Source organism: Cryptomeria japonica, chromosome 1 (genome assembly GCF_030272615.1).
Source record: "Cryptomeria japonica chromosome 1, Sugi_1.0, whole genome shotgun sequence".
NCBI lineage: Eukaryota > Viridiplantae > Streptophyta > Pinopsida > Cupressales > Cupressaceae > Cryptomeria > Cryptomeria japonica.
The window spans coordinates 568,278,176-568,350,264 of record NC_081405.1 but is presented as its reverse complement, the minus strand read 5'-3'; positions in this window follow the sequence as shown (position 1 = coordinate 568,350,264).

Sequence of the window (72,089 nt, the reverse complement as noted above, 5' to 3'; positions counted from 1 at the left end):
ACAATAGGTTGAAATCAATGACAACATACTACTCTCTATGTGTAATAGAATTTAGAGCTTACTCGGGAGAAGAAAAACCAAAGGAGAAGACAAAGGAATCAATAATATGTACATGTTGAAAAATAGTTAGATGCATTAGAAGATGGAGAAGAAGAAAATAGTTTAGAGGGTGAAAAAAATGTGCAAAATGAAAACAAAATGGAAGAAGAAGAGGAAGAACAAGTAGAGCCTATTACTCCTATATTGAGGAAGTCCACAAGATAACATAATCTAGTTGACAGGTATAGCCCACCATATTTTTATTGTGAATTTTTTTGATTGAGTACTAACAATGAATGTGGATCTTTTAGAGAGGCTTTCTCTTGTAACAAAAGTGAGTCTTAGATGTCGTCCATGCAAGAGGAGATGATCACATTGGATAGTTGTGACACATAAGATCTTGTTAATTTTCCCAAAGGAAGAAAGTCCATTGGATGCAAGTGGGTATTTAAGAAGTTTGGTGCAGATGATCAATGAGAGTGGTACAAGGCCAGATTGGTTACCAAGGGCTACCCCTAGAGAGAGGGTGAACTCACAAAGCTGGTTCCCACTTTTGCCAACAAAGTAAATTGGTGAAAGTGGAGAATTTCGTTTAGGGGGGGTTCGAGCGAAGTGGGGGTGTTCGAATGGACTACCCTTTGGGGTTCGAGTGAAGCCCTCACTTCGCTCGAACCCACTCTTTTGAGCGAAGCACCTTTAATGCTTGATTATGTCATTTTTCAATTATATTGGGGGGGTTCGATCGAACCCCCCTTCATTCGAACTCCCCTAAAAATGGGGGTTCGCTCGAACCCCCTTTCGTTCGAACCCCTTTTTTAACACTTCTCTGGAGCTTTCTACATTTTTTTTGCAGATTTTTGGCCTTCAAACCTCTGGTTGAAGGCTCAAATGGAATGATCTTGACAACCCAAAATGTAGTATTGCAGTCCTCAAAGAAAGCTTTCCAATGAATATAATATTATTACATATTGAGTTTATTATGAACTCTTTTTTTTAATTTTACCAAACATAGGTTTTTCACCAAACATGAACTTCTTTGTTCAACGCATTGGGAAAAATAGGAAACTAATTCAAAAAAATCTGAAAAATATCTAAGCCCCAGGTATTGATGTCTTCTTTCTAACAAAAAAATATATATTGAATTTTGATAAATATAGAACAAGTTATGTGTTCAAACTTAAACCTATGTCAAAATTATGACTAGTCGAACTTCAAAACTTAATAAAATGAAAAATATTGAACATATCACTATCAAAACAACTGCAAGCCCTGGATATTGATGTTACAAACCAAAATTCGAAAGAATTGAATTTTTATCATTTATAGAAAAAATGTTATGCGTTTTGGGAGGCACATCACTCTTAAAAAATGTAGTTTGTTGTAAAAAACTAGTTTTCAAGGGAGATGGAAATTTTTTTTAAAAATCCTTCAAAAAAATTTGAAAAAAATATATATATAGAATCTAGAGACAAAATGCTACAAATCACTAATTTACATCATCTTCAAATTCTTTATAGTTTAAAAGTTATAGTTGTCGGAAGTTGAAGATTATTTTAAAAGTGTTCATCTTATTGTCAAAAGTGGCAAAAAAGTGGGAACCATTATTGTGAGCTCACCCGAGAGGGAGTTAATTTCAATAAAAATTTCTCTCTTGTTGCTAAGTTAACCTATATTAGATTATCATTATCTATTAATGTTTCTTATGATTTTGATATTGAGCAAATGGATGTTAAAATTGCTTTCTTCCATGGGGATCTTGACAAGGAGATTCATATGTGACAACCTAATGGTTTTGTTGTGAAAAGAAAAGAACACTTGTTTTGTAGCTTAAAAAGGTCATTTTATGGTCTAAAACAATCACCCAAGATATGGTACCAAAGTTTTGGTTCCTTTGAATTAAATTTGGGTTATGTTAGAAGTGAAGATGATCACTATATTTATATTAAGCTTATTGATGATTAGATAGTGATAATTATCTTGATGAGAATTTTTTTGGATTCATTGTGTTTTTAAGATTATTATCTTGTATATTGATGACATGGTTTTATTGGTAACAATAAGGGAATGATTAGGGATCTCAAAACTAATCTTTTTGGCACGTTTGATATGGACTTGGGAGTTGCTCGATATATTCATGGGATAGAGATCAATAGGGATAAAGTTTACAAAAATCTTTGGTTAAGTTATAGTAAGTATGCTGATATCATTTTGTTGAGTTTGAAAATGTAGGATTCTAAATCAGTAAATATTCCATTTATTATTGGTACTAAGTTGGATTTAAACATGTGTCCTAATTTTGATGATGATACTAAAGAGACATTTAATGTTCCTTATGCTACTGTCTTTGGAAGTCCAATGTATGCAATGATTTGCACTAGACCATATATAGCCCAAGCAATGGGAGTTTTAAGAAGGTTTATGTTTAACCGTTGTATAGAGCATTGGAATTTTTAAAAAAGGGTGTTTAGATATTTGTAAGGTACTTCTAACTATTGTTTGTTTTATCATGGTACTAATGGTGTGGACAAGTCGTTAGACATATACGGTTTTGTTGATGTAGATTGGGTAGGTGACTTAAGATAGTCGAAGGTCCACTAGTGGTAATGTGTCTACTTTGTTTAGAGGAACAATAAGTTGGAGAAGTAAGAGAACTTATAGTGCAATATCCACCACTGAAGTGGAGTATATGTTTTCTTCACATGCCTCTAAGGAGGTGGTATGGTTACAGAGACTTGGTAATGATATCGGTTTTGATTGTAGGATGGTGAGGATCAGTTGTGATAGTTAGAGTGCATATGTTTGGCCAAAAATACTATGTCTCATGCTTGTAAGTAAGAATGTTGATGTACAGTATCACTTTGTGTGAGAAATGGTTGAGAGTAGAAAGGTCTTGGTTGAAAAGATTGACACTTCAGATTATGTTGTAGATTCTCTTATAAATCCAATGACCTTGGATCAATTCTCTTGGTGTAAGAAGGTCATGGGCCTTGATCATTGTACTTAATTTTATGGATTTTTGTATTCCTATGGGTCTAATTTAAAAAGTATGATGTCAAGTGGGAGAATGTTAGGATTTAGATTCCATCAACCTTGTAAATCCTTGTATTATTTGTTCCCCTAACAGTATTTATAATTTTCCCATAAGGGATGAAACCATTTTACCAATGGTGGTAAAAAAGCCCATATAAAGATGAAGTTGCAGTTACTATTTGGACTTTGGGAAAAGGACAAAATAGCTAGTCGCCCCCTTTGAAATCTTGTATTTTTGGTTTGTTGGACACATGTATGATGTTGTAAGAATATCTATGATAGTTATAATAGATGTCATAAGATACTATGATAACATTTATGATATAATATCTATGATAAGAGCACCTACGATAGTTATAATAGAATGAGGTGATGAAGCAGAAGACAAAGAAAATGTAATGGTTGATGAAGATATGGGAGAAGAAGATTACTAAAAAGATCAGTATAGTAGCATGGGTGATGAGGATAATGTAGAGGTGGGATACAACCTAGAATTGGACAATACAAATGAGGAAATAGACAACAACTTGGAGAATTAGATTATAGAGATCCAACATCGCATTATGGATTTGGAGGCCCGAGAAGAGAAATCTAAAGAAGACTACAATGAAGTTGTGAATTCCATTAACTCCCTTATTCACATAACTAAAGGTATAATGCAAAATTCGGTTATGGGAGTGGTCTTAGGAAAATCCAAGTTGTCTAAGATACTCAAGAAAAAGAAACAGAAAGATAACAGGAATGAATAAGACTATGCATTGCAGGAGGACGACTGAAAAGATAACATACAAAAGTTGGTTGATGCCTAGGACAAGATCTTAGGAAAGAATGATTAATGCTGTTTCTTTTATTATACTTAAGTGTAGTGTTTATATAGAGTTAGTTGCTACTCTCTATAAGACTATTGGCCTTCATGACTTATGTTATGTTATTTTTATTTATTACTCTCGTTGCTTGGGTCGTACTATGCAATTTTTTTTTATGTGGACTATAGATAAGTTTTGATTATGTGTATGATGTAGGGGGTTATTTCTATTGTTTAGTTTGTTGTGTGTTGTCCCTCTTCTGGTTTTTGTTTTGTTTTCGTAAGGGATCAGAGTCCTTTCCCTACTTAATTAATCAAAGACATTAATGATAGAATATTTCTATCTTGGTCCATAGGTGCACAAAGGGAAAAGGAGAAAAAAAGAGCACTACCATCAAAGGTTCAAATTCCTTTTCTTTGTGCATACACCCTGAGAAAGAGAGAGTACTAGATGGCTTAACTCTCCAATGTATCATGAAAATTAGAGGAACCAATCACACATTAGATATACATGAATGATTGATAATAAATAAAAATTATAGGCACACGGTTATAAAATGTTCTTCTCAATCCATTAAATTAGAGAAAAAAACATTTTTCCCTTTCCTATGCAACCAAAAGTATTTGAAAACATGAAGAATGATTACAAATCAAACATACAAAAATATAGTAAATAAAGGAGAATAATAGATACAAAGTTTAGGAGAATTTTTCCAATTTCTTTGAAAAATGAAGCAAAAGGCCTTTTAATAATTTATGTACAATGGTTGTGTTGAGAGGAGAACTTGAAGAACTAAAAAGAACTCAAGCCTAGAGATAAATAAAACCATTTTCAATTATATGCTTTGCATAAAATAGGGGAGAAAGTAGTCGCCTTTCTCATAGCTAATTAGTTGCTTCTTTTTGGAATTTTAAAAATATTTCTAATAATAAATTTTCAAGCCTCTAGAATGAACACATAATATTTGATAGCCTTGTGAGGTTACACCACATCTTTCGTACACTACTCTTATAAAACTTGTGTTTTGGTATTGGTTCATTTTAATTCAAATATCATTGAAATATTGAATCAACTTTAAAGGAGATTTAGGGGCAAATTTATACAGGTCAATAATGGAGTTCTAGGAACTAGCCAAATCACTAAAGTGTTTAACTCATGTATGCCTCCACATCTTTCTTACACTTGTAACTTACATTTTCTTGAAATTTTCTAAACTCTTAGATAAAAATACCTTGATTGGGAACCAAAGAGGTTCCAACCAAGTACTTTAGAGCCCAAGAGAATTTTAGGAACTAGTAAAAAACTAAAACATGCAACTTAAGATATTTTAAAGTATTTTGGCATTAAAAGATGCTCAAGAACCACCAAAATGATAATGATTGCCCCTTACAATTATAGTTCAACAAATTCTCTCTCTTAAATAACTAATAAGGTTCTTAGAACTAACTCATTAGTTGAAATCAAGATGATGAGAATACTCAATTTATTGAAAGTATGTGAGTTTCTTTCGTTTGTCACTTCAACTAGCATGATGATTTGCGTGCAATTGGATACTTGCATGGTTCTTGGAACTACTCGATTTAGTGAAACCCTCTATAGGTGAAATTGCCTTTGTGAGGAACTAATGCTCCAAAAATTTGCTTCAACATTTGTAAGGTCCTTCAAAATAGTTTCAAGACTAAAGAGGTTTTTGGGAACTTGATTTTGATTAAATAGAAGACCTTGAACCTTAGAGGAAATATTATACTTTTTTTCTTCTTAGTTGTAGGAACCAATCATTTGATTAAAAATAAGGTGCTAGGAATATTTTTGGTGCTTGCAAAGATTTTGGGAATCAATATTTTGGTCAATATGGGGCAATCAAGAGCATTTCAAAATTTGAAAAATTTGGGAAAATTTTGATAAGTATTAAAATGATCTCTTGGAATGCTTGACTTAGTATACCGAAGGAGATGGAAAATCAATTAAAAAATATAGGAAACATTATGTTCTTCTACAACCAAGTAAGGAAAAGTATAACATCGTACCATTGGGAAAACAAGGACTTATGATACAATTTCATAAAAATGACCAAATATTTCTAAGTTAAAAAATAAGGATAACAAGGTGACAAACATAAAGCATGCAACTTTATGAGGGTAGAATGTGAAAAAATAAATCATTGTACCAAAGAGCGTAGAGTGTGTGGGACACTATAGTTACCCAACACACCAGCAACATAAGTGCACAAGATAATTATACATGCAAAAAAACTACCACAACAAGATGGGACACAAAAGATAAGTGTATGTGTCGTACAACAAACATATTTTTTGGGGTGATACAAAATTTCCTTCACCTAAGGATTATCCTACATCAAGGTAAAAAAGTAGTATTGATATTTTCCTATCCATTTAATTTCCCATTTAGTTTGGTTTCAATTTTGAGAGGATTTCTCAATACAAATATTTAATAAAAAATGAAGCAAGTTCATATGAAGCTAAGCTCATTCCTTTAGTTATCATGTGTCCCCATATTCATACATTCACGTGCATTTATCCACATATTATCCAAATTTACCCATTCCCTCATAGTGATTAAATTTATTACTCCATCCATGATTAAATATTTACTCCTTACACAAGATTTAACCACCAAATTTCTAAAATTTAATTTTTTTGGATTCTTGCCCATTCTACTAACCATTATGAGATGACTAAATACATCTTTTCACAAATTATTATGTATGTTGAAATTAGCCAAGATTTAAAAGCATAAAATGTTGGTGTTGGAAATAAGCCACACCCAAATCGATGATGGACTGGTCCAAGAGGGGTCAGTAGCTCAGTGGTAGAGCACTCCAACAACATATGGAAGGTCCTAGATTTGAGTCCTAGCTGGTCCATGTCTCATGTCCATCGTCAGTCCGGGTGTGGTTTATTTCCAACACCAACACCTCCCCTTAAGCCACACCTCCGTGTGCTTGGGGCTCCTAGCCTAGACCTGGCTTCAGCCCCAAGCACATGAGAGGTGTGGCTTAAGGGGGGGTGTTAGTGCTGGAAATAAGACACACCGAGACTGATGATGGACTGGTCCAAGAGGGGCCAGTAGGATGAGCCAGGTCCAGGCTAGGAGACTCAATCACATGAGAGGTGTGGCTTAAAGGGGGGTGTTGGTGTTGGAAATAAGCCACACCCAGACCGACGATGGACTGGTCCAAGAGGGGCTAGTAGCTCAGTGGTAGAGCACTCCAACAATGTATGGAAGGTCCTAGGTTCAAGTCCTAGTTGGTCCATGTCTCAACAAGTACACACATCAACAAGAGTTCAATTTCATATATGTAGCAGATGGATATATTGTTCAAGCAGATCGACTTGAGAAGAAGTTCGATATTCTTCATTAGCTATGTATTTGCATCATGTGTGGTGCCATTGTCATTACATCAATTCGGCCTTGTGGTTGGCCAGGTACTGTAAAGCTTATTATTTCTCAACTTAATATATAAGAGAGATATTTTCTTGCTAGGTTTTCTCCCTCGAGAAGGAGGGTTTTCCCAAGATAAACTCTGAGTTCTTTGTTCACTGTGACGTCCATTATTCTGTGTTTTCTTGCTTATTAAAAATCATAAAATAACCTTCCACAAGTGAACAAAATAGATGCACAATAGTATGTATATCATATAAATAAAGAGTGTACTACACAATCTCTCTTTTCTCTCCTATGGGGGAACATTTCTTATATATTTTTAGTGTATGATATTGTTCTTTTTGAAAGGAGTTTTGTTCCCATAGGTTTTTTCTCCTTTTCTCTACTTTATGAGAGATTGCATTATACATGGGTACCTAACATAGCTTGTAGCTAGGACCCATCATCATCATGATATACATAAATTCATAAGTTGCACTTAAAGGGGGTACTAGTGTAAATAAGATCATTACATAACTAGTTAGGACATCTCATTTCTAGGATTGACCTATTCACACTTAATTTAAGTTTACTTAGGCTATTTTATATTTTTGTATCACCTCATGTAGTTGAGACATATGTCCTCATCTATTAGTTCATATTGCATGCATACTTGGCACTTGCTTGTACACTTGTCAAGTGATCTCACAAGTGCTGCACCTTTGGGGGGATATCCAAAGTTTCATTCCTACCTTCTCACCTCCTCTACCTTGCCTATCTATGCAAGGTTGATTATTGTATTTACTTGCCCTTCATTTATGTGGTAGCCATACTATTGTGCATCTAATTTTTTTCTCTTGTAAAAGGTTGATTTGTGCTTTTGGATCTTAGTTAATTCCAACATTTGTATTTAAAGAAATTTATTTGTATTCATTTTACATCCTCTTATATTGAAACATTCTCTCTCATCTTAAGGAGTAATACTTGGAAAAATATTTCAAATTGGTACACTAAAAGGGATCATAATTTGTGTATTCATCCCAAGAGCATTTGCAAGGTTGAAATTTGTTGTTTATTGGCATGACCATAAAGTTGATCATTTTTTGAGGGTTTACATAGGAGAATGTGAATCCTAAAATTTCATAATCCTCTAAAGCTTTTTATAGATCCCATCAATATAGACAAAAGAGTAGGTAGAGACGAATTTAAATTTTAGCAAATTAGAAAGCCTATGCATAAAATCACACAGATAGATCTGCATGCCAAAAGAATAAATTTACAAGTACAAGAAAAACTCGAACATATAGACTCTACCTCATATAAACGACATACCTTGAACAAAATCTAAGACAACATATATAGAGATGTACAATTCATAAATAAAAAATAGTTCAAATCCATAATCTTCACCAAAAATATTCTTTCTTCAATCATCAAACTAAATTCCTTTACCCATTTAACATCTACTTTTTTAAAATAATATTTAATTGAAAATATCATACTCTTACAAAATCAACATTAATTAGCCTAAGTTAATTGGTCCAAGTTAAAGATAAAAAAAACATGAAATTGATTGATTGCTCATGAATGACTTTAATGAGAGTTGATCCAATGGAGAAAGAGTGGTTCATCAAGGCTATCTCTCACTTTGAGACAAACAATTCAATCAAGAAAGGTAGGGTAGAAGAAACGCTTTTGACCAATAAAAATAGAACAAATATATATACATTATAATATTCAAATAAAGTACCATTCAGTGAAAATAACCCATAGTTTTAGTTTACCCCTTCAATGTAACCTAAGATAGTTAACGTGCTTTGAAAAAGAGTTCGCTTGTCTCTATGAGAGTTTAGCGTGATTACGTTATCATGATCTTTGATGTTCTGGAAGAAGTAAAAGAAATCAAACTAAAGTTGCACGCGTAGACCATTCAAACTAATTATTAATATTATAATCTCATCTATAACCTTGGATGCCATATAAGAAAATGATGTGTAGAAAAATGGGCACTATATCCATCGTTGGGAGATTCTCATATGATTTATACCTTTACCTTTTTCTTTTTCTAAAGTAATGCGTTTGATTTAGTCAAGTATTTGTAAAATGCCTTCTTAAAAAAAATATATATTTTTTATTTTATTGCTCCTCCCGATTTTTATTTTATTGCTCCTGCCGACTAGGAGATTTATGTAATTAGGTATGGGTTATACATTTTATTTAGAGTAATCTAAGCTCATTCTTTAACGTGTTGTGATTTTTTATTAAGAAATATCAAATTGGAGTGGAATCTCTGAGCTATTTAATTTATTAACAAATTAAGGATCATTAAACAAATCAAATCAATTTTTATTTGATTAAAAATAAGTCTAAATCATAGTATACAAATTATTTTGAAATATATTTATATTGTGTATATAATTTGTTTTTTTAATGTTGGTGAATATTTTTAAGTTAATATTTAATTAGCATATTTTTTGTTTTGGTTTTGAAAGATGTGAATAGTCATTATGATATACAATGTTTATTTATTTTATAAAATTGATAATAATTAAAGTTTTTTTTCTTTTGAAATTTAATGACAGATTTAATGTCACAATGTTTACCGAAAAAGTATCTTTTTCTCAATTATTTAGGTGAGCCTTGTACAAAAGATGAGAGTATCTTTTTCTTAGTTGGTGAGGTCATTAATGAGAACATTTTTGTGATTTGGACATGGTATTTAGTGTTTAAATTTTTAGGAACTTTATCATTACGTCATATATTTGTATACAATTTGTAAAGTTTTTTAAATTTACCATAAGTATATTAGAATGAGCTTTTGTTAAATGTATTGACCTCACATTATAAGAGACATTATCACAAACAAAATAAATATAAAGAATTTAACAACTCATCTCAATTAAATATCCTAAATAAATTAATAATTGTACATTGAATAAACAATCTAATCTAGGATAAGAATCTAAGATTGATAAAGTTAATGAGATAACAACGAATTTTCTTATGTAAGGGAGAATAATATGCCTCGCATAAATATCTCAAGTATATTAATTGACCTATAATGAATAAACAATTTAACCTAGAATAAGGAGCTAGGGTTGATTAATCTAGTGAAATAAATGCATAGAATTTAAATAAATAAAATAATAATTCTTAGCTCTAGTGTAAATGGAGATCTTGTTGAGCCCAATGTTAATAACTAATTTTCCAATATGTTAAGAAATTGGGACATGTTAGATAAATGCCTCAAGAAAATTTACCATCCCTTTCCGCAATTCAATTCCATGGCTACACATTTTCTTCTACAACTATGTATATGAAGTTGAACCTTAGCATGGATTTGAAGTTAGTTTGTGAATTTGAATTTCATCAATTTTAATGTCACGATCTTGTTCACCTTGATCTATACAACCTACATTTGAGAGTGAGACCCGTTCATAGACACCATTTAGGGGTTTGCTAGTTTAAGATGATTTATGTTGGGCAAACCCTAGTTATTGAGTCAAATGTATAGAACACTAATTATAGACAATGTACAATCATGCAATACATAGAATGTTGACGTAATTTTAATGCCAAAATCTTATGTGATGTGATGTGTAATACAAATTCTCTATGTATTTCTCTATATGTACTTCGAAGATGATCATAAAGAATTAAGTTTTCTTATTTTTTGCAACACATTAGCATGTAATTTGGAATATGCTATTGTCTCATAACAACTTATTAGAAAGGGACATTTATGTGTTCATAGACCTAACCTAGTAAGTTTCATAGTAGTGAAAATAGTTTGGATAAAGTGAAGAATGAGAACTAATTCTCTAAAATGTATAATAGTAAAGTCAAGTTAAAATCAAGTCATTTATCAATTTTTATATTAAAATAATCATTTTATACTAATTATTACATAAAAATTAAACTATCAAAACAAATCTAAAAAATATTGTTTTTCCTTAATCAAAAACAAATCTAAAAAATAAAAACATTAAAACATATAATCCAATATTAAACCTTAATAGTTGATATTACAAATTCAATTAAATCAAAATCATGGCCAAAGAGACTCTTAATTTTTACAATAACTTACTAACTTCAAACCATATATATATATATATTCCAAAAGTTGTAAGGTTACAATCATTCAAGGGAGAAAACATTAAACAACATTAATACTTAATAATTATTGAATTATTTAAAAAAAAAAACCACTCCATGGTCACGCCTCAGTCCATCTAATATTCCTACTACGAGAGGATCCGCCTACCTACAACTGAAAAAGCAAGAATATTCGACAAGATATTCTCTTTATCCGGAGTAAATACTTAAGAGACAAGGCAAAGATTTGTGACAAATAAACCGGTGATGGAATCAAAACTGCGGTTGAATTCGTCATTATCTCCATTTTTACCGACAAATACAAAATATAAAAAATATGCCCCGGAAACTGCCGACTTTGAAGTACGATGGTGCGTTTCACGTTTTCTTAATTTGTTTGTTTATATAAGATGTGTGAAATGGTCATCTTGAAATAGAAGAATAAGTGCTTGAAAATCATGCGCACTGTAGAGCTTATTCCCTTCTCCATCCAGTTTGTCCTTTGAGAATCTGTTCTGGAAACATTCCATATATAAGCCTGTTCTGTTTCTGGTTCTGGTAGTCTCCAAATCACAGCTTGCAGTAAGTTGCTGTAAATTGCCGTTATTTGACGGAATTTTGCTGTATCTTGATGGCGAATGTAAAGGCGGTAGAAGCCAAGGCGCTTGAAGCCTCCTCCGACAAAGGTTTGAATCCCGGGGCTCTGCTTTTGCACAGTCAAGTTGTGAAGATTAAAGAGGAGGATGAAGATCTGCTGAGGTTGAGTCCTCGAGAAAGGCTCGCCATTTTCAATTTTAGTTCGCAAATGAAGGATTTTTTTCTGGCAGGTAATTCCGGCAGGCCGGTGTTTCGGTCGCCTTTAGGGCTCAACAGAGCAGAGCCGGCGGCCAGCCCCTGCGGAATTCAGGCGACCAGATGAATGTGAATAATTGGGGGATTCATGTCTATAAGCTTTTCTGTACATACTTTCGGTTCAATAAATGAGTTTTGGTCCTAGCGTTTGGGGTATTTTAAGGAGAGGTGGATTTTCTTATGATTTGTCTCTCCAGATCTCAATTTGAAGCCTGCAATATGTGCTGTTTCTTTCGAGGGTTTGCTGAGCAGAATAAGGGGCAGTGTTGAAGTAATACAAGGGCTTTTCTTATGTATATTTGCATTGGCTTTTTATGATCATAAATCTTTTTGAATTAGGAAATTATACTTTTTCTCTTGCAGTGTTTTAAGGTTTTTAGCCATTTAAAAATATATTAGGTTCACAATTGCACAATTAAAATAAATATATTAGGTTCAGAATTGCACAAGATTTTCATGTTGAGTACATTGAAGTCTAATTTGTCATGATTTGTTTTTTTTGTATTGATCAAAATTGAAAGAATTACAATGAAGTCTAATAAGAGGATTGCACAAATAGATGAAAATGATTAAGGACTGCTTAATAATTTGTTTTTTTCTGTATTATATTAGACTCAGAATTACACTATATATATATATATATATATATATATATAAGGTTCAGAATTACAGAAGATTTTTATGTTGTCTATATTGTAACGTTATATATATATATATATATATATATATATTAGGTTCAGAATTACAGAATTACAGAATTACAGAATTATATGTTTTTTATGTTGTCTATATTGTAACGTAATTTATCATGATTTGTTTTCTTGGTATTGATCAAAGCTCAAAGAATAACAATGAAGTCTAATGAGAGGACTACACAGGAAAATAGATAAACATGACTAAGGACAACCTAATAATTTGCAGCGATTCTTCCATAGTTTAATATGATAAAAAAATTATATGTGGAATGGTAGTGACTTTTTTATTTGTGATTTTATAAAAAAATGATATAAATTAAAATTTTATTTTTTTCTAAAATAAAAGTGTTATAGTGGAAAATTTAACCATTTGCTATCTTGTAAACCTAATTTTGAGAGTGTGTGTAAATAAGTTAACACTATTGTCAACTACCAAATTTAAGAGGTCTTGAAGTTTGGTCATAAGTCTTTTTCCTTCAACTTTCAAAAAGGAGGCATGAGGGTTGAATCACATGAATTCTTTTTATTTAGTAGGTATGATAATCATTTTTCTGTAAAAGGAGAGATTATAAGAAATTTTATGAAAGCTCAAACCACTAAAATATGTAGTAGGGAGAATGCAATGCCTTTAGAGTGGATTTGTCTTTGAGTATGTGAAAAATCTTCTTCATGGTGAATGCATGTTTAGAAGCTGAAAAGAAGTTCTTACATTTGATTAGTCTTTGAGATTTTGGGGATCAAATGCCTCTTTCTTGGGGAAGTATGATCTATAAATCAAGTTGAAGTATGTGAGACCATTGTGGTCATGATGCAGACAATTAATCAGGACTTGTTTTGAGAGAACAAATTGTTGCCAAAATGAATGATATATGATGCATGGTAGTTGGTAAAATATCTTAAAACATATAAGGGATGGTTTAGAACATCTGCAAATGATTTGATTCAATGTCCTAATGTTAGATATATTTGGAAGAGTGAGAATGGTAAATTTGCTACTTTCACATGTGACAAAGTGAATGTACTATGACAAATTCTACATTTGATTCAATGAACTTATCACAAAAAGTAGATTGTTTTCTAATTGTAGACATGCTATCTCTTTTTTAATATAATTTGATCCTTATTGTACTTGTGTTTACTGTTTTAAATTCATTCTAAACATATTTAATTCATTTAATATGTTCACATAAATTGAAATGACAATATCAAAAGTTTGTTTGTGTTGAGAAAAGCATAATGAAAGGACATACATGATAAAAAAATATTAAATAACATTAATACATAATTATTGAATTGTTTCAAATTCTAGATGAAGTCCTACCCAATTCCATCTAATATTCCTAATTCAATGCAGCACTTACCCACTCATGTAAGCACATGTGAATATTCAACATGATATTTTTATAGTTTTCACTTCTTCATCTTTACTTTATATAGAATAAGTAACAAACCAAATAAGTTACTTTAAGAGGTAAGGTGAAGATTTGTGTCAAATAACCAATGGCGGTAATATAAAGACTTTCAATGCATGTACCATTTCTTCTATCATTATCCTTATTACAACTTTTATCAAAATATATAAGCTTTTTTTTTTTGTACATATATGGTTTATTATATAGCATTTTCCATACAAAATTTTATTAATGCATTTGGTTTTTATGATTAAGTGTGAGGGACTCTCCCTTTTCTATGACATGAAAATCTCATGGGCTTAAGTATTCAAATTCAAAATTGAAGTCACATTAAATTTGTTAGCTACCATATTGTAGGGGAATATAGAGTTCACCTATCCTTCTCTCTATTGATTTTATTTTTTCTATATTGATAGGTGAGGACTTAATATGACTAACAAAGAGGTCCCGAATCTCATTATTGAATTATTTTTCAATATATTATTTAATGATAATTTAATATGTAAGATATATTGGTAGTTATTATAGTAGAATTAATGTTATTTTTTTTTAATGAATATATGTGTTTGTATCTATTGATTAAAAATTATAAAACATATATCCACAAAAAAAGTGTAGAGGGACACAAGATCTGATAACTCAATGATGAACCACTAGTACCAAACCGGTACTGAGAGGGGGGGGTGAATCAGTACAAACACAAATATAGTCCAAAACCGGTTTGACAACAAATACTCTAAATGACTGATAAAAAGGGATACCGGTAAAATAGAGTGCAACCGGTAACATCCAGTATAACTCAATCAGTCATGAACTGGTCATTCAATAAGCTTTCCTCTTAGCTCAATACTACAGTATCATTAGATTCTTATGCATAAACAGGTAAACTTATTTGTTAGATCTTCACAACAGTGAGTTCAATATGTTTTATAGACAGGCATAAAACATAGAACCTTCACGTGCTTAACAGATGAAACAAAGCATCACAAAGACAAAAAAAATTCACATGACACACATATTTTTCACGTGGAAACCCAACTGGGAAAAACCATGGTGGGGATGAATACCCACAAGTTGCTTTTTGAACTCTTTAGAAGTCCGCTCGGTTAGGAGCCTTGTCCGGTTAAGGACATTACAATAGGTTCTAGTAGGAACTGATCCTGTTAGGAATCACCTGGTTAAGGGATACCCGGTTAAGGGTTAAACCCGTTAGGGTCACCTTGTTAGAGGATTTCAAGAACTTAATAGCTGAAAGGATCTCCTAAGCTTCTCTAGCTTCTCCGAACTCATTAGCCTCGAGTTACCCGATTAAGGGATTTGAAACAAGTCGATTAAGACCACCTGATTTAAGGGATTTTGAATCAAGCCAATTAAGGCTACCCTATTAGGGGATTTTACAATTGTTGAAGTGGTTAGAGATCAACAGGTATTACAATGGTCTGTTAACAACACTTAATGCTAATGCAGATCCGTTTAGGCTCCTCTTTTCCCTGCACATTCACTTTGCAGGTATCTCTTCTCTCCTTTGGTCTGGCAAGAATCATGTATCACTTTCCTTGGATACACACTCACAACTTTTGCCAACAACCTCAGAAAGCAACCCAACATCGACCTTATAGGAAACATACAAGTCGGTAGCAAAAACCCTAAACCCTAAACCTGTTAGGTTAAGCAATTCAAACAATTCGATCCTGACCGTTGAATCATACTGCATTAAATGCAACAATCTTGAATCGATCTCAAGACATTCTCCATCATCCATTATCCACTGTTTTCATGGCGGCTGATAACCCATCACATGTTATCACCGTTTGACAGACTTTGCAAATTCCCGAGGTAGATAGGAATAGTCATCTTCATGCAAGATCCTTTACGCACATAGAGCTTATGTGGCAACACGATCTGTCCTCCATCATACTGCTAACTCATCACACAAAGATCATCGATTGAGTCACACAGACTTGAAGTATTCCAACCGGAAACCCCGAAGTGGAAGCTACCTACCAACTGGTAGTCATACAATGCTTCCATGTGCCGGTTCCCATAACTACATGCCGGTTCACCTCGAACAAATATGCCGCTTCACTTTGGCATATAAACTGGTTCATACATATGTTGGTTCCTCTCTTTCTTCACCTATCACATGTGCCGGTTCACACCATGTCTCATATTGACATCAATGACAACATACATATCACTATGTCTTCATGCCGGTTTACATAATGCCAACAATCTCCCCCTTTGGCATTGATGGCAATATACAAAAGATATCTTCTCTGCTTCACATCTTCTCCCCATTTGCTATAGATATCTTTTCGCTTCACTCCTTCTCCCCCTTTGACAACAATGCCAAAGTGGAGGTACAATCATCACTATTCCATCATGCTGCTCCCCTGAGGAGTAGCATCCTTCAACAAACCAATCAACCAAAACTTTGTCTTTCCAGTACTTGACTGATGTGGAACAATCACTTTTAGTTCACCTCCTGAAGGGGCAATACCCCTAATTCACCTCTCAAATGCACAAAAGTTGTCTTTGGGAGAGGCTTGGTGAACATGTCTGCTAACTGCTCCTTACTGGACACATGCTCCAGTGCAATTTCTTTATTCTGAACCTTTTCCCTCAAGAAATGATACTTAAGCTCAAAATGCTTGGTTCTAGAATGTAAAACCAGATTCTTTGATATATTGATAGCACTTGTGTTATCATAGAATATACTTACTGGTTTAGATACAGGGATCTTGAAGCCTTCCAGTACATGCTTCATCCAGATTGTCTGAGTGTAGTTCATGAAAGCTGCAACATACTCTGCTTCCGCTGTAGACTAAGAGATACAACTCTGCTTTTTACTCATCCATGAGAGTAGTCTACCACCGAGAAAGAATGCACCACCGGTTGTGCTCTTCCGGTCATCCACATTACCGGCCCAATCAGCATCTGTGAATACTTTCAGATTGAAATTATTGCTGTATGGGTACCACAATCCATAGTCAACTTTTCCCTTCAAATACCTAAGAATCCGCTTGACTGCAATCAAGTGAGATTCTCTTGGACTCTTCTGGAACCTTGCAGTGAAGCCAACTGCATGTGCAATATCCGGTCTGCTATGCACTACATAATGCAACTTACCAATCATTGACCGGTATTCCTTCTCATCAACCAGTGCGAAATCATCCTCCTTTGTCAGTTTGCAACCGGTCACCATCGGTGTACCAATCAGTTTGCTATCTTCCATGCCAAAAGTCTTCAACACCTCTTTGACATATTTGGACTGAGTGATGAAGATTCCATATTCCATCTGCTAGATCTGCAGTCCAATGAAGAACTTAATCTCCCCTATGAGTGACATCTCAAACTCTTTCTTCATCTCATCAGCAAACTCATGACTCATCTTGTCATCTCCACCAAAGATGATGTCATCAAAAAAAACTTCACAGATCAGGATCTGATCTCCTTCAGACTTCAAGTAGATATTGATATCTTCACTTGTTCTCTCAAATCCAATCTTCACAAGATGGGAATGTAGGTGCTCATACCATGCCCTAGGTGCTTGCTTTAGACCATATAATGCTTTATGTAGCCTACGTACCATGTCACTGTCTTCAGATAGGGCAAACCCATCTGGTTGCTCAATATACACCTCCTCTTCAAGTACACCATTTAGGAATGCAGATTTTACATCCATTTGATATACCTTGAATCTCTTAAAAGTTGCATATGCAAGAAGCATACGAACTCCTTCCAATCTGGCCACAGGAGCAAAGGTTTCCCCATAGTCTTCACCTTCTTCTTGAGCATATCCTTTGCATACTAGTCTGGCTTTATTCCTAATCACTGTGCCATCCTCATTCACCTTATTTTTGAACACCCATTTGGTGCCAATGACATTTTTATGCTCTGGTCTAGGTACCAAGGACCATGTACCATTTTTCTCTATCTAGTCAAGTTCTTCTTCCATTGCCTTGATCCAGTCTTCATCTTTATGAGCCTCTTTGAATGACTTAGGCTCAAATTCAGAGATCATACATGAGTTTTCTCTGATCTTTCTTCTAGTAAGGATTCCTGCATCCTTATCACCTATGATCTGCTTGGGATCATGATTCAACTTGAAATACCAAGAAATGGTCTTTATTGATTCTTCTTGCTTTTCTTCTTCATCCTCATTTTCATCAGTATCAGCATTCATCGGTTCAAGGACACTGTTACTGGTACTTGGTTGGCTAGCAAGCGGTTCCCAGAAGGTTGCAACCGGTTCATTTACAACTTGCTCACTGCCGGTTTCCTCAGTCTTCTCAGAGGATTCATCAACTCTTACATTAATGCTTTCCATAATTCTCTGAGTCCTATTGTTGTAGCACTTGAAGGCTTTACTCTTGGTGGAATATCCTAGAAATATTCCTTCATCACATTTATCTTCAAATTTGCCCTGATGTTCACTCCTCTTGATGTAACATTTGCTACCAAATACCTTAAAGTAGTTAACCACAGGTGTCTTACCGGTCCAATACTCATAAGGAGTTTTGTCCTTACCCTTTTTGATGAGTACCCGGTTCATAGTGTAGACTGCAGTGCTCACCGCTTCTCTCCAAAAGGTGTGAGCAACCTTTCCTTGGATCAACATGGTTCTAGCTGCGTCAACCACAGTCCAGTTATTCCTCTCTGCTAGGCCATTCTGCTGGGGAGTCCAAGGGGTAGACAATTGTCTCTTGATGCCAAATTCTTCACAATACTTGTTGAATTCACTGGAAGTGAATTCCCCTCCTTGATTAGTTTTGAGACATTTGATCCTCTTACTGCTTTCCTTCTCCACTAATGCTCTGAAAGCTTTGAATTTTCCTAAAGCTTCAGACTTGTCTTTCAAGAATGTGACCCACATCATTCTTGAGCAGTCATCAGTGAGAATCATGAAGTACCTATCACCCTACACACTTGTAGTTTTCATAGGACCACATAAATCAGTATGCACAAGATCAAGCAAGTTGTTAGCAGTGAAAGATTTACCTTTAAAGGTTGAGGAAGACATTTCCCCCAATTGACATTCTCTACACAAGGTATTATCCGATTTGCTCAGCACCAGCAACCCTCTAACTGCCTTGATCTTACTAGCCTTCACAATGTTATCAAAGTTCACATGGCAGAATCTCCTATGCCATATCCAGCTATCATCAAGCTTAGCCATAAGACATGTACTTATATTTGCATTCAGATGAAATAGGTTACCTTTAGTCTGCATTTCGATGGCTACCAATTTACCATCTTTGCCTTTGATTCTGTAAACTCCATTCTTGAATTGCAGAGTGAGACCACTATCATTTAGCTGGGCAACACTTAGAAGGTTGTGTCTAAGACCATCAACCCAGTACACATTGTCAGCACTACTCTTTCCATTCAAAGAGATGGACCCTCTTCCTCTGACCATGCATGGTGCATCATTGCCAAAGCGAACTACACCACCATCATACTCCTCTAGGGATAGAAACTTGCTCCGGTCACCAGTCATATCGTGAGAACAACCACTGTCAATGATCCATTCATTGGAATTATCAAACCGGGAGACAAGAGCCTTCTTGTCTACCACATCTTCCTTTATAGCAACAAACATAATGTCTTCATTCTCTTCATCTTCTGATTCCTCATCTGTGACACCTTCATCAACTGCCACAAAACAATTTCTCCGGTTTCCTCCTTTGAATTTCTTGAACCTTTCTGGTTTATCCTTGTTGTCACTATTATGACAGTTCATAGCAATATGTCCTATTTGGTTACAGGAGAAACATTTCAAAGGTAGCATACCTTTATATTTACCAGTTCCTTTTGATAATTTCCTAGCAAGAAGTGCTTCAAATTCCATTAGAAACTCTTCATCCTTCATTTCTTTGCTCTGATTAGGTTCCCCACTAGTGCTAGCCTCTTTTCCTTTTCTGGAAGGTATAGCAGAGGCTCTAAAAGCTGATTCTGACTTTTGAACACGACCATCAAAACTATTCAGCTCATAGGTTGTCAACTTGGCTATGATGGAGTCCAAGGATGCCTTAGACTTGTCTATTGATCTCAACTCCTAAATAGTAGCAACCCTTATTGCATAGACCGGCAACAAGGATCTCAGGACTTTGCTTACCACAGTGGAATCTTCTATTTTGCCACCTGCACTCTTTATTTCTCCAACAACTGTTTTGATTCTTATTCCATACTACTGAATGGTCTCTCCTTCAACCATCCGCATGTCTTCAAACTTCCCTCTCAGGCTTTCTTCCTTAGCCTGTTTTACATGCTCATCACCACCATAGATATTTTCAAGAGCATCTCATACCTCCTTGGGATTTGCCTTGTCTTGAACATCAATAAACTCAATGTCAGATAGGGTACTGATGAGGGCTTCCATGACTTACCCATTTTCTTGTATCTCTCTCTTTTGGTCATTGGTGAGAGTACCTGTAGGAACAACATATACATTTTCAACATAACTCCAGTGTTGAACACCCATGCTTTTGATGAATATCTTCATCTTGTCTTTCCATATACCAAAATTTTCCCTGTTAAACTTTGGACCTTCCCTCTTCATCATTTGACTAGGATCTTTTCCTCAAGTGGTTAAGCTTACAACACAGAGGACCTGGAGTGCTTTGATACCAATTGATAACTCAATGATGAACCACTAGTACCAAACCGGTACTAAGAGGGGGGGTGGATCTTTTCAATAGTTTTGGACTGACAGATCACCTATGGTAATCTGTTAGTCCAAAACCGGTTTGACAACAAATACTCTAAATGACTGATAAACAAGGATACCGGTAAAACAGAGTGCAACCGGTAACATCCAGTATAGCTCAATCAGTCATGAACCGGTCACTCAATATCAATGTTCCACGGGCGTTGGGGATGGGGGGACGGGGGGACGGGGGGGACGCGTTTCCGGGACGGGGGGACCAAGGGCCTAAATTTGGGGACGGCGGGGGGGACGGCGGGGGGACGACAGCGGGGGGGTGGCGGGGTGGTGGTGCTCATATACTTGTACATATACATATAGTACTTGAAAAACTAGTTTTGAAAAGATGTATGACAGTATTACAGTGTAAGAATTACATTTGAAATGAGACTATAGGAAATTTGAAATACTAAATCTAAATACCAAGATTTCTAAGTTGTGTTGTTATATGGAGCCTAATCAAACTCGAAGGTTAGATTTTCCCTACTTCTATCGGCGTGGTTTCCCCCTATATTTTTCAATGGGGGTTTGGGGGCAGCGCCCCCAAGTTGGGGTCAAGGGGCATCGCCCCTTGCGGGGTCAAGGGGCAGCGCCCCTTGCGCGTGCGATACAGGGCGGGGTCGAGGGGCAGCGCCCCGCGAGGCCAAAAATACTTTTATTATTTTCTAAAGGCGTCGGGTGTTATTTTTCTATTGGCCCACATCCAATTAGAGTTACCCCTTAACCCTCCAAAAACTTAAAAACTCACTTTTTTTAAAAATTTTAATTTTAAACATTGCATATAAGTGGGGGCGACAGGAGACGTCTGGGCGTCTCCCCGTCCTTGGAGAGACGTCTGCACGTCTCTTGAGGGACGGGGAGACGCCCAAACGTCTCCCAAGGAGACGTGGAGGCGTCTCCATGTCTCTTTGGGAGACGCCCAAACGTCTCCCAAGGAGACGTCTCCACGTCTCCACGTCTCCCTGGGAGACGCGGGGACGTCTCCGCGTCCCGGTGGCGTTTGGGTGGCGGTGGCGGGACGGCGGGGGACGTCGCGTCCCCGTCCCCCCGTCCCCGAGACGTTTCTGACGGGGGGACGTGCCCAAAAAGGGGGGGGACGCGTCCCTGTGGTTCACTGCTCAATATGCTTTCCTCTTAGCTCGATACTACAGTATCATTAGATTCTCATGCATAAATAGGTAAACTTATTTGTTAGATCTTCACAACAGTGAGTTCAATATGTTTTATAGATAGGCATAAAACATAGAACCTTCATGTGCTTAACAGATGAAACAAAGCATCACAAGACAAAAACATTTCACATGACACACATATTTTTCACGTGGAAACCCAACTAGGAAAAACCACGGTGGGGATGAATACCCACAAGTTGCTTGTTGAACTCTTTAGAAGTCCACTTTGTTAGGAGCCTTGTCCGGTTAGGACATTACAATAGGTTCTGGTAGGAACTGATCCTATTAGGAATCACCCAGTTAAGGGATACCCGATAAAGGGTTAAATCCATTAGGGTCACATTGTTAGAGGATTTCAAGAACTTAATAGCTGAAAGGATCTCCTAAGTTTCTCTAGCTTCTCAAAACTCATTAGCCTCGAGTTACCCGGTTAAGGGATTTGAAACAAGTCGGTTAAGACCACCCGATTTAAGGGATTTTGAATCAAGCTAGTTAAGGCTACCCTATTAGGGGATTTTATAACTGTTGAAGTGGTTAGAGATCAACAGGTATTACAATGATCTGTTAACAACACTTAATGCTAATGCAGATCCGTTTGGGCTCCTCTTTTCCTTTTGCACATTCACTACGCAGGTATCTCTTCTCTCCTTTGGTCTGGCAAGAATCATGTATCACTTTCCTTGGATACACACTCATAACTTTTGCCAAAAACCTCAGAAAGCAACCCAACATCGACCTTATAGGAAACATACAGGTCGGTAGCAAAAACCCTAAACCCTAAACCTGTTAGGTTAAGCAATTCAAACAATTCGATCCTGACCGTTGAATCATACTACATTAAATGCAACAGTCTTGAATCGATCTCAAGACATTCTCCATCGTCCATTATCCACTATTTTCATGGCGGCTGATAACCCATCATGTGTTATCACTGTTTGACAGACTTCGCACATTCTCGAGGTAGATAGGAATAGTGATCTTCATGCAAGATCCTTTACGCACATAGAGCTTACGTGGCAACATGATCTGTCCTCCATCATACTGCTAACTCATCACACAAAGATCACCGATTGAGTCACACAGACTTGAGGTATTCCAACCGGAAACCCCGAAGTGGAAGCTACCTACCAACCGGTAGTCATACAATGCTTCCATGTGCCGGTTCCCATAACTACATGTCGGTTCACCTCGAACAAATATGCCACTTCACTTTGGCATATAAACCGGTTCATACATATGCCGGTTCCTCTCTTTCTTCACCTATGACATGTGCTAGTTCATACCATGTCTCAAATTAACATCAATGACAACATAGATATCATTATGTCTTCATGCCGGTTTACATAATGCCAACAAGATCACCCCTTAGAGTTCAAATGAGTAGTGCCCAAAAAGCTAAATCAGAAGTCTAAGGGCATAGCCTAATAACTAAATAAAAAAATAACAACAAAGCATATAAAATTAGCTTCCTAAGCAGTGAGAGCAATCCCAAATGGTGTTGGAGGGTCATGATCATCCGGCTAGCCCTATACATCAACGAGGTTTGGAGAGACACCATGAAGTGACCACCCCTCATCAGCAATAGCTTCTCCTTCCTGTTTATCTCTGAAGTCTCAAACAAGTGAAATTTCCTGGGCCAAACAAGGAAAACCCTTGGAAGAATCAGGGAAGCCATCACCACCACCAAAAGCTATCCATTTTCTCCCACCGGTATTGTTTGACCTTTCCCCTCATGATCCCCACCCAAAGGCAAAGCCTCCACGTGTGGGAGAGAAAGACTAGCACCCAATGGAGCGACCCAAGTGGTGATGAGGAGCTTGAGACCAAACACTAATACATTTGGACTAGATTTCTGACTGAGGTTTCTGACGGAGAAGGTATATTGTGGCCAAATTTGATTTTTTTTTGAAAAAATGCCCGCATTCGTCGTAATTCCGAGGGCAATTACCCATTTGGTTTCGATGAAGAAGGCATTAGCAATGAGAATTTTCTTTTTTTCAAAAAAGTGCTCGAGTTCTTCGTAATTCCGACGACAGCGGCCATTACAAAATAAAAAAAGAGGTGGGGAATTCATTTATGAATTGCAATCCCACGTAGACATCCATGGCAACTTCAACCCCCAAGAACATCAAACCCACGTCGAAGGCAATCCCACGCAGGAGGTAGATTCAAATAGCCCTAGTTTTTAATTTCATGTTGCAAAAAATATACATGTGGTAGTTAATTGTCCTAGTTTAATCTCGTAAAACCATAGAACTGTGATTGAGGAGTGAGCATTCAATTTTGTATCAGCAATCCCTTCCTCTCGTATACATGCGTGTTGATTGTTCACATGAGATCACATCTCTTTGCGGCATCGTATCAAACAATTCATGAGCCTTGTCCATGTTTCCACATTTTGCATTCATGTCAAGTAGGGCATTTGCAAGTACAACACCTAACAAAATTCCTCTATCCGTTATGCTTTGATGGATGTCCATACCTTGTTCCAAAGCTCCCATTTTTTCACAGGCAGGGAGGATTCTGGCAAAGGTTGTGGAATTTGGCTTTATGCCTTCCAATTTCATTTGCTTGAAAGTGTCTAAAGCCTTTTCGACAAATCCATTTTGTGCATATCCAACAATCATTGCAGTCCACGAGACAACATTTCTTTCAGGCACTCTATCAAATAGTTCACGTGCCTTGTCTATGCTTCCACATTTTGCATACATGTCTACCAAGGCAGTAACAACTACAACATTTGACAAAATTTCTCTATCCTTTATGCTTCGATGAATGTCCATACCTTGTTCCAAATCTCCCATTTTGGCACAGGCAGGGAGGATAGTAGCAATGGTCATGGAATTTGGCTTTACACCTATTGATTGCATTTGCTTGAAAGTTTCTAAAGCCTTCTCAACAAATCCATTTTGTGCAGTTGCAACTACATCTGACAAAATTCCTCTATCTTTTATGCTTTGATGGATGTCCATATCCTGTTCCAAAGCTCCCATTTTGGCACAAGCTAGGAGTAGGCTGGCAAACGTAACTAAAGAAATGCAATGATCAGCTCCAAAGACATCAAACCACTACTAACAAAACCGAGAGTCTAAAATATGATAGGGTAATAGTGTGAGCTGTCCTGAAATAAAATATTTTATTTTCATTTTCAACTAAAACATAATTACTCAGCCATTTAATGTTATTAATAAGTGTTTAATTTATGTGTACGTTAGGAAATAGGAAATCATCACAAACAATATAAAAACTAATCATTAGCTCAATCATGAAAGCACAATTGCAATGATCTATCCTAAACACATTCAATAGAGACATGAAAATTGAAACATTCAAAAAGATTATGCAAACCAGAGGTAAATCCAAATGCTTCCTTCATGCGGCTCCATTGTTCTTCTTTCCTCTTCAAATAGTTTGATTGTGGATCTCACCTACAAGTGCACACACATAATTGAAAGCAAGTAGACAAGATTATTGTTCAAGAGTACTCGAAGCGTGATTGATTAGAAATTTGATAATCTGATTAGGGGTCAAGAATCAAGGGGTTTGAGTGAAGAAATTCATCCAATTTATAGAAGAATTGGAGAGATGACAAGATTAGCATGATTCAATTCAAATGGAAATTGCAAATCAATTATGTCAATTATGACAAATTATGACAAATTATGCACTTTCTATGCAAAATTTGTTGATTGATAATTTATGACAAATTATGACAAACTTCTATGTCAAAAATTGATTGATTGTCAATTATGACAAATTATGACAAATTTCTATGTCATTTCCATGAATCTAGGAGAGAAATAGGAGGAAATTGAAATTAGGAATTTAGAAAATTAGGAAATTAGAGAATTAAGAATTTAGGAATTATGTAAATTAATTAATAATTTGTCATTTATTAATTAATTCACAAAAAGAGGAATAATTAGCCAATTAAATAAACATTTAATTGCGAAGAGAAGACTTAGGATAAATAAATAATTTATTAATCCTAGAGGAAGAAATGACACACAAAGTTAAATGATTAAATCATGAAACCTTAGAAGATGAATTAGCAATGCGAGAATGACAATTAGGTCTCGATTGAAGATAATTGATATCGATCATGATTTTGAATTGATAAATGACCAATGTGATAAATGATTTGATTGAGAAAATGCGCCAATTGACGAGGAACAATGACAAATTGATCCAAATTGACACGATTGAGAAGGACGACGATCGATGACAAATCGATCGCGAAATGACAAGATTGACAATGACCGATGACAAATCGATCGTCAAATGACAAGATTGAAAATGATAAGGATTGATGATAAATCGATCGCCAGAGGAAAAGATTGACAAGAGGACAATGATCGATGACAAATCGATCACAAGATTGACAGGAGGACAAAACCCTAATTAGGATTGACGATGTCCAAAATGATGACAAATGAGCATGCACATTGATGCAATAGGATAAGATCGATCAAAATCATGACTGGATAATGTTGTCGACAAGACCAAATTTGAGAGCGAGATGAATGAAGAATGTAGAAGAATGACTTGATGCTCGCAAATGATAAAAACCAAGTGCGTGACATAGAAGAAATGTTAATGCGATGCAAAAACCTAAAATGAGGCAATGCGCAAATGTTAAAGTATGACTCCGCAAGCGTTGACCATTTTTAGGTGTCTACATTTTGCCCCTCTTTGAGACAATGCGATTTTAAGCATTGTTTCAAAGAACAATAATGAAAATGCTCCAGTCAATGACAATGACATATGCATGCCCCCTTGAGGAATTGGCCGGAAACATGCAGAAAAGAGGCCAATTGATCGATAAAAATGATAGGATCGAACGGACTGACAATCGGATACCAAATGCATGAAGGACAAGCAATATAAGATGCAAAAGACCGTGACCAACATAAGATGGAGAGGGTGCACGTCCATCTATGCACTGACAAAGATCTATAAATGAGACCAAGAGGTTGAAAAGAGCTCATTTGCACTAGACAAAGAGGAGGATTTGTTACTCTGGACAAGGACACTTGCAGAGAGATGGCGAACATTCCAATGGCGGATCACCTCGGGGAACGTGTACATACTTACAGATGACTGAACGATGCAGGAGCAGTGATATGGATCTCAAAAACCCATGTTTTCAATTTCATGAACTTGACTTGTTTGCGGGACATTGCGGGGCCCACAGGGGATGCAGAAAAGGACTCCTACGCTTGTGTAGGGAAAATCTTGTGCTTGTGTAGGGTCTTCTACGCTTGTGTAGGGAGACATAGGCGCAGGTTACATGACACAGGCACAGGTTCCTTGACACAGGCGCAATTGTGCATTTGTGACTCAATTTTGGTTCGAAATTGCATGCAAATGATCCGAAAAGGGGGGATAAGGGTAGGATAAGTCAGAATAGATGAAAAACACCCTGATTTGGACATGAAAATGAGGAAATGCAACCCATAGGAGAAAACCTTAATACTGACAAAATGTGCCCCAATTTGTGATGCAGAGTCGACAGTATCCGTTGATCACACGGGAGAACCGACCTGACTGCTTCATTCTACAACATAGACTCAGGAGCACAGACAGAGATACATTAGCAGGACTTGGGATATACTATGTCACATTCATGCCCAAGATTAGGGCAAACATAGGAATGCTTACCGCATTGGCAGAGCAATGGCATTTGGAGACTTCCTCTTTCCATCTGGCGACTAGAGAGGCGACGGTGACACTGGAGGATGTATGGCGTATCCTCCGCATTTCGATTCATGGAGAGATGATAGAGTATGACCTAGTGACAGGGAGAGACGCGTTGTGCAGATTATTTGAGTGTGACGCAGATGATTTGGATATTGTCGAGAGGGAGATTGGTTGGGAGACCATGGCATCAGAGTATGATCGATGGTATGTGGTGATAGCAGTGGTGATAGCATGCCTACTAGCAGGAGACAAACGAGGACATAGATTCCCTATTGGATGGGGAAGGGTGCTAGAGCGGATGGCGACAAAGGGGACAGTCTATGCATGGGGACCATGTGTATTGGCGATGCTATATTTTCAGCTGCATCAGATAGCATATCAGGGAGTGCAGACTTTGAGCTGTGGAGTCACATTGCTACAGGTATGGGCATTTGAGCACATAGCCATATGTCGACTAATTACAGATAGACAGGTAGTACCACATCGACCATATGTGTACTGCTATGGTGGAGCACTGAGACAGGGTCCTTTTGGATACATATTATATTGGCGACATGAGCTAGACCGACTGAGAGAGTTCATATGGAGGCCATATCGTGATTGCCTGGGATGGTCAGATGACAGTGATGAGTTACCATATTGTAGACAGGAGAGGTACCTGATTGGGTGACTAGTGAATCGCTAGAGAGTGATTGAGTTGTACCTGTCAGAGAGGGTGAGACGACAGTTTGGAGAGAGGCAGGATGTACCCAGGAGGACTGCACACTTTGCCTGATCGCACAGAGAGACGAGTCAGTGGGGGAGTATGATTCAACCACACATAGCATATACTGACTTCTCACAGCTACAATAGAGACAGTGGGATTGGAGATCAGATGTGGCAGACGCCGGGACGATAGAGGAGTATGAGAGATGGTTTGCACGACTACGGCCAGTGCCATTGACAGATCCAGATATTCTAGTACCGAGGCGACAGGAGGACTTCTCACTCACAGGAGAGGAGGAGGGAGATGATGAGGATGAGGAGGAGGAGGATGGTGATGAGGATGAGGGGGATGACGAGGATGGAGATGAGGATGGGGATGACGATGATGGAGATGAGGATGGGGATGACGAGCAGGAAGCATTGCAAGATATACCTATAGAGCCAGAGATAGCTAGGACAGAAGAGATGGAGATGTGCAGGGCTACCATAGCGAGTCAGCAGGATCACATTGCGACTTTAGAGAGACAGCAGGAGCAGTTCAGAGTGGAGATAGCCAGACTCACAGTGGCTTGAGATGCAGCGATTGCTCAGGCACAGCGAGAGGAACAGAGAGTCATTGAGTATATTGGGTCGATTCGGGATGCCAGTGCACGAGAGATGGCATAGATGTTGGTAGAGACCGGAGAGGAGATACGCCATTGGAGGACACTATATGAGGGTCCTGTTCCACTAGAGCAGAGAGCAACTTCATATCAGGCACGATCGAGGACAGAGAGCAGGGCACGCTCTCGGAGGTCATTGAGCAGCATGGGGGTGAGTGGACTGATGAGACCACCACAACCAGGACCAGGAGGGACATCATCCGCGAGACATGGCAGGGATGAGGAAGATAGAGGGAGCACCCAGTGATAGAGGCACGTGCTCCTTAGGACAGACAGTGGACATTATGTAGTTTGACATTTTGTAGTCAACCTGCGGGCCATACTTAGGACAGACAGTCCAATTTTTGTACTCTGATATTATTGTGATATATGATATGATATGCATTGCTATGATAGGATGCAATATGTTATGACCGATGGTTATTTTCCATGTATGGATGACTTATGCACTATTTATGTACCACTGTGGAACATGTATGAATGCATTTTATGTGTTTTGATGCATTTATAATATGGAATGGATAAAATGCTTGATATGATGCTGGATGTAATGCAAATGTACTAACCAATGAATGCAGGATGTAGCATGTGTGTTTGCGGGGAAATCGGAGCACTAGACCGAACTGACTATCCGAACTGATGGAAGAAATGTTAGTAAGAAGAAAATGAGATGGAGGACAATTAGAGATGAAGAAAAACTTGCTTTCAATAATGCACTTTGTAGGTGAGAACCTTTATTTTTATGTAGCAAAACGGATGTGTAGCATCATGGCATTGAAGGCTAGAGCTGAAATGCAACCCTTTTTGCAAAAGACAGACACATCACAGACAAACAACAATCGCAAAAAAAGAAAGGGACCATGAACTATCCCGGTCACTCTAAATCACTCAGTGACATCATCGAGCAACATAGGAGCATGATCAAAGATAAATCAATAGAAAGATAAGATGCACAAATTCCAACAAATCAAACAAACATCTTGATCTTCATTGTCAAAAGTTGAAAGCATTGATAGGACAATCATGCTGTCTGGTTTCAGGACATGCGGTACCCCGTCTAAGACAGGACTCAGTCTGGTTTCAAGTATACCACACCCTATATAAGACCCATGATAGTGTGCCAAGGACGAATAAATTTGTGGTTGATTGACATGAGAAGTGCGATCAGTTTGAATGTTTGAGTTGATTGAAACAATGCATCTGTTAAAGCATGATTTCAGTAAAGCGCAGTGTTTGATTGCGTGTTGTTGGATGTATGCTTAGTGATTTGTCTTATGCACAAAAGGAGATCCTTTATTGACAAAATGCTTCTTTTTGTGGATTTTAATGTTTTGAAATGTTTTTGTTTATTTTTTTTCAAGACTTTACATGACTTTTTAGGGATTTTTTTCAGGACATTTTTAGATTTTTTTTTTTTTTGATTATTTCAAGACATTTTTGAATTGTTTTGAATTTTTTCAGGTCATTTTTGAATTGTTTTGAATTTTTTCAGGACATTTTTCAATTTTTTTTGTTTTTATTTCAGGACATTTTTCAATTTTTTTTGTTTTTATTTTAGGATCATATTTCAATTTTTTTTGAGATTTTTTCAGGACATTTTTCCATTTTTATGATCTTTTTTCAGGACATTTTTAAATGTAAAAGTTCCAGTGATCGATCATGACAAGGGAAACACACCCAATGTGCATTTGAAAGACATACATAGACCAGGACCAAAACATATGTACCAGAAACCGGGGTATGCAAGACAATGATGTTGACCAATAACAGGCCTGTAATAGAACATTGGGTTAAGACTACAAGAGACATGATAGACCGGCCGAGAAAAAGCATAGCTTAGAGGTCATGACAGATGATGGAGCAACGATCTCATTTTACACATGGCGCCTGTTTGCCAGGTTTTCACCAAAGTACTTGCCCAAAGCGCCTGTTTGCCAGGTTTTCACTAGAGGGCGAATCATTTTTTTCTTTACTTTTTGCTCTTTTTCTTTTTCTCTTTTTTTCACTTTTTTTTTTGTATTTTTTTTGTATTTTTTCAATTTTTTTCGTATTTTCTTTGTTTTTTTTTCAATTTTTTTCATTTTTTTTAGGATCATATTTGAAGAAGTACTGATAGAAAATTATGCCCAGTACTTGTGAAGATGCATGCTGTTTATAGGATCAGACAGAGGTTCACCTTCTGGGGTAGCAAGCTGATATGCCCCCGAGCCATATGCTGCAGTTACTATGAAAGGACCAACCCAATTAGGTTCAAACTTGCCTTTGATGATGTCAGTAGACTGTGCATTCTTAGGGTTTGCCTTTAAAACCAGGTCTCCCACTTCGAAGTGTCACCCTTTGACCTTCTTATTATAAGAGCGACGGAGACGGTTTTGATATGCTTGCAAATGTGTCAGAGCTGTCTGACATTTCTCATCTAGCATCTCAAGCTGATGTAGCCGAGAGACTCTATGTGTCTCATCATCAATCAGATGTTGCAAGGAAACTCACAAGGAAGGAATCTCCACCTCCAAAGGTAAAATGGCTTCCGCACCATACACCAAGGAATAAGGTGTTGCGCCAGTAGGTGTGCGGATAGAAGTGCGATAGGCCCACAGTGCTGGATTCAACTGTACATGTCAATCTCGACCAACATCATTGACAACCTTCTTTAGGATCTTGATAATGGTTTTATTGGATGCTTCGGCTTGACCATTCCCCTGTGGATAGTATGGACTGGAGAAATGGTGTTGGATATGAAACTTTTCACAGAGTTCTTTAACATCTTTATTCTTGAAAGGACGACCATAATCTGTGACTATGGCAAGGGGAACCCCATACCGGCATATGATATAATTCAGCAAAAATTTTGAAATTTGGACACCCGTGATATAGGTCATGGGGATAGCCTCAATCCATTTTGTAAAATACTCTGTGGCTGTAATGATGAACTTGTGTCCATTTGTAGATGTCGGGTGAATCTTGCCAATAAGATCCAATCCCCATTGAGAAAAAGGACACGGAGATATGACAGAATGAAGCTCTTGGGCTGGTGCATGAATATAGTTTCCATGAATCTGGCATTTGTAGCACTTCTTAACAAAATCATGAACATCTTTTTCAAGAGTGGGCCAATAATACCCAGCACGAATCAACTTTTTGGCTAAGATTAGACCATTGAAATGGCCCCCACATATACCATCGTGAACCTCATGTAAAGCCGTTTGTGCTTCGTCAAAATCCAAACACCTGAGGAGGGTATGGTCAAAGGAATGGCGGTATAGGGTGTTGGCGATGATGATATATTTGGCTGTCTGTTGGATAAAGGCTCGGTGTTGGTTAGCAGAAAGGTTAGGTGGTAAAATTTGGGATTTCAAATATTGACATACGTCATTGTACCATGGGGAGTTGGGACCAACAAGAACACACATCACATCTGCTGTCGGAATGTCAAAAGAAGGAACCAGCAATTGTTCAACTAAAAATTCACATTTGTCCATATTGTGGGGCATATTCAACATGGAAGCAATCATAGCCATCGCATCTGCTGACTTGTTTTGCATTCTTGGAACTTGACTGAAATGGATAGCCGTGAATTTGGTCTTGAAGAAATCTACCATGTGCTTATAGGGAATAAGCTTTTCATCTTTTGTTTCGTAGTCATCATTCACTTGTCAGATGACTAATTGAGAATCTCCATAGACTTGCAAATGCGTGATATTCCAATGGACCACTACTCGGAGTCCTGTAACCAGTGCTTCATACTCTGCAATGTTATTGGTACAGTGGAAAGTTATTCTGTAGGAGTTTGGAATAGAATCACCTTGAGGGGTGACAAACATGATGCCTGCTCCGGATCCGAACTTGGTATGGGACCCATCAAAGTATAACTTCCATTCATTAGAGGATGTGAAAGCAAAGACTGATTCATCTGGAAAATCGGTCAACATGGGATGATCATCAGAAATAGGAGCCTCTGCAAGTTGATCTGCTATGACTTGTCCTTTTATCACCTTTCGCTCCATATACTCAATGTCAAATTCACTGAGAATCATGACCCATTTTGCTAGGCGACCTGTCAAAGCTGCTTGGCTAAGCAAATATTTTAGGGGATCAATTTTTGCAACCAACAATGTTTGGTGGCTTAACATATAATGTCGGAGCTTTTGTGTTGCAAATACCACCGCTAAGCATGCCCTTTCAATAGTTGAATAATTTAGCTCATAGCCTACCAGTGTCCGGCTGATATAGTAAATAGCTCACTCTTTGCCGTTCTCATCCTGTTGGGCCAAGAGAACTCCTAATGCCATTTCAGTTGCAGAAATATATAATAAAAATGGCTTTCCGTCTATCGGAGGCATTAGAATAGGTGGCGACAACAAATAGTCTTTGAGAGCTTGATAGGCTGATTGACATTGCTCAGTCCATTTGAAAGCGACACCTTTGTGCAGTAGATGTTGGAATGGATGACATTTGTCGGCCAACTGAGCTATGAAGTGGCGAATTGAGTGGAGCTTTCCTTGCAGACTTCTTAATTGCCAGAGGTTTGAAGGTGGAGGCATATCCATTATTGCTTTAACCTTGGCAAGGTCGACCTCAATGCCTCTGTGAGAAACAATGTACCCTAGTAATTTGCCAGCTGTGACACCAAAGACACACTTCTTTGGATTGAGTCTGAGCTTGTATGTCTCCATTCGGTCAAAGATCGGGCCCAAGATGGCTAGATGACTATCTCTGGTGACAGATTTGCATAACAAGTTGTCAACATAGTCCTCCATCAAAGTGTGCATGAAATCATGAAAAATTGTCGTCATTGCTCTTTGATATGTTGCGCCTGCATTTTTAAGACCGAAGGGCATCACATTCCAACAGTAGGTACCCCAAGCATAGGTGAATGCTGTCTTATGCTGATCTTCAAGAGAAATGTGAATTTGGTTATAGCCGGAGAAACCATCCATCAATGAGAGCATCTCATATCCAGCAGTCATGTCCACTATGAAATCTATGTTTGGCAATGGAAAATCATCCTTAGGGCATGCTTTATTGAGATCCCTAAAATCTGTGCAGATTCTGATGCCCCCAGTTACTTTGCTAACTAGTACTAAATTTGAAATCCAGTCCGCATAATCAATGGGTCTAATGAAGCCCACATCTAGTAATTTTTTTAGTTCCACTTTGACCAAAAGAGCCACCTGAGGATGCATCTTTCTAAGTTTCCGTTTGACAGGCTTGGCATTAGCTTTTAGTGGCAAATGATGAAGAACCAATTCTGGATCTAGGCCAGGCATATCTGCATAGGACCATGCAAAGCTGATCTTCTTCTCAAGAAAGAAATTGACAAAATCTATTTTTTCCTGTTGTGATAAAGAAGCAGCAAAATGAATGACCTTAGGGTTGTCAAGTGTACCCAAATTGATTTCCTCGGTCATTTCCACTAGCAATGTTGATTTGTCCTGACTTAATAGGGGTATGTCCACTCTTCCACCTTTGGGTGCCTCAGAGAGGTTTTCACCCGCAGGTACGTCTTTTATTTTGACTTTTGTATGATCAGAGAGTGCCTTACGGTTTTCACTCAAAGATCTATTCTTTTGATTTTTTACTTTTTCTTTTCTTTTTTCATTTTGATGACTAGAAGAGGGAGTTGACTCCCCAAAATATGCCGTGGAATCTAGGTCAATAGAAAATCCTGCCTTATGATCACCTTGTGATATACCTTCCTGTAGTCCAAGGAATTCTGCAATTGCTTCGTCATTTTGAAAATAGTCCAATGTGAGCAGTTCTTGTTGGTCATGTTGGATAAGCTGGGGATAGATGAGTGGCATGTCATCATCAGTTGTAAGGAGAGAAAGGGCTGATATGGTAAAGATATGAATATCTGTGGTATCACTATCCAAATTTCTTGTATCAGATTCGGAGCTTGGATCCCAAAATGACTCTATCCAAGCATGAGGACACGTTTTAGGAAGAGGAGTTATTTCATGTTTGTCTTCCATAGGCAAATTATCAGGGTCAATGAAAATATTGTCGAGGGCATATGAGCTAGAAGAAAAAGAACTCCACTCCCATTCATTGGAATCAGTTTTGGGTCGGGTATCCTCAGGTGTTATTTCATCGTTAGAATCACGTCCTTTTCTACCCGTGGGCACTTTGGTAGATGTAGATCCAATTCGTAATGGTACAAAACCTAACCCTAAAGTTGGAGGTCACCTCTTGGGTATGACAAGTTATAGCCTTCCATTGTTGTTCAGGCCTAAGACACTGCAACCATCATATCCTTTCTTTTGCAACATAGTAAATCCTTTGCCGTATTGTTCCACTGGCAATCTGACAGGTGGGGTCTCAGTTGGATCCTTATAAAGCCAATCTATGACATCATCGTCTACAGTTTCTTTGTCAAGTTCTCCCCATCTTGTAAATGTAGTGGGAGGCTGATATTGAATAATGACCTTAGGTTCCTTTTGCAATAAATGCGGTCTACATTATGAAAGAGATAAATGGTTGGCCACAAGTACATGAGTTACTAAATGCACACAAATAAGTGAATTTGATATTGAAAACTATCTACAATGAATTCAATTCTTGTCCATTAGTCTTTTATGTTTGCAATAAGCATCTTTCTTTGTTTTTCTTAATCTTTATTCATAGTTATGTGCATATTTCACATTCTATAATTAGGATATCAATTGCTATGGCTGAACACTAGCATGATGTTTGTGTTGTGGTATAGATGCATGGAAACATAATTATGGGATTGTTATATTATAGAGATCATAAATCTAGATATCACATATTAGTTATAGCTCTTCTTGGATTGAGTCTAAAGTTGACATACAGTCATAAAGCCATTATTAGTAGATCTATCCATTTCTGGTAAAGACAATTGAGAAAGTCATTTTGATATTGAGAGTTTCTTATCTGTTTACCTATTGATCATTATTAAGCCATAATATTTAGGTCTATTTATCTCTCTTGCAAAACCTTTGTAAGTGTCCTAGATTGTCCCTAATACTCACTCTTCAATTCAGAAAAATGGAGTTCTAAAGATTTGTTGCACAAGATGGTGTTGGACGTATCAACAAGGCTAGTATGGAAGGCATGTTCAAGCTTCCACTTGTAGAACTTACAACAAATGATTTGTCGATAGAAGAAATTCTTGAAATAGGGATACAATCGAAAGACAAGTAAGTACATACAAACCTCCTCAGTTGAAAGTAAAATCTGTGTATGAAAAGAGTACATTGAATCCCAATCCATAAACACAATAGAGATACCGATGGAGACTTAATTGGATGTAGCATGTCGCACCAAAGTTGTTAGAGTATGCTAAGCTAGTACATAATGTTTCGTAAAGCCACATTAGTATTTTACCCAGATCATTATCTACCAAAACTAACTATAGTAATCCTTTTGAGGATTAATTTCATGGTGCTAGATCTTCATTTAGTTCCACTTCTTGTTGGAGAAAAGAAAAATTATTTCTTGAGGTAGATGAATATCCCATCAACAAAGGACAAGACCCTTTCTAGAATATAACAAATTCTACTCAAACAAAAGATCATGGGGGTTTCACTAGAGATATTGAATAAGAGATAGACTTCTACTGCTGCATTAAAAGCATTGTCATGTTCTTCATTAATTGATGTAAACTCTCTGTGATGCCACCACAACCAACAAAGGTGTAAAAAGTTGTTTGCAATGCATGGATTTTTAGGATTGTCCTTTGAGAAAATTGAATTAAAGTATGGAAGCAGGATCTGCCAACTCCTGAGGGAAAGACCATGTTAGACAATAATTTCTATTTTCTTGCCTATGAAGAAAGACCATGTTAAACAATATCAATGAACAACAAAATAAGGAGACAATTGCTAGATTGTGGTCTAACTTGAAAAGAAAAGGTGATGGAAAATGTTATTGTCCGTGAAAAATTTGTAAGCGGTTAAAGACTAGAAGACTTCTAATCAAAACATCAAAGAAACATTGTAGGCTGCATGGTCACATTGAAGGTGGACATGATTATCATCCATTGGTAAGATTTTAATTATATCGTTTTGACAATTTATATACATAATAAATCATGTGATGATGAGATCATGATCGCGATTTATTTATGTATATCAATTTTATATAGGTCGAGCACCCCGGAGCACATGGTATGGATCAACACAACCCTAAGAATATGGTTTTCGAAGTGGACGAACATGGAGGTGTGAATATCAAAGCTGAAGATAATGATCCCATGGAAGATGACGATCATGAGCCATAAAACACAATTGAAGATGATGGTACAAATACATTGATCCATGACTCATTTAGTACTCACACAGCTGATCATGATGATGAAGATGACCTTGATGTTGTTCATGATGTCCCTCTACTTGAGAAGGCATCTGAGGCCCTTTATGAAGGCTCGCATGCAACTCTTCTCTCCGCTGTATTGTTGTTGGTGAACTTGAAGGTTATGAATGGTTTATCCAACATAACAATGTCACATATGTTAAGGCATGCCATATATGTCATAATAAACTGTGAATCATGTTGTACCATTAATATTCTTTATTATAACAAATTATATTTTGTTGTTGTAGATTGATAGGTGAGTTTTTGTTACCACCATCAAATATTCTACCTCACTCATATCGAGAATTATCTGTCATTATGAAAGATATTGGAATGGAGTATCAAGCAATAAATGCTTGTCCCAATGATCATATTATATATCACAAACAACATGAATTTCAAACTGAATGCCCTGAATGTCATATCAGTAGATATCGAATAGATCAAATAATAAAAAGGGTTCCTCGCAAGGTTCTTCACTATATTCTTATTATTCCACGTATGCAACAATTATTCAAGTGCACTAGCTTGGTAAAAATTATGGATTACCATGCACGCAATAGAAGTCGAGATGACATTATTCGAATGCCTGTGGATGGTTCAGCATTTATGGACATAGAGGAAAAGTGGCCACACTTTAAAGAAGAAGCTCGTAATCTCAGGCTTTTATTGGCAGCAGACGGTGTCAATCCATTTGGAGAGATGAGATCTGTTTACTCAGTGTGGCCTGTTTTTGTTATCAACAATAACATTCCTCCATGGATGTCAATAAAGAGGGAGCACATAGTGTTGGCAATGATTGTTCTAGGTATTTTATCATTTAAATATAGTCGTTTAAATTTAATTATAAATATTGCAGTAAAATGGTCATAATAATTACGTAATGTTTTTGTTCATTCGATTAGGTAAGTACCAAGTTAAAGATATGAATGTATATAATTGTGAAGGCATAAATGACCACCTTCCTAAGGGAATAAAAAGTTACCCCCAACAATTTAGTAGGTTGCCCTACTACGAGCAATTACAAATTGTTCATTTGTTTGATAGTATGCATATTGGAAAGAATATAACAGAGACATTATGGAAAATATTGGATGGAAGGCATGACAAAGAAAAAATTGTCAAAATATGTAGTGACATTCAGGATTCCAATCATGCAATGATAAATGTCATTCAATCAAATAGCCATGGAGACCAGATTAATATAAGTGAGCTTCCTTGGTTATTAACGGACCAACAAAGCAATGCTATAAAAGAAGTCATACAAAAAATTTGATTTCCCATAGGATTTGCTGCGAACATAAACAATCTCATATCAAAGAAAAGTGAATTTGGGAGAGGGATGAAAACTCATGATTGGCATACCTTCATTAAAGTAATTCATGTTCTTGTGTTTTTAGTATGTATTTGAGTACTGAGCGTACGTGTACTTTTCATTATGTTACAAAAAAATGAAAAGATAATTTTATAATTGTTGCAGTATGTTCTACCTCTATCTCTCCCAGACGACTTCGACAATAATGTCAAGCAAGTCATATATGATCTTGGAAAATACATACGGTAAGTAGTGATATTTGATTAGTTTGTTGTATAGATATTATATTTGTGATTTGTTTTACTTCTTATGTAATATATTTTTTTGTGTCTTGAATACCTTGTAGGTGGTTGTCATGTAAAGAAATCCATAAAGATGATATAAAATATTGGAAGAGAAAAATTCCTCATTTAATGTGTGAAATGCAAAAGTGTCTAACTCCAGCTTTTTTCAATGCACAAGAACACTACCTCATACACCAAGTTGAGGAGATTGAATTGTGTGGACCTGTACACACTAGGTCAATGTGGATGGTTGAGAGGCACTTGAAATTTTTGAAGGCTTTGGTTTGACAAAGAGCACATCCTGAGGGTTCTATGGTGGAGGGATATATAGTATACCAGACTATGGTGTACATTTCTGAATATCTTCCTAAGTTTTCAACAAAGATCCACGTGGATCGCATTTGGGATCCCAACACCATTAACAAATTCGAAGGGGGGTACTTGATGGGGAAAGGTAGATTGAGGAAAGTGAGAGGTAATTATAAGAAGTTATTGTAGTTAATTAATTCTTAATCTACAAAATAAATCGATTGTAAGACGTCTATTTATTTTTTGTACAATTGGTCGAGAGTGGGATGCACTACATTTGTATATTGCAAACAATGTTGATTGGATGACTGTATGGATTGAATGTTGTCAACATTCTAGATGCACGTTAACATGGGAAGGTGTGGCTTCATTGGTTAAAGAAGCACATCGTAATGGAGATTCCAATGTTACGCAAAGGAAAATTGATTTAGCATATGGTTTAAGAGATAAATAGGTACGTATAAATTTATTAGTCACCCATATGTTTATGAACTCACAATGCAATAAATTTTACATGTTTGACATATCGTAGGTAAAACACCACAATGCTATGTGCTGCAATGGTCATAAATTTCGCATACAAAAGTTGGATGACACAAAGAAAACTTGTGATTTTGGCATCACTGCAGTCTTTGAGGTGACAAATATTTCATTGAGATATGACATTCATACTCAACAGTCTCAAAATTGATACTATGGCATTTTGGATGATATACTTGAGTGTGACTTTAATTCCTTCAAATTAGTTTTGTTCGTCATCAAATGGTACAGGCTACGATTGAATAAAAATGATCCTGATAGAACTGTTATTGAACATGATAATGGTTTTATAATGCTAAATACAAGGTCATTTGAACCAGTTGGGGATGAGCCCTATGTTCTTCCAAGCCAATGTGAGCAAGTATTTTACTCTGAGGTTCCACATAAACCGGGTTGGTCATTTGTTGTTAGACATGATCCAAGAGGAAGGCTGATAAAGTATAATATGATGGAAGAAGAAGATACCGAAGAAGTAGGAGATGAAGTGGATGATGATTACGATTGATAGTTTCACAATGACGATGAAGAAGAACAAGAAGGAGAAGAAGAAGAAGAAGAAGAAGAAGATGATGATGATGGTGATGGTGTTGATGGTGATGATGATGGCGAAGATGTTGATGATGATGATGATGACGACGACGACGACGATGATGATGATGATGATGATGATGATGATGATGATGATGATGATGATGATGATGGCGATGATGACTTGTAACAATAATAATTTTTTTGTTTTGAATTTAACCCATTTCTTTGTTATTGCAGAGGACGACCCCCCTTCGCTTCAGTGTCCTCGTCCTTAATATAGGACTAGGCATACATTGAGATCATGAGTAGTTGGCGGAACATCTACAGAGGGGGGAAATGATGAAGACACCGATGTTCCACTTAGTCCTTTCATTGCTTCAAAGAAAAAACAAAGAAAGAAATGATTGTAATCTAACTTATTTGATAATGACTGATTTTTTTGTGTTAGTGAATGTAATTATGTGCTAATTAATGGTTATGGATGATATGTGTTAATTAATATAGATGAATGTTGTGTGTTAATTAATGATAATCAATGTTATGTGTTAATGAATGTTATGTGATATTAATGAATGAATGCTATATTTTATTAATGGTAGAAAGAATTAATGAATGAATGTTATAAGATGTTAACGGGGAATTTAGAGTGATGTTAAGGGGGGGGGAAGGGGCCAAATGAGCTTCCACCTTCACGTGGTTGGCCCTTTTCAGTAGAGAATATTAAACTATTCTCAAAACCAAGCGAAGCTCAACAAGGTAACACACTTTTCAATATTTCATTATGTTGCACAGTTAATCTTATTGAATAATGTATATTGAATCTTAATTGCAGGGTCCAACAAAGCCAACACGAACAACAACACCACGAGTTGCTGGGTATAATGAACTTCCGTATTGTCTTGTCTGTACACGAACAATATGAGTTGCTTCTAGTGTTGATATCCAAGGTGGGACTGCAAAAGTTATGAATATGCCTCATCCTTGTAAGTTTTTTTATTACAACTCCTAATTCTTGAGACTAAACTTTTTATTCTTGATGTTTTTCACTAGTTGTCATAACCTCTGACTTTGATGCTTGTGCCTTAATAGAACTAGATGTTTCTTGTATGCATACTTGGTCAAGGACTGCATTATGATGCTATAAGGCTACAAACTAAGATTATTTATTGTATTGAGTTGCACATTTGACATGACTTTCCCTATGATTTCTATGCACATTTATGTATATAAACTATTTCTAGTCTGTATATTGATATTAATTTTGAGAAAATATTACAAAACTCAGAGTATTCTCCATAAGACAAGAAAAAAGCTCAGATAAATTTCTGCACCGTTTTCTTACAATTACTTGCGATCATTTTTTTAGGAGTCCTGGTATTCATTTATAATAGTATGGATGCATACAAGCTTTGGACCCTTCAAAAGAAAGTTTGTTACAAACAACCGGTCATTTTCAAGAAGCGGTTATAAGTCCTTTTCAGCATCTGCGGCTTCCTCTGCTTGTTGTTCTGTTGCAACCTCCTGTAATTGCTCCCAAGCATCTTCTTTCTGTCCCATATACTTATCTTTCCACTCCTGATACACATCATCACTAGGCCAAGTAAAACTAGCACTCTTCTATTTCATATCTTCTAGCCGCTTCCAAGTGACTCGTACATGCCTAATCTCTGTTTCTATGAAACCATAATGAGATTTCACTTTTTCAATTTCCTCAATTGTTTGGACAAATAAGGATGTGTCATCAGTACTAATAATCTGATTGATCCTTAGGGACAAATTGTGGTCCACCTCCTTTAACCAAGTCTTCTCTTCCTTTAGCTGGACAGGACCAATGAAACCTCCTGGAAACATTTCAAATTTATGATTTGAGTATTCTTTCCTATAAAGTTGGGCTTTTATTTTTATACCTGCTCCTTCCATTGAAAGAATATTCATCTCTTTTATAAACTCACATGTGGACCTTAGATTGTCATTCTCTTCTGCATCTGCATGGGAAGAACACATGAGCTCTAACTCTTCACCTCTAGGCACCAACTTATTTAGGACTGGTTCCAAAGTGGCTTCTTCTTCTCTCAATTTGATCAAAATATCAAGAATCCTCTTCATATTTATGTATACATTAGAGGTTTTGACTGAGTCAGCAAACTTCAAGATGGTGGTTTTCACCTTCTCCTCATATTTGTTTGCATACAATGTCTGAGCTTGTTTCAATTTTTCCAACTCATGTTTGACATTTTCAGGTAATTGGGAACTAGAAGGCATAGGAGAATGGGGATATTCAATGATGGGACTAGTAGGAAGGGGTCTTGCTGGAGAGGAGGCTATCATGAGTTTAGAAGATTCACCAAGATGATATTGACCTGCCAGTTGACTCTGGAGTCTAGCAATTATGTTGTCTCTATTGGCTATTCCTTCTTTAGCATCATTGTAAGCTTTTAAAATAGTCTCCAACTTCAATTGGAGATTAGCCTTTTCTTGTGCCTCTTTCTCTGCCACCACAATACTGAATTTTGTAGTCCCTAGGACTGTGCTTGCAGCTTCCACTACCCCTGTGTCTTGGACTCTTTTAACTATCATGCCTCCTAAGAGGCTAGAATCTGATGCATCCTTCCTTCTTTTGTTTTCATCCTTCTTTAAAGACCACATGAAAAGAGCAACATTATCTTTGCTGAATGTCACTCTTTCCATAGGCTTTGTTTCTTTCCTCACCGCATGAAGCACTAAGGGATCAGCGATATCCCATTCAGGGAGAATCAACACAGTAGCCTTTGCTACCATTTGTCTTCCTTTCTTAGGGGTGATTGCTTTGAACTCCTCCATCATTTCTTGCTTAACTTCTTCTTCTACCTGAGTTCTATTTTTAAGAGGTTGTTCACTTTTCCTCTATTCACATCTAGTCTTGAATTGATCAATATTTTGCTTCCATAGAAACTGTATAAAAGCTCCTGATGTGACAAAATTACTATCAGCTAGGAATTCTTCACCTGCTTTCTTAATAGTAAGGTCCATTTCTTGGCCCTTTAACTCACCATCAGTCAAATCCATTTCAGCATTAGGTGGCTCTTCAGGCATCCCCTCTTCTGTCTCCTCATAGGTATAGGTAATCTCACCGAGACTCCCTAACTGCAATAATTGTTCAGCCACAACTTGTTCATCTCTAATGTGGATTGGAGACTGAGATGGAGAATATTGAGGCTCATCAGTTTCAATTTCCTTTCCCACTCTCTGCTTCTTAGGGGAATCCTGGATGTCAATGACATCTTCAATTTTCCTCTTCCCTTTTGAAGTGGAAGGCTCAGCTGTCACTGACATTATCAATGTGTACTTTGACCTTTTGTGCATTACATAGTCACCATGTGGGATATCTCTAGAAAAGGAAAGCTTAGCCAATACCATCTTAGCCTTATTAGGCTCATTTTGCATTATGGCCTCCCTCTTTTCTTTTAAGGTCTGCATGAGATCCTCAAAATAAAGAATCAGGATTTTTATTTACTCCTCAAATGGGTTGAAGCTAGAAAGGGGGTCATAGCCAGTGTCAAATTGATGGATAAAATCAAGGGCTTTCTTATATGCCACCCACTTCTCCTTCCTTAGTTCTTGCTCATCTAAGCTGAATTCATTTCTAATCAGATCTTCAGGGAAATGAAATTGATGTGGCCTACCTCTGCACACTGCTCTTTTTCTGAACATGCCATTGAAAAAATCCTCGGCGTCTGCACATCTTGACACTGTAGTAGACAACCTATATGGCTTAAAGAATTCTTGAAAAAATCTCCATCCACCCTTAGTGATCAAAAAATGGTGAGCCATGGTAATAGTTGGGAAAATAGTCCCTTTACCTCTATTGGTTAGCTATGCTTCTTGTACTCCCCCAATTTGTCTCAGGACTTCTGCAATCCCTATCTTTAATGGGACCTGATTGGGTAGTAAAAAGGGGGTACCTCTAAATCCAAACACTCTAAAAATAGTAGACACAGGGTACAAATATATGTCTCCCCAATTGTGAACAATCTTGATATCCTCTACAAACTCCTTTGGTCTGAGAAACTCTAAAAGAGCATTAGGAATTGTAGGGTTTTCTCTGTATAGAAGAATCATAATTTTAGGTGCAAAGCATCTATCAAACTTTAAATAACTTTCATCTTCTCTATCCCAAGATAGAACAGTACTCCACAATTGCACTGACATCTCCTCTTTATCCTTGACCTTAATCAGGTCCATCTCCTTTCCAAAATAATCAGCCCCTTTGAACAGAAACATATGCATTAACATGGAGTACCATCCAAATGGCGTATCCACCTTACCATTTTTGATTCCTAATAGCCCTTTATGAATTGCATCAGCAAGGTATGAGGCATAATCAAATGTTATTGCTAGGGAGGGGTTTAGAATTTATGCAATTATTAACATATAATGGGTTGGCATATTCTTTTCAACATCCTCTCCGAAAATCTAGCATAATACCCAACACATACCCTTAGCTCTTAGAGTGAATAGGTTGAGAGAGAATGGTTCCATTGTGCTGGGGCCTACAACTGTTAACCCCCCTATCTTTACAAAGAATTATTTCAATGGGCCACTTCTAAGATGATCCCTTTGTGTGTTGTAAACCTGGGCTAACGACTCAAAGTCAGTAGGTTCTAACAACTTGGAGGACTCACTGAGTTTAAACACTTTCCTGAATTAATCTTCATTTATCTCAATCAAGATTGATCCCTTTATGTTCCTGATGCATCTTGCAATAGAGTCATAATTCTGTGCAATCAGGGCTACCAAATCTACTTCCATAAAAACACCTAGGACCACAAGCTTTCCTACATCCTGCTTCCATATGCCATTCAAAGGAGCTGGGGAATTCCTTTGCCCAAAACTGACTTTGAAGAGTCCTAAGCCTAACAATCCTATTTCAGGGTCCCTCAACCAATTACCCTTATCATAAAGGCCATCTCCAATTTTTAGATGAGGGTTCTTAGGTACTAGCTCTTTGGCCTTAGCCCCAGCATTGGTGGACATGGTTAATTGCTCTAAAAAATCATCACAGATATTTTAGTCTTTATAATTCACTTTCCTTGTAAATTCTCTTCTGGGTGCCATTCTGGTCAAACAATTATACCACTAGAAGCTAGCATAGACCTCTAATGAAGTAATTCACACAATAGTATTTGAGAACAAACCAAGAGTTATCAAGAAAAGCACAAGAAACCTGATTATTCGCCTGAAGAAAATCGCTCTGCAACAAACTTCGATGAAACAATAGCTAGCAATCAAGTTGATGCGAACTGAAAAGGGCAAGTTGGCATTTAAGTTTTTAGAAATTAAGTCTGCATGCTTTGGCTTTCTTTTCAGAATTAAATTCACCAAATCGAATTCAAAACTGGCTCCAACGGGTTATAATTTATCTAAGTGTTTCCTCTGTTTCGCTCTTTCACTACTTCGCAGAACATAAAACGCATGCTCTTTTCTTTCGCGAAACAACGCTGGCCGTTGGATCTTGAGAACTTACATCACCTTTATCTCCGTTTAATCTCTTTGCTTTAGTGTCAGGCCCTACCTCCTTTTCGCCACTTCGTGAAGTTTAACAGTCGTGCACTTTTCCTTTGCGAGGCTGCGCCAAGCGTTAGATCAAACTCAAATCACCCGGCCTTTAACTCCAACCAGGACCATCAATCCTTTTAACTAACCACGCCTCATCTTGACGGCTAAGGGTTTTCACCATTTCACTGAGGTTAAGCCATGGACATCTTTGGGTAATGAAACAACGAGAAGCGTTGGATCAATCTTGAGATGAATGCCTTTTAAGTGGGCCCTTTATCCAGGAATTACTTACCCCACCTGTTATCTGATTAATAAATGCCACATGGCAGTTGGCCATTAGCCCTGGAAACTCCTTTTGGTTCCACCCTTAATCCGCCATGTGTTCCCTTTTACTATTCCCACATAACTGCCAGTTACACCTAGGTGGGCCCTCAACCACTTTTTTAAACCATGTGTCACGTCACTCCTCCGTGTGATTTCCACCTATCTTTCATGACTTCGCGAACATTATTATTCATTTCGCTTGCAACCACGAAACCACGAGAACCATTAGATCAAAATAGACTTGATCTACTTTTAACTTCATGCCATGCCTGTCCCTTGGGCCCATCGGTCTTTTTGCTACTTCGCAATGACTAACTTGCTAGCATCTTATCTTTGCAAATTCACGCGAGCCGTTAGATCTTAAGAAGTTGCTCGTTGTTTACTATTTTTATGACAACCTTGCCCAGACCCACTGCATATTGCCAACTGAGTGCCTTGTCATCGCCAACTAGGGTTACCACATTTACTACCACTCTTAGTTGGACCCTCAACCTTTTTGCTATTTTGCTAAAGGTATAGCTCATGCATCTCCTGACCACGAAACAACGAGAAGCTATTGATCTTTTTCCAAGCTCTACAAAAATTGGCAGCTGTTATGCCACGTCACTCCTCCATGTGATTTCCACCTATCTTTTGCGACTTCATGAACATTATTCTTTGTTTGGCTTGCACCACAAAACCATGAGAGCCGTTGGATCAAAACAGACCTGATCTGCTTTTAACTTCATGCCATGCCTGTCCCTTGGGCCCATCTTCCTTTTCGCTACTTCGCAATGACTAACTTGCTAGCATCTTATCTTCGCGAATTCACGCGAGCCGTTAGATCTCAAGAACTTGCTCGTTGTTTACTCTTTTTATGACAACCTTGCCTAGACCCATTGCATACCGCCAACTCAGTGCCTTGTCACCGCCATGTCATTGCCAACTGGGGTTACCACATTTACTACCACTCTTAGCGGGACCCTCCACCTTTTTGCTATTTCGCTGAAGGTATAGCTCGTGCATCTCTCAGCCACGAAACAATGAGAAGCCATTGATCTTTTTCCAACCCGATCATTCTTTAACCAAAGAAGACCGCTTATCTTTGGGACCCGCCAAACCCTTTCGCCACTTCGCGAAGCTTAAAACACGTTCAGCTTGATCTCATAAAACCACATTGTCTGTCTGATCAGATGACACTTGATCGGTGTTTAGCTTTGGTCCAAACCTATATGCCGGGTCCACATTCGCCTTTTGCTACTTCGTGGAAACTATGTTTCGAGCACTTTTTGGTCGCAAATCAACGCAGGCCATCAGATCAACAGAAAATCGCATGATACTTATAAGGCCCGACAGAAATTAGAAAAGGCAGATTAAAAGCGAGCAAGAATAAAATATTTAAAGGGACCACCTAGGTAAATGACAAGGGGAGAACACTTTTATGATAAATGGACCCATCGCTTAAGTGAATAGTACAGTAACACCAAATTAGAAACCAAAAGGGCTTTTCTCAAGTATTGAAGTGACTTAAAACCTAAACCCTGAACCCCTTAGGATTTAAAACAAATTGAAAGAACTTCCTTCCTTCGATGGCTCTTTTATATTTATTTTTTTTATAAAAATGATCATCGTCGGAATTACGACGAATACCAAGCTTTCGACCGACGACTTCTTTGACTATCGGCAGAGTCCATTGGATTGTCGAATTTCTGAGGGGCATGGCATCATCGACCAATCTAATGCTGTGTTTTCGACGGTGGATTTTGTTGACACTCTGACGAAAATTCATCGAAAATCTGACAAACGGTCGTTGGAAATCAACTCCGAATGTACTAGTGAAGGGGTCTAAGAATACCTAGAAAAAGAGCTACGACCTCATCATCTACCATGAGTTGGATAGCTACCATGAGTGGAAGAGCCATCAAGAGGGACCTTGACAATTGTATAGGGGGCATTACCCGAAAGAGAAAGTAATTCTTGGAAGTGGGAGACCTCCGGTTCCACCTTGTTAGCTTGAACCTATATTTGAAGAAGCATATTATTGTAAATATATGGTTTAGTAAAAAGTAACACCTTAGTGGAAATGGAACTATGAGCAAATAATACATAATTTCTATCTTTCCATAAATAAAATAGAATCTCCACCTTGAAAGCATGCAAGATTTGGGTATACTTGAAAGAAAAATGAGGCCAATCCCCTAGGAGAACCATATGCTAGGAGAAAATCTCTAGCCAAAAAGGATGAAAAAAATAATGAATCCAATTTCACAAAGTTTAAGCATGGCAACAAAACTATAAAATATGCTTAAAGGACTTTGGTTTACCACAAAAAGGACAATAAGGATCCTTGAAACCCATATGCTAAAGGCGAGAGTCCAAAGGCAAGCCTTAGAAAAGAATACACTAGGCCAAATGGGAAAATTTAGGCTCAACAATGGTAGCCCAAATGTTACAAAACCATTGATGCCAAATAGAGATAGGTGATTGTAGATGCCACCGAAGATCAGCGTATCCACCATAGGAAGATGCATGGAGAGCCAATGACAACCTAGTTGCAACTTATAATTACAAAAGGCAATATTAGGATACCACTGTCAATCTTTCCACCACAACTTGAGAGAGTGGATGCATATTTTGTGAAGCATATTTAGAGGTACAATAGATAAAACTATGTCTCAAATCTCATGATATGCCCGAGAAAGCTAAAAATGATATTTCATGTCTTCCCAAGATCGAAGATGTTGGCAATATGAAGGAATTTATTATGTGCTGCATTGATGTTTTGTCATTGATGTCAAAACTAGCTATTATTATTGGTTATCGATAGACAGTTTTTTGTTATTGGTAGAAGAACTAGTGTTACTAGCAGAAGGCACTATTAGTTGGATACTACCGACATGTTTGGATCAATGGAATATGTTTGGTTTGATGTTTCTGGAGTATGTTTTGGTTAGTTGGTATTGACTTGATGATCGGATGCTATCATACACTCTAGTAAGCCTATACCGGTAAGGGTTTAAGGTTTTACCGACAGAGCTTTTACTGAGAATCTTTGACAGGATGCATAAGTGGTGTTGGTGCGGCTTCTAGATGGAATTTAGGATGCATAAGGTGATCTTTGTTCATGCCTTGGATGATTGGAGACATCACTTTGGCGTGGAGAATCTATTTGGGTCTAGGTTATGAACCGGTATCATGTTACGTGTTGTCTACACGTTACTGGGATGGTTTATGGATTGGTTAATGTTGTTATGGTCTAAGCCGACATGGCATATCATTGTAATATGGATGTATGTAATGATCTTATTGTAATATCTTTGAGGTGGCCGAACTAATTGGTTTAGGCCTTAGGGTTTGCATAAATTGATGTAAGATCTCATTGTAGATCATGGTCATAGTCATGGAATGAAATATCATATGTGAAGGAGATTTGGTCAATCATAGGTGATCGAATTGGGTTTATGTAAGAGGTCAAAGGCCTCTGGTATTGAGCTTAATCAGAACTGTAATCAGGCATGGTAGATGCTATCATTAGCAATTCATTCTTCTGGATTATTGTCCAATTATATTGAGGTGGTTATAACCTCTTTGTAGTTAGTGAGACTCCTTTGTAATAAGCAGTACACTCTAGGAAGTGTGTCTCCTTGCATGTGTAGGCCCCTTATTGTATCACATTCTTTCTGCAGAAGTATCATTAGACTGTGGGTAGGCTTCCCACTGTGGTTTTTCCCTTTATCGATTTTTCCATGTACAAATCATGGTGTTATGTGGTATGGTTGCATTGTGTTGATTCTCTGTTTCATTCTTAAGTTTTATTGCTTACCGGTATCTGTTTCTGCTATTCTAGTATTTAAAGTTTATGTGCTCCAGTTAAAGGTTATAAAGTGGTTTGATTAATATAATTTGTTGACAACAGATTTACACTCCCCGCACCTCTCAGTTGTACACTGGTTATTCTAACAACTGGTATCAGAGATTTGGTCCTCTTTTGTAGAACCTTAACCGCTTGAGGTAGATCCTATGGCAATTATTTTCAGAAGAGAAATCCCTAAGCTTGATGGAACAAACTATGGGATATGAAAAATCCCAATGGAGACTCATCTTAGATATCTTGGTAAGGATATTTGAGAGATCACTGAGAAAGGATATACACCTTATGATCTAGAATCTAGCAATCCTTCTCCTGCAGACTTGGACAAAAATATTGAAAATGATTGCAGAGCAAGAGAAGCCCTCTTGTGTGCACTCACTGATCAACAAATCATGGGACTGACTGATAAATCATCTGCAAAGGTTATGTGGGATAAATTGCAAACTATGAATGAAGGTGACCCTACTGTCAAAATTGCTATTTACTTGATGGTTACCGAGTAAGATATGAGAACTTGAAGATGGAGGATAATGAAAGAATTGCTACATTTATGGAAAGAGTAAATGAGATTGTCATGGGAATTCAATGTTGTGGAGGATCTCTGAGTGAAGATGAAATAGTTTCTAAAGTTTTGAGAGCCCTACCATCATCTTGCAAGATGAAGGCTACTAAAATTAATGAATTGAGAACAATGGCAAACACTTCAGTTAACAGAGACATTCTAATTGGGAAATTATCTACTTTTGAGCTTGTAGAATTTGGACCCTCTGGAGCCACAAAATCTGAACCTGCTTTTCATGCATCATCATCTACCGAAAAAAGTGATTGGAAAGCCCTATATGCAAAAGAATTGGAAGATATGAGGAAAGAGGATGAAGAATTTGAGCAACTTGAAGCCCTATTTGCTAGAAGAGTACCCACTAATACATTTCGACTAGATTTTCAACTGAGGTTTCCGACGGAGAAGGTATATTGTGGCCAAATTTGATTTTTTTTGATAAAATGCCCACATTCATCATAATTCCGATGGAAATTACCCATTTGGTTTTGACAAAGAAGGCATTAGCAATGAGAATTTTCTTTTTTTCAAAAAAGTGCTTGAGTTCATCGTAATTCCAACGACAGTGGCCATTACAAAATAAAAAAAGAGGAGGGGAATTCATTTGTGAATTGCAATCCCGCGTAGGCATCAGTGGTGACTTCAACCCCCAAGAACATCAAACCCATGTCGAAGGCAATCCCACGCAGGAGGTAGATTCAAATTGCCCTAGTTTTTAATTTCATGTTGCAAAAAATATACATGTGGTGGTTAATTGTCCTAGTTTAATCTCGTAAAACCATAGAACTGTGATTGAGGAGTGAGAGTTCAATTTTGTATCAGCAATCCCTTCCTCCCGTATATGCACGTGTTGATTGTTCACATGAGATCACATCTCTTTGCGGAATCGTATCAAACAATTCATGAGCCTTGTCCATGTTTCCACATTTTACATTCATGTCAAGTAGGGCATTTGCAAGTACAACACCTAACAAAATTCCTCTATCTGTTATGCTTTGATGGATGTCCATACCCTGTTCCAAAGCTCCCATTTTTGCATAGGTAGGGAGGATGCTGTCAAAGGTTGTGGAATTTGGCTTTGTGTCTTCCAATTTCATTCGCTTGAAAGTGTCTAAAGCCTTTTTGACAAATCCATTTTGTGCATATCCAACAATCATTGCAGTCCACGAGACAACATTTCTTTCAGCCATTCTATCAAATAGTTCACGTGCCTTGTCTATGCTGCCACATTTTGCATACATGTCTAACAAGGTAGTTACAACTACAACATCTGACAAAATTTCTCTATCCTTTATGCTTCGATGAATGTCCATACCTTGTTCCAAATCTCCCATTTTGGCACAGGGAGGGAGGATAGTAGCAATGGTCATGGAATTTGGCTTTACACCTGCCGATTACATTTGCTTGAAAGTTTCTAAAGCCTTCTCAACAAATCCATTTTGTGCAGTTGCAACTACATCTGACAAAATTCCTCTATCTTTTATGCTTTGATGGATGTCCATAACCTGTTCCAAAGCTCCCATTTTGGCACAGGCTGGGAGTAGGCTGGCAAATGTAACTAAAGAAATGCAATGATTGCTCCAAAGACATCAAACCACTACTAACAAAACCAGGAGTCTAAAATATGAAAGGGAATAGTGTGAGTTGTCCTAAAATAAAATATTTTATTTTCAATTTCTACTAAAACATAATTACTCAGCCATTTAATGTTATTAATAAGTGTTTAATTTATGAAAGAGATAAATGGTTGGCCACAAGTACATGAGTTACTAAATGCACACAAATAAGTGAATTTGATATTCAAAACTATCTACAATGATTTCAATTCTTGTCCATTAGTCATTTATGTTTGCAATAAGCATCTTTCTTTGTTTTTCTTAATCTTTATTCGTAGTTATGTGCATATTTCACATTCTATAATTAGGATATCAATTGCTATGGCTGAACACTAGCATGATGTTTGTGTTGTGGTATAGATGCGTGGAAACATAATTATTGGATTGTTATATTATAGATCATAAATCTAGATATCGCATATTAGTTATAGCTCTTCTTGGATTGAGTCTAAAGTTGACATACAGTCATAAAGCCATTATTAGCAGATCTATCCATTTCTAGTAAAGACAATTGAGAAAGTAATTTTGATATTGAGAGTTTCTTATCTGTTTACCTATTGATCATTATTAGGGCATAATATTTAGGTCTATTTATCTCTCTTGCAATACCTCTGTAAGTGTCCTAGATTGTCCCTACTACTCACTCTTCAATTCGGAAAAATGGAGTTCTAAAGATTTTTTGCACAAGATGGTGTTGAACGTATCAACAAGGCTAGCATGGAAGGCATGTTCAAGCTTCCACTTGTACAACTTAAAACAAATGATTTGTTGATAGAAGAAATCCTTGAAATAGGGATACAATCGAAAGAAAAGTAAGTACATACAAACCTCCTCAGTTGAAAGTAAAATCTGTGTATAAAATGAGTACATTGAATCCCAATCCATAAACACAATAGAGATACCGATGGAGACTTAATTGGATGTAGCACGTCGTACCAAAGTTGTTAGAGTATGCTAAGCTAGTACATAATGTTTTGTAAAGCCACATTAGTATTTTACCCAAATCATTATCTACCGAAACTAACTATATTAATCCTTTTGAGGATTAATTTCATGGTGCTAGATCTTCATTTAGTTCCACTTCTTGTTGGAGATAAGAACAATTATTTCTTGAGGTAGATGAATATCCCATCAACAAAGGACAAGACCCTTTCTAGAATATAACAAATTCTACTCCAACAAAAGATCATGGGGGTTTCACTAGAGATATTGAATAAGAGATAGACTTCTACTGCTGCATTAAAAGCATTGGCATGTTCTTCATTTATTGACATAAACTCTCTGTGATGCCACGACAACCAACTAAGGTGTAAAAAGTTGTTTGCAATGCATGGATTTTTAGGATTGTCCTTTGAGAAAATTGAATTAAAGTATGGAAGCAGGATCTGCCAGCTCCTAAGGGAAAGACCATGTTAGACAATAATTTCTATTTTCTTGCCTGTGAAGAAAGACCATGGCAGCCAATATCAACGAACAACAAAATAAGGAGACAATTGCTAGATTGTGGTCTAACTTGAAAAGAAAAGGTGATGGAAAATGTTATTGTCCCTGCAAAATTTGTAAGGGGTTAAAGACTAGAAGACTTCTAATCAAAACAACGAAGAAACATTGTAGGCTGCATGGTCACATTGAAGGTGGACATGATTATCATCCATTGGTAAGATTTTAATTATATCGTTTTGACAATTTATATACATAATAAATCATGTGATGATGAGATCATGATCACGGTTTATTTATGTATATCAATTTTATATAGGTTGAGCACCCTGGAGCACATGGTATGGATCAACACAACCCTGAGAGTATGGTTTTCGAAGTGGACGAACATGGAGGTGTGAATATCGAAGCTGAAGATAATGGTCCCATGGAAGATGACGATCATGCGCCAGTAAACACAATTGAAGATGATGGTACAAATACATTGATCCATGACTCATTTAGTGCTCACGCAGCTGATCATGATTATGAAGATGACCTTGATGTTGTTCATGATGTCCCTCTACTTGAGAAGGCATATGAGGCCCTTTATGAAGGCTCGCAGGAAACTCTTCTCTCCACTGTATTGTTGTTGGTGAAATTGAAGGTTATGAATGGTTTATCCAACATAACAATGTCATGCATGTTAAGGCATGTCATATATGTCATAATAAACTGTGAATCATGTTGTACCATTAATATTCTTTGTTATAACAAATTATATTTTGTTGCTATAGATTGATAGGTGAGTTTTTGTTACCACCATCAAATATTCTACCTCGCTCATATCGAGAATTATCTGTGGTTATGAAAGATATTGGAATGGAGTATCAAGCAATAGATGCTTGTCCCAATGATCATATTATATATCATAGACAATAGGAATTTCGAACTGAATGCCCTGAATGTCATATCAGTAGATATCTAACAAATCAAATAACAAAAAGGGTTCCTCGCAAGGTTCTTCGCTATATTCCCATTATTCTACGTATGCAACAATTGTTCAAGTGCACTAGTTTGGCACAATTTATGGAGTACCATGCATGCAATAGAAGTCGAGATGTCATTATTTGAATGCCTACGGATGGTTCAAAATTTATGGACATAGAGGAAAAGTGGCCACACTTTAAAGAAGAACCTCATAATCTCAAGATTTCATTGGCAGTGGACGGTGTCAATCCATTTGGAGAGATGAGATCTGTTTACTCAGTGTGGCTTGTTTTCGTTATCAACAATAATATTCCTCCATGGATGTCAATAAAGAGGGAGCACATAATGTTGGCAATGATTGTTCCAGGTATTTTATCATTTAAATATAGTCGTCTAAATTTAATTATAAATATTGCATTAAAATGGTCATAATAATTATGTAATGTTTTTGTTCATTCGATTAGGTAAGTACCAAGTTAAAGATATGAATGTATATATCGAGCCTCTTATCGATGAGTTGATGGATTTATGGAATGGTGTCACTATGTATGATGTCTCTAGACCAATAGGACAAAGACAATTTCAATTCCATGCGATGCTTCTATGGACAATACACGATGCCCCAGGGCTAACAAATTTTTGTGGCATGTTATAGTGTTTAAGTTGTGCATGAACATTATAATTCAAAAAATTATCATATTTAATCCAATTATACATTATCTTGTAGGTCTTCAAACAAAGGGAAAATTTGCATGTCTTGTTTGTGGTCCAAAGATGAAATCTCGTCATTCAAAAAGTTTAGGAAATCAAGTGCTTGATGAGTATAGGCACTTTCAACACAAAAATCATAAGTATCGAAATACTAGAAAACATCTTTTCAATGGGAAAGAAGAGAATACATCAAAGCCATGAAGAATGACACCTCACTTGTGGAAGTTGGAATATAATACAATAATCGTTAAGGTAATGCCATTCCATCTATTGGTTTGTCATAAAACATCTTTTCTATTTTGTTTTGTTTATTGATGATGTGATTGATGTGATTGATGGTCGTGAAGGCATAAATGACCACCTTCCTAAGGGAATAAAAAGTTATCCCAGACAATTTAGTAGGTTGCCCTACTATGAGCAGTTACAAATTGTTCATTTGTTTGATAGTATGCATATTGGAAAGAATATAACAGAGACATTATGGAAAATATTGGATGGAAGGCATGACAAAGAAAAAATTGTCAAAATATGTAGTGACATTCATGATTCCAATCATGCAATGATAAATGTCATTCAATGAAATAGCCATGGAGACTAGATTAATATAAGTGAGCTTCCTTGGTTATTAACGGACCAGCAAAGCAATGCTATAAAAGAAGCCATACGAAAAATTTGATTTCCCACAGGATTTGCTGCGAATATAAACAATCTCATATCAAAGAAAAGTGAATTTGGGCCAGGGATGAAAACACATGATTGGCATACCTTCATTAAGGTAATTCATGTTCTTGTGTTTTTAGTATGTATTTAAGTACTGAGCGTACGTGTACTTTTAATTATGTTACAAAAAAATGAAAAGATAATTTTATAATTGTTGCAGTACGTTCTACCTCTATCTCTCCCAGATGACTTCGACAATAATGTCAAGCAAGTCATATATGATCTTGGAAAATACATAAGGTAAGTAGTGATATTTGTTTAGTTCGTTGTATAGATATTATATTTGTGATTTGTTTTACTTCTTATGTAATATATTTTTTTGCGTCTTGAATACCTTGTAGCTGGTTGTCATGTAAAGAAATCCATAAAGAAGATATAAAATATTGGAAGAGAAAAATTCCTCATTTAATGTCTGAAATGCAAAAGTGTCTACCTCCAGCTTTTTTCAATGCACAAGAACACTACCTCATACACCAAGTTGAGGAGATTGAATTGTGTGGACCTGTACACACTAGGTCAATATGGATGGTTGAGAGGCACTTGAAATTTTTGAAGGCTTTGGTTTGACAAAGAGCACATCCTGAGGGTTCTATGGTGGAGGGATATATGGTATACCTGACTATGGTGTACATTTCTGAATATCTTCCTAAGTTTGCAGCAAAGATCCATGTGGATCGCATTTGGGATCCCAACACCATTAAAAAATTCGAAGGGGAGTACTTGACGGGGAAAGGTAGATTAAGGAAAGTGAGAGGTAATTATAAGATGTTATTGTAGTTAATTAATTCTTAATCTTCAAAATAAATCGTTTGTAAGACGTCTATTTATTTTTTGTATAGTTGGTCGAGAGTGGGATGAACTACATTTGTATATTGCAAACAATCTTGATTGGATGACGGTATGGATTGAATGTTAACATGGGAAGGTGTGGCTTCATTGGTTAAAGAAGCACATCGTAATGGAGATTACAATGTTACGATGTGCCACAGGCGACTACTACTGATAACATAGCATCATTTCCTAGATCTTCTCATATTGCTAGTACGGGAACATTGCAGGCCACATTCATGGTGAGCGACGAAGAAATGCTTCCCTTAAAGATACAAAAGGTTCCAGGTACTTTAAAATTACTATTATATATACTCTAATTGTAATTTACTTTATGATCACTCATTTTGGACTAATATTGATCCCATGAATTTTTTGCAGGCAATGATATTTTCTATAAACATCTTAGTGACATTGCATTGCAGATATTTGGGCCCACCATACGTAAAAGGTGGTACATCATATGTGAACTAAGCCTTATCCACTTTTGATTTCATATCATTGCTAGAATAGTTTTCCTTTGATCCATTTCTTGAAGTGTAATAAATGTAGCTTCAGTTCATTTCTGAATCTAACAAGTTTGTTTTTGCTTTAAAAGGTGGAATGACCAAGAAAAAAGGTTAAAAGATGAATTGACAAACCAAATGGTTGAGTGGTTTGGAAATGACACCTTTGACAAAACCAATCTCCTTGAAAAGGCTGGCACATATCTAAAGTATGTGAGGGACCAATACATGACCTGATTTTGGATGCCAAGGAGAGAATTGAAAGGACAAAAGGAAATACACCAGTAGACACCAGAAGAAGGTACGAGATACTATTAAGAATGTAATTATGTACTAATTAATTACTCTTTATATTTATATAATCTAACATATTTCAAACTTTTTATAGACTGAGTGACACGTCAAAGGCAACCAAGGCAAGGCAAGAAAAGCACGGGCAACACAAACTTGGCTCTGGTGGTTACATGAAACTTGCTGCATGAATTGTAAGTATCTCATGTAAACTCCCATATTGTCTCAAAATATTAATAAATTGCAAACGTTTTTTTTTATCAAACAATGCAAGCAAAATTCACGGTACCAAGCAAAAATGTAGGGCTCTGAATTCAATAGAGCGCCCACAGAAGATGACAAGATAATTGCCTACCAGCAAGGCTATTCAGCTGTGGCTGATCGGCTACAAGAATTGAGTGGGCATACACAACATTCGAGTGCATCCGTCACACAGGTAAATATGGTAAATGGAAGTTGTTTCAAATTTAATACTTTACCAATAATCTAATTGATGTTGAGTTCCAACATAAAGTGACTATATTTGTTTTAAATAAGCAAGCAATGATAACAATGTGCATTTCATTGGAATGCAGCCTGCTAATTGTGAAGCACCACTTGCACATGAATGTCCGAATGTGCATCCCAGTAGTGGAGGTATTCATTTGCTATTAATACAATTAAACATCTTAATTTGTAATTAGAGTAGTAATTAATGTAACCTTTCTTGTTAATATTTTAGAGCATGTAGTCCGTGGTGAGCAACTAGAGCATGATCTGGGTACACAACCTCAAGAACGTGATATTCTCCGCTTAGGTGAACAGGATCATGGTGTTCAGCATGTTGAGTTTGAGGCTACACAAAATGATGTCGCCCCATCAGGTAAAGAGCACAACAATTATGTTCTCTAAATTAATGAAATACTTGTAACAATAATATTTTTTTTTTTTGAATTTAACCCATTTCTTTGTTATTGCAGAGGACCCCCCTTCGCTTCAATGTCCTCATCCTTAGTATAGGACTAGGCATACATTGAGATCATCAGCAGTTGGCGGAACATCTGCAGAGGGGGGAAATGATGAAGACACCGATTCTCCACTTAGTCTTTTCATAGCTTCAAAGAAAAAACAAAGAAAGAAATGATTGTAATCTAACTTATTTGATAATGACTGATTTTTATGTGTTATTGAATGTAATTATGTGCTAATTAATGGTTATGGATGATATGTGTTAATTAATATTGATGAATGTCGCGTGTTAATAAATGTTAATCAATGTTATGTGTTAATGAACACTATGTGATATTAATGAATGAATGCTATATTTTATTAATGGTAGAAAGAATTAATGAATGAATGTTATAAGATGTTAACGAGGAATTTAGAGTGATGTTAGGGAGGGGAGGGGCCAAATGCGCTTCCACCTTCACGTGGTTGGCCTTGTTAAGTAGAGAATATTAAACTATTCTCGAAACCAAGCGAAGCTCAACAAGGTAACACACTTTTCAATATTTCATTATGTTGCACAGTTAATCTTATTGAATAATGTATATTGAATCTTAATTGCAGGGTCCAATAGAGCCAACATGAACAACAACACCACGAGTTGCTGGGTATAATGAACTCCCATATTGTCTTGTCTTGACACGAACAATATGAGTTGCTTCTAGTGTTGATATCCAAGGTGGGACTGAAAAAGTTATGAATATGTCTCATCCTTGTAAGTTTTTTTATTACAACTCCTAATTCTTGAGACTAAACTTTTTGTTCTTGATGTTTTTCACTAGTTGTCATAACCTTTGACTTTGATGCTTGTGCCTTAATAGAACTAGATGTTTCTTGTATGCATACTTGGTCAAGGACTGCATTATGATGCTATAAGGCTACAAACTAAGATTATTTATTGTAATGAGTTGCACATTTGACATGACTTGCCCTATGACTGCTATGTACATTTATGTATATACAATATTTCTAGTCTGTATATTAATATTAATCTAGAGAAAATATTACAAAACTCAGAGTATTCTCCATAAGACTAGAAAAAAGCTCAGATAAATTTCTGCAGCGTTTTCTTACAATTACTTGCGATCATTTTTTTAGGAGTCCTGGTATCCATTTATAATAGTATGGATTCATACAAGCTTTGGACCCTTCAAAAGAAAGTTTGTTACAAACAACCAGTCATTTTCAAGAAGCGGTTATAAGTCCTTTTCAGCATCTGTGGCTTCCTCTGCTTGTTGTTCCGTTGCAACCTCCTGTAATTGCTCTCGAGAATCTTCTTTCTATCCCATATACTTATCTTTGCACTCCTGATACACATCATCACTAGGCCAAGTAAAACTAGCAATCTTCTGTTTCATTTCCTCTAGCCGCTTCCAAGTGACTCGTACATGCCCAATCTTTGTTTCTATGAAACCATAATGAGATTTCACTTTTTCAATTTCCTCAATTGTTTGGACAAATAAGGATGTGTCATCAGTACTAATACTTTGATTGATCCTTAGGGACAAATTGTGGTCCACCTCCTTTAACCAAGTCTTCTCTTCCTTTATCTAGACAGGACCAATGAAACCTCCTGGAAACATTTCAAATTTATGATTTGCATATTCTTTCCTATAAAGTTGGGCTTTTCTTTTTATATCTGCTCCTTCCACTGAAAGAATATTCATCTCTTTTATAAACTCACATGTGGACCTTAGATTGTCATTCTCTTCTGCATCTGCATGGGAAGAACACATGAGCTCTAACTCTTTATCTCTAGGTACCCACTTATTCAGGACTGGTTCCAAGGTGGCTTCTTCTTCTCTCAATTTGATCAAAATATCAAGAATCCTCTTCATATTTATGTATACATTGGAGGTTTTGACTGAGTCAACAAACTTCAAGATGGTGGCTTTCACCTTCTCCTCATATTTGTTTGCATACAATGTCTGAGCTTGTTTCAATTTTTCCAACTCATGTTTGACATTTTTAGGTAATTGGGAACTAGAAGGCATAGCAGAAGGGGGATACTCAATGATGGGACTAGTAGGAGGTGGTCTTGCTAGAGAGGAGGCTATCATGAGTGTAGAAGATTCATTAGGATGGTATTGACCTGCCAGTTGACTATGGAGTCTAGCAATTATGCTGTCTCTGTTGGCTATTCCTTCTTTAGCATCATTGTAAGCTTTTAAAATAGTCTCCAACTTCAATTGGAGATTAGCCTTTTCTTGTGCCTCTTTCTCTACCACCGCAACACTGAATTTTCCAGTCTCTAGGACTGTGCTTGCAGCTTCCACTACCCCTGTGTCTTGGACTCTTTTAACTATCATGCCTCCTAAGAGGCTAGAATCTCATGCATCCTTCCTTCTTTTGTTTTCATCCTTCTTTAAAGACCACATGAAAAGAGTAGCATTATCTTTGCTGAATGTCAGTCCTTCCATAGGCTTTGTTTCTTTCCTCACTACATCAAGCACTAAGGCATCAACTATATCCCATTCAGGGAGAATCAACACACCAACCTTTGCTACCATTTGTCTTCCTTTCTCAGGGGTGATTGCTTTGAACTCCTCCATCATTTCTTGCTTAACATCTTCTTCTACCTGAGTTGTATTTTTAAGAGGCTGTTCACTTTTCCTCTGTTCACATCTAGTCTTGAATTGATCAATATTTTGCTTCCATAGAAACTATATAAAAGCTCCTGATGTGACAAAACTACTGTCAGCTAGGAATTCTTCACTAGCTTTCTTAACAGTAAGGTCCATTTCTTGGCCCTTTAACTCACCATCAGTCAAAACCATTTCAGCATTAGGTGGCTCTTCGGGCATACCCTCTTGTGTCTCCTCATAGGTATAGGCAATCTCACCGAGACTCCCTAACTGCAATAATTGTTCAGCCATAGCTTGTTCATCTACAATGTGGATAGGAGACTGAGATGGAGAATATTGAGGCTCATCAGTTTCAATTTCCTTTCCCACTCTTTGCTTCTTAGGGGAATTCTGGATGTCAATGACATCTTCAATTTTCCTCTTCCCTTTTGAAGTGGAAGGCTCACCTTTCACTGGCATTATCAATGTGTACTTTGACCTTTTGTGCATTACATAGTCACTACGTGGGATATCTCTAGCAAAGGCAAGCTTAGCCAATACCATCTTAGCCTTATCAGGCTCATTTTGCATTATGCCCTCCCTCTTTTCTTTTAAGGTCTGGATGAGATCTTCAAAATAAAGAATCATGAATTTTATTTTCTCCTCAAATGGATTGAAGCTAGAGAGGGGGTCATAGCCAGTGTCAAATTGATGGATAAAATCAAGGGCTTTCTTATATGCCACCCACTTCTCCTTCCTCAGTTCTTGCTCATCTAAGCTGAATTCATTTCTAATCAGATCTTTTGGGAACTGAAATTGATGTGGCCTACCTCTACACACTGCTCTTTTTCTGAACATGCCATTGAAAAAATCCTCGGGGTCTGCACATCTTGACACTGCAGTAGACCTATATGCCTTAAAGAATTCTTTAAAAAATCTCCATCCACCGTTAGTGATCACAAAATGGTGAGCCATGGTAATAGTTGGGAAAATAGTCCCTTTACCTCTATTAGTTAGCTGTGCTTCTTGTACTCCCCCAATTTGTCTCAGGACTTCTGCAATCCCTATCTTCGATGGGACCTGATAGGGTAGTAAAAAGGGGGTGCCTCTAAATCCAAACACTCTAAAAATAGTAGACACAGGGTACAAATATATGTCTCCCTAATTGTGAATAATCTTGATATCCTCTGCAAACTCCTTTGGTCTGAAAAACTCCAAAAGAGCCTTAGGAATTCTAGGGTTTTCTCTGCATAGAAGAATCCTAATTTTAGATGCAAAGCATCTATCAAAATTTAAATAACTTGCATCTTCTCTATCCCAAGATAGAACAATACTCCACAATTGCACTAGCATCTCCTATTTATCCTTGACCTTAATCAGGTCCATCTCCTTTCCAAAATAATCAGCCCCTTTGAATAGAAACATATGCATTAACATGGAGTACCATCCAAATGGCCTATCCACCTTACCATTTTTGATTCCTACTATCCCTTTATGAATTGCATCAGCAAGTTATGAGGCATAATCAAATGTTATTACTAGGGAGGGGTTTAGAATTTGTGCAATCATTAACATATAATGGGTTGACATATTATTTTCAGCATCCTCTCTAAAAATCTGGCATAATGCTTAATACATACCCTTAGCTCTTAGAGTGAATAGGTTGAGAGAGAATGGTTCCATTGTGCTAGGACCTACAATTGTTAACCCCCCTATCTTTACAAAAAATTCTTTCAATGGGCCACTTCTAAGATGATCCCTTTGTGTGTTGTAAACCTGGGCTAATGACTCAAAGTCAATAGGTTCTAACAACTTGGAGGACTCACTGAGTTTAAACACTTTCCTGAATTAATCTTCATTTATCTCAATCAAGACTGATCCCTTTATGTTCCTGATGTATCTTGCCACAGAGTCACAATTCTGTGCAATCAGGGCTAACAGATCTACATCCATAAAAACACCTGGGACCACAAGCTTTCCTACATCATGCTCCCATATGCCATTGAAAGGAGCTGGGGAATTCCTCTGCCCCAAACCGACTTTGAAGAGTCCTAAGCCTGACAATCCTATTTCAGGGTCCCTCAACCAATTACCCTTATCATAAAGGCCATCTCCAATTTTTAGATGAGGGTTCTTAGGTACTAGCTCTTTGGCCTTAGCCCCAGCATTGGTGGACATGGTTAATTGCTCTAAAAAATCATCACAGATATTTCGGTCCTGGTAATTCACTTTCCCTGTAAGTTCTCTTCTGGGTGCCATTCTGGTCAAACAATTATACCACTAGAAGCTAGCACAGACCTCTAATGAAGTAATTCACACAACAATATTTGAGAACAAACCAAGAGTTATCAAGAAAAGCACAAGAAACCTGATTATTTGCCTGAAGAAAATTGCTCTACAACAATTTGCTTTGCAACAAACTTCGATGAAACAATACTTAGCAATCAAGTTGATGCGAATTGAAAAGGGCAAGTTAGCATTTACATATTTAGAAATTAACTCCGCATGCTTTGGCTTTCTTTTCAGAATTAAATTCACCAAATCAAATTCAAAACTGGCTCCAACGGGTCATAATTTCTCTAAGTCTTTCCTCTATTTCTCTCTTTTGCTACTTCGCAGAACATAAAACCCGTGCTCTTTTCTTTCACGAAAACAACGCTGGCCGTTGGATCTCAAGAACTTATATTGCCTTTATCTCTATTTAATCTTTTTGGTTTAGTGTCGGGCCCTACCTCATTTTCACGACTTCGCAGAGTTTAACAGTCGTGCACTTTTCCTTCACAAGGCCGCATGAAGTGTTAGATCAAACTAAAATCACCCGACCTTTAACTCCAACCAGGACCGTCAATCCTTTTAACTAACCGCGCCTCATCTTGATGGCTAATGGTTTTCACCATTTCATTGAGGTTAAGTTGCGGGCATCTTCAGGTCACGAAACAAGGAGAAGCGTTGGATCAATCTTGAGATGAATGCCTTTTAAGTGGGCCCTTTATCTGGGAATTACTTACCCCACTTTTTATCCGGTTAATAAACACCACATGGCAGTCGGCGATTAGCCCTGGAAACTCCTTTTGGTTCCACCTTTAATCCGCCACGTGTTCCCTTTTACTATTCCCACATAACTACCGGTTACACCTAGGTGGGCCCTAAACCACTTTTTTAAACCATGTGTCACGTCACTCCTCTGTGTGATTTTCACCTGTCTTTCGCGACTTCACAAACATTATTCCTCATTTGGCTTGCAGCCATGAAACCACGAGAACCGTTAGATCAAAATAGACCTGATCTACTTTTAACTTCATACCATGCCTGTCCCTTGGGCCCATCGGCTTTTTTGCTACTTTGCAATGACTAACTTGCTAGCATCTTTTCTTCACGAATTCACGCGAGCCGTTAGATCTCAAGAACTTGCTCGTTGTTTACTCTTTTTATGACAACCTTGCCCGAACCCACTGCATACCACCAACTCAGTGCCTTGTTGCCGCCATGTCATCGCCAACTGGGGTTACCATATTTACTACCACTCTTAGCAGGACCCTCCACCTTTTCACTATTTCGTTGAAGGTATAGCTCGTGCATCTCCCAACCATGAAACAACGAGAAGCCATTGATCTTTTTCCAAGCTCTACAAAAAGTGGTAGCTGTTATGCCATGTCACTCCTCCGTGTGATTTCCACCTATCTTTCACGACTTCATGAACATTATTCTTCGTTTGGCTTGCAGTCACAAAACCATGAGAACCATTAGATCAAAATAGACCTGATCTGCTTTTAACTTCATGCCATACCTATCCCTTGGGCCCATCGGCCTTTTCGCTACTTCGCAATGACTAACTTGCTAGCATCTTATCTTCACGAATTCACACGAGCTGTTAGATCTCAAGAACTTGCTTGTTGTTTACTATTTTTAAGACAACCTTGCCCGGACCCACTGCATACCGCCAACTCAGTGCCTTGTCATCGCCATGTCATTGCCAATTGGGGTTACCACATTTACAACCACTCTTAGCGGGACCCTCCACCTTTTCGCTATTTTGCTGAAGGTATAGCTCATGCATCTCTCGGCCATGAAACAACGAGAAGCCATTGATCTTTTTCCAACCCGATCATTCTTTAACCAAAGAAGACCGCTTATCTCTGGGACTGGCCAAACCCTTTTGCCACTTCGTGAAGCTTAAAACACGTTCAGCTTGATCTCACAAAACCACACTGTCTGTCTGATTAGATGAAACTTGATCGGTGTTTAGCTTTGGTCCAAACCTATATGCCAGGTCCACCTTCGCCTTTTGCTACTTTGTGGAAACTAAGTTTCGATCACTTTTTGGTCGCGAATCAACGCGGGCCGTCAGATCAACAAAAAATCACATGATACTTATAAGGGCCGACAGACATTAGAAAAGGCAGATTAAAAGCGAACAAGAATAAAATATTTAAAGGGACTGCCTAGGTAAATGACAAGGGGAATACACTTTTATGATAAATGGACCCATCGCTTAAGTGAATAGTACAGTAAGGCCAAATTAGAAACCAAAAAGGCTTTTCTCAGGTATTATTTTTTTTTATATCGATAATTATTAATTTTTTTTATAAAAATGGTCATCATCAAAATTACGACGAATAAAAAGCTTTTGACCGACGACTTCTTTGACTGTTGGCAGAGTCCATTGGATTGTCGAATTTCCAACGGGCATGGCATCATCAACCAATCCGACGCCGAGTTTTCAACGGTGGATTTTGTCGACACTTTGACGAAAATTCATTGAAAATCCGACAAACGGCTATCGGAAATCAGCTTCGAATGTACTAGTGACCTAAAGGATCGTCAGGAAGTAAGTATGAAGGAAAAATACCTTTTAAATGTTTTGCATGTAATAAGATTGGTCATTTTGCATCTAGATGTCCTAAAAGGAATGCAAGATTTGAAGAAAGAGTTAAGAAATCATTTAAGCCTAATCAGAACACATATAGATTCAAGAAAAATAAACTATGCTACATAGTGGATGAGGAAGGAGTAAGTGATGACTCAGAGGATGTTGGCATATGTGCAGAGTTTGATGACATGATAATGATGTATGTTGTCATTGATGTCAATATACTGAAGTGTGAACTGGTATGTTGAAGTAAGTAAACTAGCAAGTCAACCGGTATGATGAAGTGTTAACCAATATGTTGAAGTAATTAAACCGGCAAGTGAACCAGTATATGCAAAGTTTGTATCGGGGTTTCACTTGATATGACTACCGGTTGGTAATCTTAGCTTCTAGGTTTTCGGCTGATGCATTCCAAGTCTGTGCGATTCGACCAATGACATCCTATGACGAGTTAGCATTGAAATGAAGATTAGATCACGTTGCCATGTCAGCCTTGTGCGCGTGAAGAATTTCCTTGAGGATCTTGCATAAGAAGATTGATTCTATCTACCTCGGGAATGTACAAAGTCTTAGTAAACGATGGAGAGCGCGTGATGGGTTATCAGCTTCCAGAAGCAGTGAAGAATGAATGATGCAGAACATCTTGAGATTTGTTCAAGATTGTTTTATCCTATGTAATGTGTTTAAACGGTCAGGATTGGAATGACTGTATTGTTAACCTAGATGCTTAAGGTTTTAGGTTTTGGCCATCGACCTAATTGTTGTCTATAAGGTCGATGATGATTTTCATTTGAATTTGTTGGCAAATGAATGTATGTGAGGTGATTCTTGCCAGATCGGAGAAGTGAGTAGAGATCTATAGAGTGTGATTGCAGATGTAAAGGAACTGAAGTGGATCTATCTTGGCATTGAGTGCTGTTATTAGATCAATGTATTACCTATTGACTTCTAACCATTTCAGCAGTTGGAAAATCCCTTTATTGGGTAGCTTTAATAGGCTTTTTGTAAATCCTTTAACAGGGTGACTCAAAATCATTGAGTTCTTCAAATCCTCTTGCGAGGTAACCTTTAACAGGGTTTTAACCTCTAATCGAGTATTTATCCATCCCTTAACCGGGTGATCCCTAGCAGGATCAGTTCCTAGTAGAACCTGTTGTAAAGTCTTTAACCGGACTAGGCTCCTAACAAAGTGGACTTCAAAAGAGTTCAAGAACAACTTGTGGTTATTCATCCCAACCGTGGTTTTTCCTAGTTGGGTTTCCACATGAAAAATCAGTGTGTTATGTGTGATGCTTTTTCGTGTGATGATTTAGTGTTTTCTGTTAAGCGGTAAAGCATGCTGATCTAATGGTCATTATATTTTTGATGTATTACCTGTTTAAGCATATGGGTGAAGTAGACATGAGATATTAGGTTTTGAGAAGCTCTAAGTGTAACCTGTTTATGTCTTTTACAACCTTACTGTGTTTTATCGGTATTGTCTTGATTTAGGTTGATGATGATGTTTTCCAGTTAGTGCAGTCTTTGCAGTTTAAGTTGTCGGAGAAATTTTTGTCTGTACTGATTCACCCCCACCTCTCAGTACTTGTTGGGTATTTACTTTTCATCATTATTCATCAATTGGTATCAGAGCATCCTCCAGGTCCTTGGTGCTATAAGCTTAATCACTTGAGGAAAAGATCCTAATCTAATGATGAAGAGGGAAGGTCCTAAGTTCAACAGAGATAACTTTAAGATATGGAAGGACAAAATGAAGATATACATTAAAAGCATGGGTGCTCAACACTGGAACTATGTTGAGAATACTTATATTGTCCCTACCGGTACTCTCACCAATGATCAAAGAAGAGAAATTCAGGAGAATGGGCAAGTCATGGAAGCTCTTATTAGCAGTCTATCTGATATCGAGTTTATAGATGTTCAGGATAAAGACAATCCCAAAGATGTATGGGATACTCTGGAGACTATCTATGATGGTGATGAGCATGTGAAGCAAGCTAAGGAAGAGAGCCTTAGAGGAAAATTTGAAGAGATGCAGATGGTTGAAGGAGAGACCATTCAACAATATGGGATAAAAATTAAAACTATTGTTGGAGATATCAAGAATGAAGGAGGTACAATGGTGATCCCACCATTGTTAGAAATTTTTTGAGATCCTTGTTACCGATCTATGCAATAAGGGTTGCAACTAATCAGGAGTTGAGATCTATTGACAAGACAAAGGTATCCCTAGACTCCATCATCGCTAAGTTGACCACATATGAGCTAAATAGTTATGATGGAAGTGTTTTGAAGACTGAATCAGCCTTTAGAGCATCTACTGCACCATCTAGAAAGGGAAAATAAGTTGGTACCAGCTATGAACCTAGACAAAGCAGAGATATGGATGATGAGGAGATCCTAATGGAGTTTGAAGCTCTTCTTGCCAAGAGACTTCCTAAGGGAACTGGAAAATACAGAGGTAAGCTCCCTTTGAAATGTTTTTCTTGCAATAGGATAGGACACATTGCTGTCAACTATCCTAATAGTGATAATAAGGACAAACCGGAGAAGTTTAAAAAGTTCAAAGGAGGAAATAGGAGAAACTGTCTTGTTGCAGTCGATGTAGGTGTCACTAATGATGAATCAGAAGATGAAGAAAGCGAAGACATAATGTTTGTAGCTGTTAAGGAAGATGTGTCAGAAAAGAAGGCTCTTGTCTCCCACTTTGATAATTCTAATGAGTGGATTATTGATAGTGGATGTTCTCACCACATGACTGGTGACGAGAAAATTTTTATGTCACTGGAAGAGTACAATGGAGGTGTAGTCCAATTTGGTAATGATGCACCATGTATGGTAAAAGGCAAAGGGTCCATCTCTCTAAATGGAAAAAGCAATGTTGATAATGTGTATTGGGTAGAAGGTCTCAGACATAACCTTTTGAGTGTTTCCCAACTGAATGATAAAGGAATCACTATGGAATTCAAAGGTGGAGTGTGCAAAATAAAAGGAAAGAGTGGTGAAGTGATGGCCACCGATATGTAGACCAGAGGTAACTTATTTCAGTTAAATACAAATACTAGTCAATGTCTAATGGCTAATTTTGATGACAGTTGGATATGGCATAGAAGACTCTGCCATGTAAATTTTAATAATATTGTGAAGGCTAGTAAGATCAAGGTAGTTAGAGGATTGCCTATGCTGAACAAACAAGAGAATCATTTGTGTAGAGAATGTCAACTGGGGAAAATGTCTTCCTCAACCTTCAAAGGTAAATCTTTCACAACAGATAATTTACTTGATCTTGTGCATACTAATTTGTGTGGTCCTATGAAAACTAGGAGTGTTTAGGGAGATAGGTACTTTATGATTCTTACTGATGATTGCTCAAAAATGATGTGGGTCACATTCTTGAAAGACAAGTTTGAAGCTTTTGGAAAGTTTAAAGCCTTTAGAGCACTAGTTGAAAAGGAAAGCGGTAAGAGGATCAAATGCCTTAGAACTGACCAAGGAGGTGAGTTCACTTCTAGTAAATTCAATAATTATTGTGAAGAGAATGGCATCAAGAGGCAACTGTCCAGCCCCTGGACTCCACAATAGAGTGACCTAGCAGAAAGGAACAATCAAACTGTAGCTGAAGCAGCCAGAACGATGCTAATTCAAGGGAAGGTTTCTCACACTTTTTGGAGAGAAGCGGTGAGCACTGCAGTGTACACTATGAACCGAGTACTCATGAAGAAAGGTAAGGATAAAACTCCTTATGAGTATTGGATCGGTAAGACTCCAGTAGTAAGCTACTTTAGAGTATTTGGTAGTAAGTGTTATATGAAGAGAAGTGAATACCAGAGCAAGTTTGATGAAAAATCTAATGAGGGAATATTCCTAGGGTATTCCACCAAGAGAAAAGCTCTCAAGTGTTTTAACAATAGGACTCAGAAAATTGTTGAAAGTATCAATGTTAGAGTTGATGAAACTTCTGAGAAACCTAAGGAAACCAACAATGAGCAAGGGGTAGATGAACCAGGTGTAACCTTCTGGGAACTGGTTGCAAAACAACCAAGTACAAGTAACAGTGCTCCTACGCCAGTAGATGTTGCGGTATATGTAGATGAAGATGATGATGAAGAGGAAAAGCAAGAGGAATCGGCTCAGATCATTCCTAGGTATGTAAAGCTGCATCATGATGCAAAGAAAATCATAGGAAATAAGGATGCAGGAATACTTACAAGAAGAAAAGTCAGAGAGAATTCCTGCATGATTTCTGAATTTGAGCCCAAAACATTTAAAGAGGAACACAAAGATGAAATCTGGATTAAGGCTATGGAAGAAGAAATTGATGAGATAGAAAAGAATGGTACATGGTCTTTGGTACGCAAACCTGAGCACAAAAATGTTATTGGCACCAAATGGGTTTTTAGAAACAAGGTGAATGAAGATAGCACAGTGGCAAGAAACAAAGCAAGATTGGTATGTAAGGGATATGCTCAAGAAGAAGAAGAAGACTATGGAGAAACCTTTTCTCTATTAGCTAGATTGGAAGGAGTTTGAATGCTACTTGCATAAGCAGCCTTCAAGGGATTCAAATTTTATCAAATGGATGTAAAATCTGCATTCCTGAATGGAACACTTGAAGAAGAAGTGTATATAGAGCAACCAGATGGGTTTTCCCTATCAAAAGATAGTGATATGGTGTGTAGGCTACATAAAACCTTGTATGGATTGAAGCAAGCACCTAGAGCATGGTATGAACATTTAAACTCTCATCTTGTGAAGATTGGATTTGAAAGAACAAGTGAAGATAGCAATATCTATCTAAAGTCAGAAGGAGATCAGATTATGATCTGTGAAGTGTTTGTTGATGACATAATTTTTGGTGGAGATGATAAGATGAGGCATGCATTTGCAGATGAAATGAAGAAGGAATTCAAGATGTCACTAATCGGAGAGATTAAGTTCTTCATTAGACTACAAATTCTACAAATGAAAGATGGTATCTATAGATAGGAATCTGGAAATCATCAAAGAAAATAACAAATTAAGCTAGCTCAATCACAAAAACTAAAATGCAGTGACAAATCCTAATTACATTCAATGAAAATATGAAGACAAGACATTCAAAATGAAATCTATGAAAACCAAATGCAGATGTCTCCTTCATGTAGCTCCATTGTCCTTCTTTCTCCTTCAAATTGCTTTGTTTGTGGATCTCACCTACAAGTGCATAAGCATGAGATGAAAGCAAGATTGACTAAACAACATAAAGATACTAGAAGCGTGATTGATTCGACCTTTTGATTGAAGAAATTCATCCAATTTATAGATAAATCAGAGAAAAGACAAGATTAGCATGAGGAGATTTGAAAGGTAATTTCAAATCAAGAATGACAATTATGACAAATTATGACAAATTGACACTTTCTATGCAAGATTGATTGATTGATAATTATGACAAATTGCTATGTCAAAAATTGATTGATTGTCAATTATGACAAATTATGACAAATTGCTATGTCATTCCCATGAAATTAGGGGAAATATAGGAGAAAATTGAAAATTAGATGAATTAGAAATTAGGAAATTAGAAAATTGATGAAAATTAGAAAATTAGGAATTAGGAGAAATTAGTAAATTGGAAAATTAGGTAAATTAATTAATAATTTTTCATTCATTAATTAATTCACAAAGAGGGAGGAATTAGCTAGCCAATTAAATAAACATTTAATTGTGACAAGAAGACCTAGGATAAATAAACTATTTAACCTAGAGGGAGAAATGACAAACAAGGT